A 69,902-nucleotide genomic window follows, 5' to 3' on the forward strand; every position below is an offset into this window, starting at 1 on the left:
TACGGCCCATCTTCACCAACACGGCACCCAAGACCCTCACGAGGGGCCAAGCCTCGCGAGGCGGATGACACGAGACCTCCTCCGGGGCGGCCTAGTCAGGCAGGCTCATGAGGAGCGGAGATATCAAGGCGAGGCAAACCTCATGAGGCTCTCGTGACGTGAGCCATGACGATTGACACTAGGCGGGCGCCAGCGTGCGCAGCGTCCTTGTTTCCTCTTTGGTGCTAAGGAAACTAGCGCAGGCGGGGAGTACTGAGGCATCAGGCAAAGGTTGCCATTTTGGTGCAACAAGACCAAGACCAGAAGGACGGCAAGACGGAGGTCATCATGGAGCCCAAGACGGCGTCACCACCAGAGCCTTTCGCAGGCGCAGACCACCTTTTGTCAGGATGGCTTGTACTAGTTGTCCCCCTTTAAATTAGCCTGCCGTTGTTGGCTCCCTTCCCGCTCGATATTTGGGAAGAGGACCAGGGCCTCTATAAGTAGGGCTAGCCACCACCATAGAAAGGGAGAAAGAGAAAGAGAAGGACAGAGCATAGAGAACGAAGAGAAGGGGAGAGGACGTGAGGGCGACATCTTAGATCACTCTCTCACCCGCACAAGTTAGCCACACACAAGAACACGTCAACCTGAGGAGGTTGTTCTTCCCCTTGTATTGTTCATCATCAGCCCAAGAGGCAATCCACCACCGCCACACTGGAGTAGGGTGTTACACCACAACGGTGGCCCGAACCAGTATAAATCCTATGTCTTTCTGTGTTGCGAGTTCATCGAGTTCGTCCGCGAGATCTTAGCGAGCTAGGGCGTAGATCGATAGGAAGGAAAGACTTCGCGCGCACCCCAGTGTTCGAACCTTAAGGGTTTGCCGAAACCCCGCATCCAACATTTGGCATGCCAGGTAGGGGCGCGCCGAAGCTTTCCTTTTGTCAGCTCGTCGCTCCACTGCTCCATCGTCTCCAAGGCGGATGCTCGGCGCGCTCGAGCTGAGCGTCGGGCTGCTCTCACTGCCCGCGTTGCTCAGACAGCTCCCATCGACGGGCCACCACGTTGTTCTCCGTCCCCCGCCGCCAATGTTGCCACTGGCCCGGTGGGAAACGAGCAGCAAGTGTCTTCGCTGCATCCTTCGGTGCGGTGATAACCCACAAGTATAGGGGGTCGCAACAGTTTTTGAGGGTAGAGTATTCAACCCAAATTTATTGATTCGACACAAGGGGAACCAAAGAATATTCTCAAGTATTAGCAGCTGAGTTGTCGATTCAACCACACCTGGAAACTTAATATCTGCGGCAAAGTATTTAGTAGCAAAGTATTTAGTAGCAAAGTAATATGATAGTAGTGGTAACGATAGCAAAAGTAATGTTTTTGGTATTTTGTAGTGATGATAACAATAGCAACGGAAAAGTAAATAAGCAAAGAACAATATATGGAAAGCTCGTAGGCAATGGATCAGTGATGGAGAATTATGCCGGATGCGGTTCATCATGTAACAGTCATAACCTAGGGTGACACAGAACTAGCTCCAATTCATCAATGTAATGTAGGCATGTATTCCGAATATAGTCATACGTGCTTATGGAAAAGAACTTGCATGACATCTTTTGTCCTACCCTCCCGTGGCAGCGAGGTCCTAATGGAAACTAAGGGATATTAAGGCCTCCTTTTAATAGAGTACCGGACCAAAGCATTAACACATAGTGAATACATGAACTCCTCAAACTACGGTCATCACCGGTAAGTATCCCGATTATTGTCACTTCGGGGTTAACGGATCATAACACATAATAGGTGACTATAGACTTGCAAGATAGGATCAAGAACTCTCATATATTGATGAAAACATAATAGGTTCAGATGTGAAATCATGGCACTGGGGCCCTAGTGACAAGTATTAAGCATAGCAAAGTCATAGCAAAATCAATCTCAGAACATAGTGGATACTAGGGATCAAACTCTAAAAAAACTAACTCGACTACACGATAAATCTCATCCAAGCCATCACCGTCCAGCAATCCTACGATGGAATTACTCATGCACGGCAGTGAGCATCATGAAATTGGTGATGGAGAAAGGTTGATGATGACGATGGTGAAGGATTCCCCTCTCCGGAGCCGCGAACGGACTCCAGATCAGCCCTCGCGAGAGGTTTTAGGGCTTGGCGATGGCTCCGTATCGTAAAATGCGATGAATCCTTCTCTCTGATTTTTTTTCTCCCCGAAAGCAAATATATAGAGTTGGAGTTGAGGTCAGAGGAGCTCCAAGGGGCCCACGAGGTAGGGGGCGCGCCCTGGGGGGACAGGCATGCCCCCACCCTCGTGGCTAGGGTGTGGGCCCCCTGGTCTTCATCTTTTGCAAGGATTTTTTATTATTTCCAAATAGACGTTCCGTGAAGTTTCAGGTCATTCCGAGAACTTTTGTTTCTGCACATAAATAACACCATGGCAATTCTGCTGAAAACAACATCAGTCCGGGTTAGTTCCATTCAAATCATGCAAGTTAGAGTCCAAAACAAGGGCAAAAGTGTTTGGAAAAGTAGATACTATGGAGACGTATCAACTCCCCCAAGCTTAAACCTTTGCTTGTCCTCAAGCAATTCAGTTGATAAACTGAAAGTGATAAAGAAAAAAACTTTTACAAACTCTGTTTGCTCTTGTTGTTGTAAATATGTAAAGCCAGCATTCAAGTTTTCAGCAAAGATTATAAACTAACCATATTCACAATAACACATAGGTCTCATGTTTACTCATATCAATGGCATAATCAACTAGCGAGCAATAATAATAAATCTCAGATAACAACACTTCCTCAAAACAATCATAATATGATATAACAAGATGGTATATCGCTAGCCCTTTCCGAGACCGCAAAACATAAATGCAGAGCACCTTTAAAGATCAAGAACTGACTAGACATTGTAATTCATGGTAAAAGAGATCCAGTGAAGTCATACTCATTGTAAACTAACAGTAGTGAATGCAAATGACAGCGGTGCTCTCCAGCTAGTGCTTTTTAATAAGAGGATGATGACTCAACATAAAAGTAAATAGATAGGCCCTTCGCAGAGGGAAGCAGGGATTTGTAGAGGTGCTAGAGCTCGGTTTTGAAATAGAGGTGAATAATATTTTGAGCGGTATACTTTCATTGTCAACATAAGAACTAAGAGATGGCGATATCTTCCATGCTACACACATTATAAGCGGTTCCCAAACAGAATGGTAAAGTTTATACTCCCCCTCCACCAACAAGCATCAATCCATGGCTTGCTCAAAACAACGAGTGCCTCCAACTAACAAGAGTCCCAGGGGGAGTTTTGTTTACAATTATTTTGATTTAGTTTGCATAAAGCATGCGACTGGGCATCCCGGTGACAAGCCACTTTCTCGTGAGTGAGGAGCGGAGTCCACTCCTCTTGAGAATAACCCGCCTAACATGGAAGATACGGACAACCCTAGTTGATACATGAGCTATTTGAGCATACAAAACAGAATGTTTATTTGAAGGTTTAGAGTTTGGCACATACAAATTTACTTGGAACGGTAGGTAGATACCGTATATAGGTAGGTATGGTGGACTCATATGGAATAACTTTGGGGTTTATGGAGTTGGATGCACAAGCAGTATTCCCACTTAGTACAGGTGAAGGATAGAAAAAGACTAGGAAGCGACCAGCTAGAGAGCGACAACAGTCATGAACATGCATTAAAATTAATCGACACAGAATGCAAGCATGAGTAGGATATAATGCACCGTGAACATAAATATCGTAGAGGCTATGTTGATTTTGTTTCAACTACATGTGTGAACATGCGCCAAGTCAAGCCACTCGAATCATTCAGAGGAGGATACCACCCTATCATACCACATCACAACCATTTTAATAGCATGTTGGCATGCAAGGTAAACCATTATAAGCTCCTAGGTAATCAAGCATGGCACAAGAAACTATGATCTCTAGTTGTCATTGTAAACATGTTTATTCATAATATGCTGAATCAGGAACGATTAACTAATCATATTTACAAAAACAAGAGAGGTCGAGTTCATACCAGCTTTTCTCATCTCAATCAGTCCATCATATATCGTCATAATTGCCTTTCACTTGCACGACCGAACAATGTGGATAATAATAATAGTGCACGTGCATTGGACTAAGCTGGAATCTGCAAGCATTCAATAAACAGGAGAAGACGAGGCAATATGGGCTCTTTTGTCAGATCAACAATAATGCATATAAGAGCCACTTCAACAATTTAATCATGGTCTTCTCCTAACGACCCCCAAAGAAAAGAAATAAAACTATTTACATGGGAAAGCTCCCAACAAGCAAAAAGAAGAATAGGAAATCTTTTTGGGTTTTCTTTTTAATTACTACTACAAGCATGGAAAGTAAACTAATAAAAAGCTACAACTAATTTTTTTGGTTTTTCTTAAGGTTTATTAAACACACAAGAAGAAAGCATAAAAAGGAAAATAAACTATCATGGATATTACAATGAAAAAGTATGAGCACCGACATCTAACAATGAGTGTGTGAACATGAATGTAATGTCGGTGAGAAATACGTACTCCCCCAAGCTTAGGCTTTTGGCCTAAGTTGGTCTATGGCCAAGGTTGGCCTGGCGGATATCCATAGTAATAGTTGGGGTCGTACTGCGATGCAGCGGCTATCGCCTCCTTAGCTACAGCGTGGCGACGAGTAGCCTCCGCCCTCCTCTCGTACTCATCTGCCTCCTCTCTGGTAATAACTTATCTTCCTTTTGCCTGATAATCAAAGAAGGTGGGAGTAGGGAGAGTAATACGGACAGCACGGCATCTGTCAAAGATTAAGCGATATTGGAGAGGTGATTCATTCCTCTCAACAAACTGGTGGTGAACCATAGCATTAAAGTCTAGGCAAGTAGGAGGTAATTCAATATCATCATCATGTATAGTTACACCAAGAAAATCAGCTAAGCGGGTTGCATAAATTCCACCAAAGAAATCTCCATTAAATCTATTAAGATGCAACCTACATGCAACAATGGCTCCCAAATTATAAGATTTGTCTCCTAACACAGCATTCCTAAGAATACTGACGTCAGGAACACACATATGACATGCTTCATCTTTACCATTAATGCGTCTACCTATGAAGAGAGCAAAATAATGTATAGCAGGAAAGTGAATGCTCCCTATGGTAGCTTGTGTTATATCTCTAGATTCCCCCATAGTTATACTAGCAAGAAAATCTCTAAATTCAGATTTGCGAGGTTCCCTGACACTACCCCATTGTGAAAGTTTGCAAGCAGCGGTAAAATCCTCTAAGTCCATAGTATAAGATTTTTCATAAAGATCAAACAGGACAGTAGGAGAATTACGTGAAGATGAAAATTCAAACTTCCTCACGAAGGAACTAGTGAGATAGCGGTACTGGAGGCATTTTTCTTCCTCGAAGCTCACAAGATCAGCGTTACGCAACTATGCGTTAAATTCTTCCTTAATTCCCGCTCGATCCATAAAGTTTTCCGAAGGCCATTCACAAGGACGCACTGGAGCGTCTCTTGGTGGCTCTTCATTAGCATCACGCATTGCAAGCCTGGGTCCTTGCTTCCTTGAAGAACCACCTTGGTACATTTTCCTAACCATATTTTTTCCTCTGAAATTTTTAGTAACTTCAAAATAAAAGTAACCAAACTCAATAAAATTGATAGCAACTACTCCTACAAGTGCCTAGAGCATATATCATGCATCAAAACTACTGTTGACCATATAAATTTGACATGCAAGCTCAAGAACAGGGTCACCTAGGCAGCACAAATTTGCAATGAATAAAGAACTAGAACAAAAACTAATTGGACCAATGGAGGAGTCACATACCAAGGAACAATCTCCCCAAGCAGTTTTGTGAGAGGTGCTTTGAGCAAGGAGATCGAAAATGGTAGCAAAATGAGCTAGAACTCATGCTTGAGCTGGATATTCGTGTTTGTGGGAGGAAGAAGGAGTGTGTGGGTGCAGGAATAAGTGGAGGAGGGCCACCGTGGGCGCACGAGGCAGGGGGCGCGCCCAGGGGGTAGGGCGCGCCCTCCACCCTCGTGGCCAGGTGGATGCCCCTCCTGCTGTGTTCTCAGTCCCAGATATTCTCAAATATTCCAAAAAATCATATTTAAATTTCAGGGCATTTGGAGAACATTTATTTTTGGGGTATTTTATATTGCACGGATAAATCAGATAACAGACAGAAAATATTTATTTTTATTTTATTTAATATAAATAACAGAAAGTAAAACTAGGGTACAGAGAGTTGTGTCTTCTAACTTCATCCATCTCATGATCATCAAAAGGAATCCACTAACAAGGTTGATCAAGTCTTGTTAATGAACTCATTCCGAATAACATGGAACCAGAGAAATTTCAAATAACACTATGTTACCTCAACGGGGATATGCACATCCCCAATAATAAGAATATCATATTTCTTTTTGACAGTAGGAAGAGGAAATTCAAAACCTCCAAAAATAATCGATGGAATTTTTCCAATAGAATTGATATTGTGGACTTGAGGTTGTTTCCTCGGAAAGTGTACCGTATGCTCATTACCATTAACATGAAAAGTGACATTGCCTTTGGTGCAATCAATAACAGCCCCTGCAGTATTCAAAAAAGGTCTTCCAAGAATAATATACATACTATCGTCCTCGGGAATATCAAGAATAACAAAGTCCGTTAAAATAGTAACGTTTGCAACCACAATAGGCACATCCTCACAAATACCGACAGGTATAGCAGTTGATTTATCAGCCATTTGCAAAGATATTTCAGTAGGTGTCAACTTATTCAAATCAAGTCTACGATATAAAGAGAGAGGCATAACACTAACACCGGCTCCAAGATCACATAAAGCAGTTTTAACATAGTTTCTTTTAATGGAGCATGGTATAGTGGGTACTCCTGGATCTCCAAGTTTCTTTGGTATTCCACCCTTAAAAAGTAGAATTAGCAAGCATGGTGGAAATTTTAGCTTCCGGTATCTTTCTTTTATTAGTAACAATATCTTTCATGTACTTAGCATAAGGATTCATTTTAAGCATATCAGTTAATCGCATACGCAAAAAGATAGGTCTAATCATTTCAGCAAAGCGCTCAAAATCCTCATCATCCTTTTTTCTTGGATGGTTTGGGAGGAAAAGGCATGGGTTTCTGAACCCATGGTTCTCTTTCTTAACCATGTTTCCTAGCAACAAAGTCTTTCTTACCGTAACGTTGATTCTTTGATTGTGGGTTATCAAGATCAACAGCAGGTTCAATTTCTATATCATTATCATTACTAGGTTGAGCATCATCATGAACATTATCATTAACATTATCACTAGTTTCAGGTTTATTACCAGATTGTGTTTCAACATCAGGAATAGAAATATCATTTGGATTCTCGGGTGTTTCAGCAATAGGTTCACTAGAAGCATGCAAAGTCCTATCATTTTTCTTTTTCTTCCTTTTAGAAGGACTAGGTGCATCTATATTATTTCTCTGAGGATATTTCTCAATTCTCTTAGGATGTCCTTCAGGATACAGAGGTTCCTAAGTCATTCTACCAGTTCTGGTAGCCACTCTAACAGCATAATCATTATTCTTACTATTCAATTCATTGAGCAAGTCATTTTGAGCTTTAAGTACTTGTTCTACTTGAGTGGTGACCATAGAAGCATGTTTACTAATAAGTTTAAGTTCACCTTTAACATTAGCCATATAATCACCCAAGTGCTCAAGCATATTTGAATTGTATTTCAATTGTCTACCAAAATAAGCATTAAAATCTTCTTGCTTAACCATAAATTTATCAAACTCATCTAAGCATGGGCTAGCAAACTTAGTAAATGGGATTTCAGCTTTATCATATCTATAGAGAGAATTTACCTTTACTACCTGTGTCGGGTTATCAAGACCATGTATTTCTTCAATAGGTAATGGATTAAGATCATATGTTTCTTCAACAGGCGGTAAATTAAGATCATGTATTTCTTCAATAGGAGGTAAATTCTTAACATCTTCAGCTTTAATATCTTTTTCTTTCATAGATTTCTTTGCCTCTTGCATATCTTCAAGACTGAGAAATGGAACACCTCTTTTCTTCGGAGTTGGTTTAGGAATAGGCTCAGGAAGTGTCCAATTATTTTCATTTGTCAACATATTATTCAATAGAATTTCAGCTTCATCCGGTGTTCTCTCCCTGAAAACAGAACCAGCACAACTATCCAGGTAATCTCTGGAAGCATCGGTTAGTCCATTATAAAAGATATCAAGTATTTTATTTTTCTTAAGAGGATGATCAGGCAAAGCATTAAGTAATTGGAGAAGCCTCCCCCAAGCTTGGGGGAGACTCTCTTCTTCAATTTGCACAAAATTATATATATATATATATCCCTTAAAGCGGCTTGTTTCTTATGAGCAGGGAAATATTTAGCAGAGAAGTAATAAATCATATCCTGGGGACTACGCACACAACCAGGATCAAGAGAATTAAACCATATCTTAGCATCACCCTTTAATAAGAACGGAAATATTTTAAGGATATAAAGGTAGCGAGATTTCTCATCATTAGTGAACAGGGTGGCTATATCATTTAATTTAGTAAGATGTGCCACAACAGTTTCAGATTCATAGCCATAAAAAGGATCAGATTCAACCAAAGTAATTATATCAGGATCAACACAGAATTCATAATCCTTATCAGTAACACAGATAGGTGAAGTAGCAAAAGCAGGGTCAGGTTTCATTCTAGCATTAAGAGATTGCTGCTTCCATTTAGCTAATAACCTCTTGAACTTGTATCTATCTTTGCAAGCTAAAATAGCTAAAGCAGCTTCCTTTTCAAGAACATAACCCTCAGGAATAACAGGTGATTCATATTTATTAGGGGGAGAGTCTTCATCATCACTTTCATCAATATTATTAGATTCAATATTTTCATTCTCTCTAACCCTAGCAAGTTGTTCATCAAGAAATTCACCAAGTGGCATAGTAGTATCAAGCATAGAAGTAGTTTCATCATAAGTATCATGCATAGCAGAAGTGGCATCATCAATAACATGCGACATATCAGAACGAATAGCACAAGCAAGTTTAGGTGTCGCAAGCTTACTCAAAACAGAAGGTGAATCAAGTGCAGAGCTAGATGACAGTTCCTTACCTCCCCTCGTAGTTGAGGGATAAATCTTGGTTTTTGGATCTCTCAAGTTCTTCATAATGATAAGTAGATATAAATTCCAAGTGACTCAAAGAATAGAGCTATGCTCCCCGGCAACGGCGCCAGAAAATAGTCTTGATAACCCACAAGTATAGGGGATCACAACAGTTTTCGAGGGTAGAGTATTCAACCCAAATTTATTGATTCGACACAAGGGATCCAAAGAATATTCTCAAGTATTAGCAGCTAAGTTGTCAATTCAACCACACCTGGAAACTTAATATCTGCAGCAAAGTATTTAGTAGCAAAGTAATATGATAGTAGTGGTAACGATAGCAAAAGTAACGGTAGCAAAAGTAATGTTTTTGGTATTTTGTAGTGATGATAACAATAGCAACGGAAAAGTAAATAAGCGAATAACAATATATGGAAAGCTCGTAGGCAATGGATCAGTGATGGAGAATTATGCCGGATGTGGTTCATCATGCAACAGTCATAACCTAGGGTGACACAGAACTAGCTCCAATTCATCAATGTAATGTAGGCATGTATTCCGAATATAGCCATACGTGCTTATGGAAAAGAACTTGCATGACATCTTTTGTCCTACCCTCCCATGGCAGCGGGGTCCTAATGGAAACTAAGGGATATTAACGCCTCCTTTTAATAGAGTAGCAGACCAAAGCATTAACACATAGTGAATACATGAACTCCTCAAACTACGGTCATCACCGGTAAGTATCCCGATTATTGTCACTTCGGGGTTAACAGATCATAACACATAATAGGTGACTATAGACTTGCAAGATAGGATCAAGAACTCTCATATGTTGATGAAAACATAATAGGTTCGGGTCTGAAATCATGGCACTCGGGCCCTAGTGACAAGCATTAAGCATAGCAAAGTCATAGCAACATCAATCTCAGAACATAGTGGATACTAGGGATCAAACCCTAACAAAACTAACTCGATTACATGATAAATCTCATCCAACCCATCACCATCCAGCAAGCCTATGATGGAATTACTCACGCACGGTGGTGAGCATCATGAAATTGGTGATGGAGGAAGGTTGATGATGACGATGGCGACGGATTCCCCTCTCTGGAGCCCCGAACGGACTCCAGATCAGCCCTCGCGAGAGGTTTTAGGGCTTAGCGGCGGCTCCATATCGTAAAACGCGATGAATCCTTCTCTCTGGTTTTTTTCTCCCCGAAAGCAAATATATAGAGTTGGATCTGAGGTCGGAGGAGCTCCAGGGGGCCCACGAGGTAGGGGGGCGCGCCCTGGGGGGCAGGCGCGCCCCCCACCCTCGTGGCTAGGGTGTGGGCCCCCTGGTCTTCATCTTTTGCAAGGATTTTTTATTATTTCCAAATAGACGTTCCGTGAAGTTTCAGGTCATTCCGAGAACTTTTGTTTCTGCACATAAATAACACCAAGGCAATTCTGTTGAAAACAGCGTCAGTCCGGGTTAGTTCCATTCAAATCATGCAAGTTATAGTCCAAAACAAGGGCAAAAGTGTTTGGAAAAGTAGATACAACGGAGACATATCATGCGGCAGGACGGCCGCACCACCACTCCATCGCTGGCCCCAGCCGGTTCTTCATCTCACGCACACTGCACTCCCATGGAGGTGCGGGCAGCACTCCTTGCCGCGAACGAGCTCCTGCGCTACCGCCCAGTCGATGACCTATACGAGGAGTGGCTCGACCGCGTCGCCGAGCTCGTCCGCGCCGCAAGGGGCTCCCCGGCGCCGTCCCTCTCTCGGCCTCACCCTCAGCCAGCCACGGGCGACGAGGCCCGAGGCGCGCCTCCACCACCACAGCCCAAAGATGGCGCCTTGGCACCAAGGCGCGCAGCCCCGCGGTGTGGTCCGCCACAACCAGTGCCCATGCGCGAAGAGAGAAGCTGCCAAGAAATCCTAGGGCCGCGAGAAGCTGCACCCGCGCTTCCCGCACTGCCTCGTTAAGACCGTGCACTGCTTGTGGCGGCCCCGTGCGTACCTCAACAAGACCAAGCTCCACCTCCGAGGCGGGCCCCAGTAACCACGGCCGGCTGCCGCGCCTTCACCCCCGAGCTCCGCAGCGTTGCCTGGCCAGGCAAGTTCAAGCCGGATCTGCCTCCTCGCTACGACGGCACCGCCGACCCCGCAGAGTTCCTGCAGCTCTACGAGCTAAGCATTGAAGCAGCCAACGGCGACGAGAAAGTCATGGCGAACTGGTTTCCCATGGCTCTCAAGGATGGGGCCCGCACCTGGCTCCTGAACTTGCAGCACGACTCGATGTCCTCCTGGGACGAGATGCACGACCGCTTCGTCGCCAACTTCCAGGGCACTCGTGACCGCCCGTCGGCCGCGACCGATCTGCGCCACATCAAGAAACAACTAGGGGAGACCCTCCAGAAGTACATCCAGCGCTTCAACAACACCGCCTCAAGATCCCCAAGGTCACGAATGAGGCCATCATCTCCGCGTTCTCCGACAGCGTCCATGATGTCAAGATGAAGGAAGAGCTCGCCATCCACGAGGAGCTCTGCATGTCACAGGAGCTGTTCAACCTGGCGACCAGGTGCGCAAGAGCTGAGGAGGGGCGCCTTTCCCTCCTTGAGCTGCCGGCCACGGCCACAGAGGAGAAGAAAGCCAAGGCCAAGGACGTGAAGCGCAAGGAAGCGGTAGTACTAGCTGCGGAGCCCGACACCAAACAGGGCAGAGATCAGCCCGAGTCATCCAAGAAGAGCCGACCGTTCTGCGCCTTCCACAACCTAAACACCCACAACACCAGCGACTGCCAAGAGCTCCGACCCCTACGCGAGGGACGCTACGGTCGATGCCCCGAGCGCCGCGACCAGGGCTACGACCGTGGAGGAGGACAAGGGGGCGGACGCTGGGATGACCGCGGCCCGTGCCAGGAATGGCGCGACAGGCCTCATGAGGACCGCTGGCAGGACCATCCTCGCGAGGGGCCCTGGAGGGACCAGCCTCATGAGGATTGCCCCCAAGGCAACACCAGTCTTCCCCCACTGTCGCTGCCAAGAAGGAACGATGACCATCATCAGGACGAGGGGGCTGGGGGCTTCCAGGAGCCGCGTGCAATTGCCTGCATCTTGGGCAGCGCTCAGGCCCCAGCCTCTCAGCGCATCTTCAAACGATTCGCTCGCGAGGTGAACGCGGCGCTCCCCAAGCTTGAGGTCGCGCGCCCGCTAAAGTGGTCCCAGTGCGCCATCACTTTCAACTCGGCAGATCAGCTCAAGTGTGTGGCCACCGCCGGCGTCCTCGTGTTCCCCAGTCATCAGCAATGTGCAGGTTACCAAGACTCTCATCGACGGCGGCGCAGGACTCAACATCCTGTCCGTCGACACTTTCAACAACCTCCAAGTGCCATATGAGCAGCTCCAACCTACCAAACCTTTCTCGGGAGTGACCGACGGCTCTACCACACCGATAGGGCAGGTCCGCCTGCCTGTCACCTTCGGCACACGTGACAACTACCGCACTGAGCTCATCGACTTCGACGTCGCGCACATCCGTCTGCCGTACAACGCCATCCTTGGGTATCCGTCCCTGGCGAAGTTCATGGCGGTCACCCATCACGGCTACAATGTCCTCAAGATGCCTGGAAGTGGAGGGGTCATCACAGTCCCGTGTGAAGAGAGCGACGCGGTGTGCTCCCTCCAGCGCGCCTTCCAAGCTGCAGCAATAGACGACCCCCACAGCAGAAGTGAGGGTCCTCTGGAGGCCATCCCCAAGAAGAAGCAGCCGCACCGCGCAGGACCTCAGGAGGATGGCGTCGTGGTAGGAGCCTCGTCAGGATCAGCGTCCGTCCCAGGGGCGCCTCCCTCCATCGCATAGGAAGGCGCGCCCGGCGCCCTCCTCGGGCAGGGCTCGGGGGCTCTCTTCTGGAGGGCTTCAGACTTTGCCCACCTCACAAGGGAGGCGCTTGGGCACCACTTGGAGGCATGCTATGTGGCACATTTTCCTCAGGAGAACATCGGGTAAGGGGTGCCCGCCACTCAGGAGTTCATCGCTAAGACCACACAGGAACTGCAAGACGCAAGAGCCATGCGCGGAAATAGCCGCTCGCAGGGCGCGGCGCATCACCCAGGCGAGGGTGCCGAGCTGCGTGTCTACGTCGACATTCCAGGGCTCAACAGGGCCGCGTCTCAGGAGCGCTTCTGGCCTTCATGTGTGGGCCGTTGTGGAGGCCCAGCACACAGCTATGTTCGCATGCCCCTCGGCTTGCCGAGCGCGGTGCCGGCCTATCAGCGTGCCATGCGGCGTGACCTGGCGGCTCAAGAGGCCTGGTACCGTGTCGTCCTGGAGGGAATGGAGACGGTCTTCAGGGAGCCTCCTGAGCCCCCAGAGCCTCCCAAGGCTCAGGGCTCCGGTGGCTCATGAGGAGTCGTTCCTTCGACGCACGCCTTCATCTGCACCAACTCCGCTTCGTCTACAGAACCAGGTGACATCTTCCAAGCTTGTTAAGCTGGGAGCGCCCCTTGGGCTGCATCATTCCCAGGCCGTGTGGGTCCGTCCCTACGGCATGTATCCCGTTTGCTTATGTCTTTAGCTTACCTTGCTGGGGGCGCCCCTCGGGCTGCATCATCCCCAAGCCACTCGAGCCGGACCCAGTGGCATGTATCTTCCTGCATTTACCCAAGTTGATTTGCTTTCCCTGCTTAACCTGCATACAGTTATCGCCTGCTCGATTGCCACCCGCCGTGGATACATTCACCCCATGCAATTCGCTTGCGAGTTAAAAGGGGGGCTCCTGAGCATCGCGACTCAGGAGCTCTTACTGGCTCTCTAGCCCTCACCCCTGGCCTTGACCACGGCGTCGTGACCTGGCATACCAACGGCGGCTGAGCTCGCTCGAGGGCCGGGACCTGAGGACGTAGAGTGCTTGCACCTGACTGCCTTGCAGGAACACACAGTCACCAAGACTCAAGACCAGGCGCAACCCGCCTTGAGGTAGGGCCTCGTGAGTCCCGCGCTGGCTCACGAGTGCCCAGATACACCTCGCAGCCCTGCCGTGCAGGCCACATGTCAGGGCGGGGTTGTACACGCCCCGGGGGCTCCTCCCGGAGGGGGGCCCCCGTGCCACGCACAAGTGGAAGCACCATGCTCCGTGTTGGCCGTCGACACTGCCGAGGAGTGGCTATGCCCGTGCACAAGCGGAAGCACTATGCTCCGCGCTGGTGATAAACAACTGAGGGCGGCCCCACGGTCGTACCAACCTCAGGGAGCCCAGAGCTCAGAGTCCGGCCTCACCGCAACGCCTCCCCTCGGGAGAGCCGCGCGAGGGGGCTGGGCACGGGGGTTGCGCTCGGGCCACACCCAAGCGCACGCCACCTAACCAGGTCTCCCAGGCCTGGGCATCGCATGCCCCTCCCGAGGCCTCAGCGAGGGCGGGTATGGAAATTGTTTGCACGTCAAGGGGGACTCCTAAGCATCGCGACTCAGGAGCCTAACTGGTCACGTAGCCCCTCACTCCTTGGTCCGTCCTGGTCTCCGGTCGGCCCAATGGCGGTTGAGGTATGCACGCAGCTGGGCCCTACCGACGTAGAACATCAGACTATCCTCGCGAACTCTCCCTATAAGTTGTTTGCGCGTCAAGGGGGACTCCTGAGCATCACGACTCAGGAGCCTAACTGGCCACGTAGCCCCTCACTCCTTGGTCCGTCCTGGTTTCCGGTCGGCCCAATGGCGGTTGGGGTATGCGCGGGGCCGGGCTCTGTCGATGCAGAACGCAAAGAAAATAGGAAGGAAATCACAGAATATTGAAGCAAATATTACAAACATATTGTCCTCACACAACGTCCGCATGATACCAAATGAAAAGTCTAAACGCCTCCCCGAGGTCTAAAGCATGTTGCAGGAACGAAATAGGAGAGTAGCCGCAGGTCACCCTTGGACGCCGCCATCATCTGCGGAAGGCGCTACCTCGTGAGCAACGTCGTCTCCGCCTCCACCACCAGCTGCAGGATCGGCGACATCGCCGGATAGAGGAGCAGAGACAAAGCCGCGGAACTTCTCCAACAAGGCCTCCACCTGACCTTGCACGGCTGTGGTGGCGGCCTCGTATTGGTCTTTAGCCACAGGCTCTAGCAGCTCGTCAAGGCAAACGTCGGGATCGCGAAGGCGCGGGTGGCTGAAGACGCGAGTCAATGCAGCTAAAGACAGAACACGAGCCTCTGCCTCCGCCATAGGACCAACACCGTCAACGACTTCCTCGAGCGCCTGCACCAAGAGAGGAGCAGCTGGGCGGGGCCGTCCTCGTCGGTGGCCAGCGACCTCTCTAGGTTGTGCTCGTAAAGCGTCTTCAGCGCCTTGCGGGACCTCTTCTCGAGATCGGCAAAGGCCGCACAGTCTTCGGTCAGGACTCGCGCCTTGGCGTCGAGCTCAGCCTCCCTCGCCTTCACCTCCCGCTCTAGCTCCTCCAACCGGTCACGCTCGGCAGCCTGCGTCCACCCCAACTCCGCCAGCTCAGCATGACGGTTCTTGACGGCATCCTCCTGGGCCTTCATTTCCCCCTCCTTCGCTTGGTGGCAGCGTGCTTCTTCGGCGAGCTTGGTGCGCAGGCCCTGCAATTCGTTCTCCAGCGCCTGGCAGCGGTCGCGGGCGACCTCGGCGTCTTTCAACGCCATCTCACGACCAGATGCGGCGTTGGCGGCACCCTTCTTCTCCTTCTCAGAAGCCACAACGGCCTGGTCCAGTGCCGCATGAACCGCCGAGTCAGAATGGAGCCAGCCTAAAGCCAGCTCCAGGCGCCCAGCCACAAGGCGTGGGTCTGCGCCCAGGAGATCCGCCTGCAGCTGGGTCATCGCCGAGAGAGCACGTTCTAGAGTAGCAGTGGGAGCAGAAGAACCTGCGAGTGGGGGTGCAGTAGTGGGAGGAGGCGACATCATCACCAGGGCCTGGGGGACCGCGACCTCCGGAGCAGCTGGGACCTCGTTAGCCGCGCCAGGCGCCGGCGCCTCCGGAGCTAGCGGGGCCATGGGAGCTGGTTCCACGTGGCGATGCTCCTCTTGGCCCCGCAAGGATGACCGAGCTGGGGAGATGCGGGCGTTGCTCCCATCTTTCCCTAAGGAAGGAGGCACGAACGCCACATCCTCCTTCACCTTCTTCGCAGAAGACGTCAGCCTGACAAACCAAGGGCCAGCATCAGGAAATGAAGAGTGCAAACAGGGACAAGGCGAAGCTCGAGACACATACTGATCCACCGCCACGTACTTCCGCTTAGGAAGCCTGAAGCCCGACAGCATCGGGGCGGAGGCAGCATCGCGAGGCACCAACGACGACTTGCCCCTTGTCCGGATGGGGGGCTGCTCCCTCTCCCCTTGGCGGGCATCGGCCTCGGCGTCGTCAGGAAGGGCACGGAGGATCTCGGCCTTGCTCAGAGGGGAAGTCTCCCCCACCTCTTCCAGGGTCTTCTCCGGGTCCACCTCCTCTTCCCCCTCCCCGCGGGGCTCGCCAGAAGACACCTCCACTGGTTTCGATGCCGCGGGGCCTCCCAGGGGCGCCGGCGGCACCAGCCCACGCGCATCAAAGGACGCCCTGGAGGTGACGAATTCCTCCCGATCCTTGCGCTGGAACAGGGGGCAAAGGCGCTTGGTGGGTACTCCTAATTGTCCCCAACTATGAGGCGCAAGACAACAGCCAATTCATCGTCAGGCAGGGCCCCTGGCCTCAGGCGGGTCATGTTCCCCTCTTCCTCAAGCTCCCACAGGGGGCGTGCACGCGCCTGGAGTGGAGCTACTCGCAGGGCCAAGAACTCCCTCAGAAGCATGACCCCCGTCACCTTTGTCGCCCTCGTGTTACCCGGCTTCAGGTGGGTCACCATCTGCCCCAACACCAACGACGCCCGCTCATCAGCAATCTCCGCCCTGGGCCATCCCCCGTGGAAAAAGGGCGCCACCGTGGGCAACGCCAAACGCGGATCGGTGCACTTGGCATCCATCATGACCCATTTGGATTGAATGTTATCGGCCCTCTTCCCGGTGCTCGAGATCGAGTTGGCCTTGCCGGATGCAACGAAGTTGGCGCATCCGGAGATGTTACCCTCACTGACACAGAGGAAGAAGAAATGGCGCAGGAGCGCCACGGACGGCATCACGCCTAGGTACGCCTCACAGTAGTAGGCGAAGATGGAAAGGAGAAGGACAGAGTTGGGATGGAGATGCAGCGCCTGCAGCCCATAGTGGTCGAGGATTTCATAAAAGAAATCAAAGAAGGGAGGAACCAACCCGACGGCGACGCTGCTCGAGAAGAAGGGGAAGAAGGTGCTTCCCTCGGGCTCCGGCGCGTCGGAGGCAAGCCGGAGCTCGGTCTTCCCCCACTCATTGCTCTCGCCCACCGTCAGCAGGCGCATGGAGGCGAGGCTCTTCTCCGTAACAGTGGGCGCCTCAAGGGCCGGCTCGTACCAAGCCGGCGCTGAGGAAGCCTTGGCCTTGCACGGTGCCATGGATCGTAGCTGCGGAATGAGATCGGAGCAGATCTGGAGATAGCGGTAGTGGAGAGCAAGGAAGGGGATCTAGAGCAAGGCGAGGGAGAAGCAATGAAGGTAAGTGTTGCCTGCGCCAGCCTTTTGTCAGGGCGAGCAGTTGCCGAGACAGCATGGGGAAGCGGAGACGCACACGACCAATCAACCGCCACGCGTCAACCAAGGCCGCAGGCTTTTGGGGCCCGCGGCGCTCCGCACTTGGCCCTTGGCTTCGCCGCGAAGCCAAGCCCGAGCGCACCTTGAGTCCGGGGGCTACTGTCGGCGTCCTGGGAACGGGGGTCCCCAGACTTGCCTGCCTGCAGCCCGTTGCGTGGTCGAGCCAGCAGGCCGTACGGCCCATCTTCACCAACAAGGCACCCAAGACCCTCGCGAGGGGCCAAGCCTCGCGAGGCGGACGACACAAGGCCTCCTCCGGGGCGGCCTAGTCAGGAAGGCTCACGAGGAGCAGAGATATCAAGGCGAGGAGAACCTCATGAGGCTCTCATGACGTGAGCCATGACGATCGACACCAGGCGGGCGCCATCATGCGTGGCATCCTTGTTTCCTCTTTGGTGCTAAGGAAACTAGCGCAGGCGAGGAGTACCGAGGCATCAGGCAAAGGTTGCCATTTTGGTGCAACAAGACCAAGACCAGAAGGACGGCAAGACGGAGGTCATCATGAATCCCAAGACGGCGTCACCACCAGAGCCTTTCGCAGGCGCAGACCACCTTTTGTCAGGATGGCTTGTACTAGTTGTCCCCCTTCAAATTAGCCCGCCGTTGTTGGCTCCCTTCCCGCTCGATATTTGGGAAGAGGACCAAGGCCTCTATAAGTAGGGCTAGTCACCACCATAGAAAGGGATAAAGAGAAAGAGAAGGACAGAGGACAGAGAACAAAGAGAAGGGGAGAGGACGGCATCTTAGATCACTCTCTCACCCGCACAAGTTAGCCACGCACAAGAACACCTCAACCTCAGAAGGCTGTTCTTCCCCTTGTATTGTTCATCATCAGCCCAAGAGGCAATCCACCACCACCACACTGGAGTAGGGTGTTACACCACAATGGTGGCCCGAACCAGTATAAATCATGTGTCTTTCTGTGTTGTGAGTTCGTCGAGGGAAAGACTTCGCGCGCACCCCAGTGTTCGAACCTTAAGGGTTTGCCGGAACCCCACATCCGACACCCTTGAGCCTGAGAGTTATGACGCCATCAACAACGTCAGGACCAAGGCAAGTCCACATACTCAACCATCATATAGTCTTCTATGATTTCTAACACTCACCGCATACACATGAGCAAAACGTTTCAACCAGACACATAGAAAGAAGAGGCTTATAGTTTCGCATCCCAACGTATTCACCTCAAGGGTGATGTCAACAATAATAACTCATGCTACCCATATTCAACTGAACAAATGTGCCTAGATCTTTCCTCACCACATGATGCTTGCCAAAAGATAAAATAAAAAGGAATGGAGAGAAAAACTTTGACTCTTGCATAAAAGTAAATACATAAAAGTAAAAGATAGGCCCTTCACAGAGGGAAGCAGAGGTTGCGTGCTACCTCTTGAGCACTGTGTTGGTTTTCCCTTGAAGAGGAAAGGGTGATGCACTAAAGCAGCGTAAGTATTTCCCTCAGTTTTTGAGAACCAAGGTATTAATCCAGTACGAGACCACGCGCGAGTCACCTCGTACCTACACAAACAAATAAGAACCTCGCAACCAATGCGGTAAAGGGGTTGTCAATCCCTTCACGGCCACTTGCAAGAGTGAGATCTGATAGAGATGGTAATAATAAGATAAATATTTTTGGTATTCTTATGATATAGATTGAAAGTAAAGATTGCAAATAAAATAGATGGGAAACTTGTATGATGGAAGATAGACCCGGAGGCCATAGGTTTCACTATTGGCTTCTCTCAAGATAGCATAAGTATTACGGAGGGTGAAAAAATTACTGTCGAGCAATTGATAGAAAAGTGAATAATTATGAGAATATCTAGGCATGATCTTGTATATAGGCATCACGTCCGCGACAAGTAGACCGACTCCTGCCTGCATCTACTACTATTACTCCGCACATCGACCGCTCCAGCATGCATCTAGAGTATTAAGTTCATAAGAACAGAGTAACGCCTTAAGCAAGATGACATGATGTAGAGGGATAAACTCATGCAATATGATGTAAACCCCATCTTTTTATCCTTGATGGCAACAATACAATACGTGTCGGTTCCCTTTTTGTCACCGGGATCAAGAACCGCAAGATTGAACCCAAAGCTAAGCACTTCTCCCATTGCAAGAAAGATCAATCTAGTAGGCCAAACCAAACTTATAATTCGAAGAGACTTGCAAAGATAAACCAATCATACATAAAAGAATCCAGAGGAGATTCAAATATTGTTCATAGATAGACTTGATCATAAACCCACAATTCATCGGATCTCGACAAACAAACCGCAAAATAAGATTACATCGAATAGATCTCCAAGTGAATCGAGGAGAACTTTGTATTGAGATCCAAAGAGAGAGAAGAAGCCATCTAGCTACTAGCTATGGACCCATAGGTCTGAATTAAACTACTCACACATCATCGGAGAGGCCATGGAGTTGACGTAGAGGCCCTCCGTGATCGTTGCCCCCTCCGGTGGAGCTTCGGAAAAGGCCGCAAGATGGGATCTCTTGGGTACAGAAGGTTGTGGCGATGGAATTAGGTTTTCGTGGTGCTCCTGGATGTTTTCGGGGTACATGGATATATATAGGAGGAAGAAGTAGGTCGGTGGAGCAACGAGGGGCCCACGAGGGTGGAGGGTGCGCCAGGGGGGTAGCGCCCCCCTGCCTCATGGCCTCCTCGATTGTTTATTGACGTCCACTCCAAGTCTCCTGGATCATGTTTGTTGAGAAAATCACATTCCCGAAGGTTTCATTCCGTTTGGACTTCGTTTGATATTCCTTTTCTACGAAACACTAAAATAACCAAAAAAACAGCAATTTGGGTTGGGCCTCCGGTTAATAAGTTAGTCGCAAAAATAATATAGAAGTGTAAAATAAAGCCCATTAACATCCAAAACAGATAATATAATAGCATGGAACAATCAAAAATTATAGATACGTTGGAGACGTATCAAGCATCCCCGAGCTTAATTCCTGCTCGTCCTCGAGTAGGTAAATGATAAAGAAAAGAATTTTTGATGTGGAATGCTTCCTAACATATTTCTCAATGTAATTTTTTTTATTGTGGCATGAATGTTCAGATCCGTAAGATTCAAGATAAAAGTTTAATATTGACATAAAAAATAGTAATGCTTCAAGCATACTAACTAAGCAATCATGTCTTCTCAAAATGACATGGCCAAAGAAAGTTATCCCTACAAAATCATATAGTCTGGCTATGCTCTATCTTCACCACACAAAATATTAAATCATGCACAACCCCGATGACAAGCTAATCAATTGTTTCATACTTTTGATGCTATCAAACTTTTTCAATCTTCACGCAATATATGAGCGTGAGCCATGGACATAGCACTATATGTGGAATAGAATGGTGGTTGTGGAGAAGACAAAATGGAGAAGATAGTCTCACATCGACTTGTCATATCAACGGGCTATGGAGATGCCCATTAATAGATATCAATGTGAGTGAGTAGGGATTGCCATGCAACAGATGCACTAGAGCTATAAGTGTATGAAAGCTCAACAAAAGAAACTAAGTGGGTGTGCATCCAACTTGCTTGCTCACGAAGACCTAGGGCAATTTGAGGAAGCCCATCATTGGAATATACAGGCCAAGTTCTATAATGTAAAATTCCCACTAGTATATAAAAGTGACAACATAGGATACTCTCTATCATGAAGATCTAGGTGCTACTTTGAAGCACAAGTGTGGTAAAAGGATAGTAACATTGTCCCTTCTCTCTTTTCTCTCATTTTTTTTATTTTTTTTATTTGGGCCTTCTTTCTTTTTTTTTTCTTTTGTCCTCTTTTCTCTTTTTTTTCGTCCGGAGTCTCATCCCGACTTGTGGGGGAATCATAGTCTCCATCATCCTTTCCTCACATGGGACAATGCTCTAATAATGATCATCGTCACACTTCCTTTTACTTACAAATCAAGAATTACAACTCAATACTTAGAACAAAATATGACTTTGTGTTAATGCCTCCGGCAGTGTACCGGGATGTGCAATGATTCATGAGTGACATGTATGAAAGAATTATGAACGGTGGCTTTGCCACAAATACGATGTCAACTACATGATCATGCATGGCAATATGACAATGATGAAGCGTGTCATAACAAACAGAATGGTGGAAAGTTGCATGGCAATATATCTCGGAATGGCTATGGAAATGCCATAATAGGTAGGTATGGTGGCTGTTTTGAGGAAGGTATATGGTGGGTTTATGGTACCAGCGAAAGTTGCGCGGTACTAGAGAGGCTAGCGATGGTGGAAGGGTGAGAGTGCGTATAATCCATGGACTCAACATTAGTTATAAAGAACTCACATACCTATTGCAAAAATCTATTAGTTATCGAAACAAAGTACTATGTGCATGCTCCTAGGGGGATAGATTGGTAGGAAAAGACCATCGCTCGTCCCCGACCGCCACTCATAAGGAAGGCAATGAATAAATAAATCATGCTCCGACTTCAGCACATAACGGTTCACCATACGTGCATGCTACGGGAATCACAAACTTCAACACAAGTATTTCTAAAATTCACAACTACTCAATTAGCATGACTCTAATATCACCATCTCCATATCTCAAAACAATTATCAAGTATCAAACTTCTCATGGTATTCAATGCACTTATATGAAAGTTTTTATTATTCCTAAAAGCAAATTGCCATGTTGTTCTAAAGGACTCTCAAAATAATATAAGTGAAGAATGAGAGATCAATTATTTCTATAAAATGAAACCACCACCGTGCTCTAAAAGATATAACTGAAGCACTAGAGCAAAAACTATATAGCTTAAAAGATATAAGTGAAGCACATAGAGTATTCTAATAAATTCCCATTCATGTGTGTATCTCTCAAAAGGTGTATACAGCAAGGATGATTGTGGTAAAATAAAAAGAAAATACTCAAATCATACAAGACGCTCCAAGCAAAACACATATCATGTGGCGAATAAAAATATAGCTCCAAGTAAAGTTACCGATAGATGAAGACAAAAGAGGGATGCCTTCCGGGCATCCCCAAGCTTAGGCTTTTTGGTGTCCTTGTATTTTACCTTGGGGTGCCTTGGTCATCCCCAAGCTTAGGCTCTTGCCACTCCTTGTTCCATAATTCATCAAATTTTACCCAAAACTTGAAAACTTCACAACACAAAACTTAAATAGAAAATCTCATGAGCTCCGTTAGCGAAAGAAAACAAAACACCACTTCAAGGTACTGTAATGAAATATTTATTTATTTATATTGGTGTTAAACCTACTTTATTCCAACTTCTCTATGGTTATAAACTCTATTACTAGCCATAGATTCATCAAAATAAGCAAACAACACACGAAAAACAGAATCTGTCAAAAACAGAACAGTCTGTAGTAATCTGTAGCTAACACAAACTTCTGGAACCCCAAAAATTATAAAATAAATTGCTGGACGTGAGGAATTTATCTATTAATCATCTTCAGAAAGAATTAACTAAATAGGACTCTCCAATAAAAAATGGCAGCAATTCTCGTGAGCGCTAAAGTTTCTGTTTTTTACAGCAAGATCAAAAAGACTTTCCCCAAGTCTTCCCAACAGTTCTACTTGGCACAAACACTAATTAAACATAAAAAACACAACCAAAACAGAGGATATATAAATTATTTATTACTAAACAGGAATAAAAATCAAGGAATAAAAATAAAATTGGGTTGCCTCCCAACAAGCGCTATCGTTTAACGCCCCAAGATAGGCATAAAAGCAACGATAGATCTAAGTATTGCCATCTTTGGTAGGCAATTCTTCAATAAGACACCTATAACTCTTAGGAGTTTCTTTATTTTTATTAATTATCAAACTCTTAGGCACGAAATCGAGAAAATCTTTGTAGCAAAAGGTTCCTTAAGGATAGTGAGAAAGTTGGGGCGAACACTTATGGATTTGAGGTCCGCATTTCCCTTACTAGAAGTTTCACCCTTATTTTTAGGAACATACATAAATTTGGCAATCTTAGCATTAGAGGGAGTGTTTTTCACGGAAGAAAAGGAAGACCCTAGGTTGGTAATAATATCCTCAATTTTATCAATTCTAGTGGAATCTTGATCTATCTTTTCATTAACCATAGGTTCCTTTTCTTTAAAAAATTTAAGAGCAACTCCTACCTTAGATCCGTATTGGGTAATTTGGTTATGGATCTTTCTATCCAAATTTTCAATCAATTCTACGGTGGCAACTTTATTTTCAATAATTTCAAGCCGTTGCATCACGTGTTCTAAAGTTAAAATAGTGCCATTAACCAAAAGAGGTGGTGGGCCAAACAAATCTATCATAGCATTATAAGAATCAAAAGTATGGCTACCCAAGAAATTTCCTACGGTAATGGTGTCAAGAATATATCTATTCCAAGGAGTGATGCGACATAAAAATTGCGAACAAGAATGGAAGTGGATTGCTTCCTAGTAGATCTATTTTGCGCATTGCAAATTCTGTACCAAGCATCTTTTAGATTATCTCCCTCCCTTTGTTTAAAATTAAGGAACTCATTCTCGGGAGATAAAGGACTAGCCATAATGACGAAGCAAGCAGAAAAGAGGAGAACGGAAAAAGAGGGCGAATAAAACAGCAAGGGTGAAGTGGGGGAGAGGAAAACAAGAGGCAAATGGCAAATAATGTAATGTGAAGGATAAGAGTTGTGATGGGTACTTGGTATGTCTTGACTTGGCGTAGATCTCCCCGGCAACGGTGCCAGAAATCCTTCTTGCTACCTCTTGAGCACTGCGTTGGTTTTCCCTTGAATAGGAAAGGGTGATGCAGCGAAGCAGCGTAAGTATTTCCCTCAGTTTTTGAGAAGCAAGGTATCAATCCATTAGGAGACCACGCGCGAGTCACCTCTTACCTACACAAACAAATAAGAACCTAGCAACCAACGCGATAAAGGGGTTGTCAATCCCTTCACGGCCACTTGCAAGAGTGAGATCTGATAGAGATGATAATAATAAGATAAATATTTTTGGTATTTTTATGATATAGATTGAAAGTAAAGATTGCAAATAAAATAGATGGGAAACTTGTATGATGGAAGATAGACCTGGGGGGCATAGGTTTCACTAGTGTCTTCTCTCAAGATAGCATAAGTATTACGGTGGGTGAACAAATTACTGTCGAGCAATTGATAGAAAAGCGAATAATTATGAGAATATCTAGGCATGATCATGTATATAGGCATCACGTCTGTGACAAGTAGACCGACTCCTATCTGCATCTACTACTATTACTCCACACATCGACCGCTATCCAGCATGCATCTAGAGTATTAAGTTCATAAGAACAGAGTAATGCCTTAAGCAACATGATATGATGTAGAGGGATAAACTCATGCAATATGATGTAAACCCCATCTTTTTATCCTCGATGGCAACAATACAATACGTGTCGGTTCCCTTTCTGTCACCGGGATCAAGCATCACAAGATTGAACCCAAAGCTAAGCACTTCTCCCATTGCAAGAAAGATCAATCTAGTAGGCCAAACCAAACTGATAATTCGAAGAGACTTGCAAAGATAAACCAATCATACATAAAAGAATTCAGAGGAGATTCAAATATTATTCATAGATAGACTTGATCATAAACCCACAATTCATCGGATCTTGACAAACACACCGCAAAAGAAGATTACATCAAATAGATCTCCAAGAGAATCGAGGAGAACTTTGTATTGAGATCCAAAGAGAGAGAAGAAGCCATCTAGCTACTAGCTATGGACCCGTAGGTCTGAAATAAACTACTCACACATCATCGGAGAGGCCATGGAGTTGATGTAGAGGCCCTCCGTGACCGTTGCCCCTCCGGTGGAGCTCCAGAAAAGGCCTCAAGATGGGATCTCTTGGGTACAGAAGGTTGCGGCGGTGGAATTAGGTTTTCATGGTGCTCCTAGATGTTTTCAGGGTACGTGAATATATATAGGAGGAAGAAGTAGGTCGGTGGAGCAACGAGGGGCCCACGAGGGTGGAGGGTGCGCCCAGAGGGGGTAGGTGCGCCCCCTGCCTCGTGGCCTCTTTGATTTGTTTCTTGACGTCCACTCCAAGTCTCCTGGATCACGTTTGTTGAGAAAATCACATTCCCGAAGGTTTCATTCCGTTTGGACTTCTTTTGATATTCCTTTTCTACGAAACACTGAAATAGGCAAAAAAAATAGCAATTTGGGTTGGGCCTCCGGTTAATAGGTTAGTCCCAAACATAATATAGAAGTGTAAAATAAAGCCCATTAACATCCAAAACAGATAATATAATAGCATGGAACAATAAATAATTATAGATACGTTGGAGACGTATCATTGCCATGTGCTTATTTATTTATATGCTCAACCCCTTAGTGCAAAAGAACATCACGTTATATTGCCCCTTATGATAGCAACCTTTATTATGCAGTTTGTCGCTTTTATTCTTTGCTATCACAAGTTTGTACAACGCTCAATTTTCTCTTACACTAAATGATCTAACACTTTTAGAAGCAATTTTTATTGCCTTATTGCACCGATGACAACTTACTTGAAGGATCTTACTCTATCCTTAGGTAGGTATGATGGACTCTTGAAAATAGGATTTGGATTTAAGGGTTTTTGGATGCACAAGTAGTATCTCTACTTAGTGCAGATTTTTTGGCTAGCAAAGGTGGGGGGGGGGGCAAGCACCACATTGTTGAAGGATCTATGACAATATAACTTCTATGTGAATATGAACAAACATAAATCATTACGTTGTCTTCCTTGTCCAACGTCAAATTTTTTGGCATATAATATTTTGATGGGGGCTCACAATCACAAAAGATTTCTAGGATAGTGTATTTGTATGTGAATCCTCTCTTCCCTTATTAATTCTTTCATGAGTTGCATCATTGACCAATGCTATGTTTGTCAATCTCTAATAAAATTTTCTACTTATACTTTTCCTTATGTGGTGTCATTACCTACCATAAGATTAGCATATGATCTTTTTCATTTATTTCCTTTCTTTTTATTGGAACATGAAAGTAAAGAAAGCAAAAAACTCAAACTAAACTTTATTATATATCTCGCACATGATTACAAGGATAGATCACTAAGCAAACTCTCAAAAAGAAAGAATCGAAAACTTTTATTCATCTAAAGCAAAAAAGATAACTCTGGATCGAACTAAGATAAGTAAAGGCAAAAGATAGTGGAGGTGATACGATACCGGGGCACCTCCCCCAAGCTTGGTGGAAGCCAAGGGGAGTGCCCATACCCGATACTCAATTTTCTTTTGGTGATGAAGAAGGTGGTGGTGGTGATGAGGTAGAGGGTTTGTCCTTCTTCCTCAGTTTCCGCTTGAGGATGCAATTTTCCTCCTTCAATTCACCGATCTCCTGCTCAAGCTCCAGTACCTTTTTGCATAAATCTTGCTTATTTTCCTGCAAAAGGCGGAATTGTATAAACTGAACCTTAGGCCTCTTTCCTTTGTTAGAGAGGCTCGACTTATTGAATTCCACATACATGTCCCCAGGTTGAGGCAATGGGGCTTCGTCCTCGTCTGAGCTCGTCTCCTCCTTCTCCCTAGGATAATAGTCTTCCTCTTCCTCCGAAGTCCAACCATGATGCTCCACATCCCCATAAGACTTGGGATTTGCGATGAAATCAACAACATAGCTCTCACCCTCACAGTCTTGGGATGACATATTTTCAGATCTATCAGGAAAACAACAAGAAAAGAAACCAAAAGTTTTCTCCATGATACGGCAGTCAATAGGTTCGGGGGGTATATAAAGATTTGTTTATCTTGGAAAACAAGCAAACGAAAGAAAAATGGAGTCCGAAACGTACCCGAGGTGGGCACAACCCACCTAGGCGCGCCTGGCTGGTGTCTTGTGCCCACCAGGGTGACCTTCCTAGTTGTTTCTTATTTTCCTAAATTTTGTTATATTCCAAAACTTACAAAAAATATTTTTGCGGATTTTTCGGAGTCCGTTTACTTACCGTATCACGTACCTCCTCTTTTTCACGATTCTGGAGTGTTCTGGAAGGTTTCTTTTATGTGTTCTTCCAGTGTCATAGTTTGGGTAATATTTCTTTCAACATTAATGGGCGTACCTGAGATATAATGTTTTATTCGTTGCCCATTAACAACCTTCGGGTTAGTACCTTCAGCATTATTTATTTTGATAGCTCCAAACCGATAAACCTCCTCGATAACATAGGGTCCTTCCCATTTGGAGAGGGGTTTTCCTGCAAAGAATCTGAAATGAGAGTTGTATAAAAGAACATATTCTCCAACTTTGAACTCACGCTTTTGGATTCTTTTATCATGCCATCTTTTAACTTTTTCTTTAAATAGCTTGGCATTTTCGTAAGTTTGGGTTCTCCATTCATCTAATGAGCTAATATCAAATAACCTCTTTTCACCGGCAAGTTTGAAATCATAGTTGAGTTCTTTGATTGCCCAATAAGCTTTATGTTCTAACTCAAGAGGCAAATCACTAGCTTTTCCATAAACCATCTTATAAGGAGACATACCCATAGGATTTTTATATGTTGTTCTATAAGCCCAAAGTGCATCATCTAATTTCTTAGACCAATTCTTCCGGGACCTATTGACAGTCTTTTGCAAAATTAATTTTATTTCTCTATTGCTAAGTTCAACTTGACTACTAGACTAAGGATGATAAGGTGATGCAATTCTATGGTTAACATCATACTTGGCAAGCATTTTACGGAAAGCGCCATGAATAAAGTGTGAACCACCATCAGTCATTAAATATCTAGGAACTCCAAACCTTGGGAAAATAACTTCCTTAAGCATTTTAATAGAGGTGTTGTGACCAGCACTACTAGTTGGAATAGCCTCTACCCACTTAGTAACATAATCAACAACAACCAAAATATGTGTATACCCATTAGAGGAAGGAAAAGGCCCCATGTAACCAAAACCCCAAACATCAAATGGTTCAACAAGTGAATAATTCATAGGCATTTCTTGACGTACTGATATTTCCTGTTCTTTGACATTCATCACAAGATAAGACGAACTTACAAGCGTCCTTGAAAAGGGTAGGCCAATAAAACCCAGACTGCAATACCTTGTGAGCTGTTCTGTCTCCCACATGATGCCCTCTGTAAGCTTCGGAGTGACATTTCCATAGGATTTGTCCCTGCTCATGCTCAGGTACACAACGTCTAATAATACCATCTACTCCTTCTTTATAAAGATGTGGGTCATCCCAAAAGTAATGTCTTAAATCATAGAATATTTTTTTTCTTTTGTTGGTATGTAAAGCTAGGTGGTAATAGCAACAATGTAATTATCATAGTCAACATACCAAGGAGTGTTATGAGAAACATTTATTGCAGCTAACCGCTCATCAGGAAAACTATCATCAATAGGTAGTGGGTCATCAAGGACATTCTCCAACCTAGACAAGTTATCAGCTACGGGGTTCTCTACTCCTTTTCTATCAGTGATATGTAAATCAAATTCTTGTAGTAAGAGAACCCATCGAATAAGCCTAGATTTAGCATCTTTCTTTTTCATAAGATATTTAATAGCAACATGGTCGGTGTGAACAATTACTTTTGAATCAACAATGTAAGATCTAAATTTATCACAAGCAAACACCACTGCTAGAAATTCTTTTCAGTAGTAGCATAATTTCTTTGAGCACTGTCTAGAGTTTTACTAGCATAATGAATAACATTTAGTTTCTTATCAATCCCTTGTCCTAGAACAGTACCAACAGCATAATCACTAGCATCACACATAATTTCAAAAGGCAAGTTCCAGTCAGGTGGTTGAATAATAGGTGCAGAAATTAAGGCTTTCTTGAGTGTTTCGAAGGCTTCTAAACAATCATCATCAAAAACAAAAGGAACATCCTTTTGCAAAAGATTTGTAAGGGGCCTAGAAATTTTAGAAAAGTCTTTGATAAATCTCCTATAGAAACCAGCATGACCTAAGAAACTACGAATACCTTTGATATCTTTAGGACATGCCATTTTCTCAATTGCATCAACCATAGCTTTGTCTACCTCAATACCTCTTTCAGAAATTTTATGGCTCAAAACAATACCTTCATTAACCATAAAGTGGCACTTCTCCCAATTCAAGACAAGATATGTTTGCTCGCATCTCTACAAAACTCGATCAAGATTGCTTAAACAATCATCAAAAGACTTCCCATAAACAGAAAAATCATCCATGAAAACTTCAACAATCTTTTCACAAAAGTCAGAGAATATAGCAGTCATACATCTTTGAAAGGTAGCAGGTGCATTGCATAAACCAAAAGGCATACGTCTATAAGCATAAGTTCCAAAAGGACAAGTAAAAGTGGTATTTTCTTGATCAGGTTGAGAAAGAGGTATTTGTGAAAAACCGGAGTATCCATCAAGGAAGCAAATATGTGTGTGCTTAGATAATCTTTCTAGCATTTGATCAATAAAAGGCAGAGGGTAATGATATTTTCTAGTTGCTTTGTTTAATTTTCTAAAATCAATTACCATTCTATAGCCTGTAAAAATTCTTTGTAGAATAAGTTCATTCTTATCATTAGGAACAACAATAATACCTCCTTTCTTAGGGACACAATGAACATGACTTACCCATCTACTATCAGCTATAGGATAGATTATACCTACTTCCAGAAGTTTTAGTATTTCCATTGTCACCACTTCCTTCATCTTCAGAATTAACCGACGTTGGTGATCAACAACCGGTTTAATTAGCATCAGGTTCCATATTAATCTTGTTCTGACATAGAGTGGGACTAATGCCCTTTATATCATCAAGAGTATATCCAATGGCAGCTTGGTGCTTCCTTAGAACTTTCAATAATCTTTCTTCTTCATGTTCTGAAAGGTTAGCACTAATGATAACATGATATATCGTCTTCTCATCAAGATAAGCATATTTCAAAGTGGCAGGCAATTGTTTTAATTCAAACACAGGATCACCTTTAGGTGGAGGAGGACCTCCTAGAGTTTCAATAGGCAAATTGTGTTTAAGCAGATGACGTTTCTCAAAGAAAATCTTATCTATTTCGTTTCTTTCATGCATATGTAAATCATTTTCATGGTCTAGCAGATATTGTTTTAGAGGATCAGTAGGAGGCATAGCACTAGAAGCAAGACCAATTATTTCATCCTTACTAGGCAATTCTTTTTTATGAGGCTTTCTACTAAACTTGGAAAATTTAAACTGATGAGACTCATCACCAAAGCTAACACCAAAAGTTTGTTTCTTATAATCTATTTTAGCATTAATGGTGTTCAAGAATGGTCTACCAAAGATAATGGGATAAAAATCATCTTGTGGGGAACCAAGAACAAGAAATCAGTAGGGTATTTTATTTCCCCCCACAAGACTTCAACATCTCTAACAATCCCAATTGGTGATATAGTATCTCTATTAGCAAGTTTAATAGTAACATCTATGTCTTCTATCTCTGTGGGTGCTATGTCATTCATAATTTCTTGATTTAAGGTAAAAGGAATAGCACTCACGCTAGCACCTATGTCACATAAACCATGATAACATTGATCTCCTATTTTAACTGAGACAACAGGCATGCCAACAACAGGTCCATGTTTATCTTTTTATCGGGTTTGGCAATTCTAGCAGCTTCTTCACAGAAGTAAATAACATGCCCATCTATATTTCTTCCGGGAGATCCTTAACCATAGCAACACTAGGTTCTACTTTGATTTGTTCATCAGATTTGGGTGTTCTAATATAACTTTTGTTGACCACATTTGAAACTTTAGCATGTTCCTTGATCCTAATAGGGAAAGGTGGTTTCTCAATATAAGCAGTAGGAACAACTGGATCAGCGTTATAAATAATAGTTTGCTCTTTAGCTGGCACTGGTTCTTTAATTTCTTCTTTAATAGGTGGGTGATATTTACACCACTTCTCCTTAGGGAGATCAACATGAGTAGCAAATGATTCACAAAAGGAGTCTACTATCTCAGAGTCAAGTCCATATTTAGTGCTAAAATTTTGAAAAGCATCGATATTCATAAAAGATTTAACACAATCAAACTTAAGCTTAATACCCGACTCTTTACTTTGTTGAGTTCCCAACCTTCAGAGTTGCGTTTAATTCTTTCCAAAAGATCCCACCGGAATTCAATAGTCTTCTTCATAAAAGAACTAGCACAAGAAGTATCAAGCATGGATTGATCATTATGAGAAAGTCGGGCATAAAAATTCTAGATAATGATTTCTCTTGAGAGATCATGATTGGGGCATGAATGTAACATTGACTTAAGCCTCCCCCAAGCTAGAGCGATACTTTCTCCTTCACGAGGCCAAAAATTATATATGTAATTCCAATCACGATGAACTAGATGCATAGGATAATTTTTTTTGGTGAAACTCCAATTCCAATATCCAATATCATCGCATAGCCTATACCATGCCAATTCTTTTCCCTTCAAAGATAAAGGGAAAACCTTCTTCTTAACTTCATCTCCGGGTAAACCTGCAAGCTTAAACAATCCACAAATTTCTTCCACATATATCAAGTGCGTATCAGGATGTTCGGTTCCATCTCCCGCAAAAGGATTAGCTAGCAGTTGTTCTATCATACCCGAAGGAATTTCATATTCAATATTTTCAGTAGGTGCAGTAGGTTGAGGGGTAACTAATTGTGGTTCCGGTTGAGGTGAAGATACCCCAAACAAACCCCTCAAAGGATTGGTTTCCATAGTAACAAGTGACAATAAATTTCATCACGTAGTAATAATTTTTCCTTACCGATTTCCACTTACTAAGAGCACTTCACTCCCCGGCAACGATGCCAGAAAATAGCCTTGATGACCCACAAGTATATGGGATCAATTGTAGCCTTTTCTATAAGTAAGAGTGTCGAACCCAACGAGGAGCAGAAGGAAATGACAAGTGGTTTTCAGCAAGGTAATATCTGCAAGCACTGAAATTGTAAGTAACAGAGTAGTTTGATAGCAAGATAATTTGTAACAATCAAGTAATGATAGTAGTAACAAGTGCAGCAAGGTAGCCCAGTCCTTTTGAGGCAAAGGACAGGCCAAAACGGTCTCTTATAATAAGCAAAGCGTTCTTGAGGGTACACGGGAATTTCATCTAGTCACTTTCATCATGTTGAATCAATTCGTGTTCGCTACTTTGATAATTTGATATGTGGGTGGACCGATGCTTAGGTGTTGTTCTTACTTGAACAAAGCTCCTACTTATGATTAACCCCCTCGCAAGCATCCGCAACTACAAGAAAAGTATTAAAAATAAATTCTAACCATAGAATTAAACTTTTGGATCCAATTGGTGCCTTAAGGAATTCGCATAAACTAGAGTTTAATCTTCTGACACTCTCGCAACCCATAATCTAATAACTACTCCACAATGTATTACCTTAGGCCCAAATATGATGGAGTGTCATGTAGTCGACGTTCACATGACACCACTAAGGGAATCACAACATACATACTATCAAAATATCGAACACATATCAAGTTCACATGATTACTTGCAACATGATTTCTCCCGTGACCTCAAGAACAAAAGTAACTACTCAAATGATAATCATGCTCAAGATCAGAGGGGTATTAAATAGCATATTGTATCTGAACATATAATCTTCCACCAAATAAACCATATAGTAATCAACTACAAGATGTAATCAACACTACTAGTCACCCACAAGCACCAATCTATAGTTCCGGTACAAAGATTGAACACAAGAGATGAACCAGGGTTTGAGAGGAGATGGTGTTGTTGAAGATGTTGATGGACATTGCCCTCCCCAAGATGGGAGAGTTATCGGTGATGATGATGATGATGATTTCCCCATCCGGGAGGGAAGTTCCCCTGGCGGAATCGCTCTGCTGGAGGGTAAAAGTGCTCCTGCAAAAGTTTCGCCTCGAGACGGTGGCGCTGTGTCCCGAAAGTCTTCTCCTATTTTTTTTCTAGGTCAAAATGACTTATATACAGGAAGATGGGCACCAGACGTGGGCTAGGGTGAGCACAACCCACCAGGGCGCGCCTGGGGGCCAGGCGCGCCATGGTGTCTTGTGCTCACCGGGTGGCCCCCCTCCGGTGGTTATTTGCTCCAGTATTTCTTATTTATTCCATAAAAATCCTCGTGAATTTTCAGCCCATTTGGAGTTGTGCACAATAGGTAGCCTGACATAGCTCTTTCAAGTCCAGATTTCTAGCTGCCGAAATTCTCTCTTTGTGTGTACCTTGCAAATTATGAGAGAAAAGAATTAGAATTACTCCAAAAGGCAATATTATGCATAAAAACATTATGAATAACAGTAGGTAAAACATGATGCAAAATGGACGTATCAGTGAGCTGCGTTGGGATTTTCTCCGAATAGGAGAGGAGATGCAGTACAATAGAGATAAGTATTTCCCTTAGTGAGAACCAAGGTTTATCAAACCAAAAGGAGGATCACGCAAAGCCTCGTGAACAACACTTGCACACACAAAAGCATATACTTGCACCCAACGCGAACAAGAGGGTTGTCAATCCCTTGGCGGTTACTTGCAAGGATTAAATCTTGTAGTGGTAGATAGATAAATTGAAAAAATAAAATAAAAAATTGCATCAAGGTATTTGGTTTTTTATATATGATAAAGGTAGACCCTGGGGCCATAGTTTTCACTAGAGGCTACTCTCTCGAACACATATCATATGGTGGGTGAACAAATTACTATTGAGCAATTGATAGAAAAGCGCATAGTTATGACGATATTTAAGGCAATGATCATGTATATAGGCATCACACCCGAGACAAGTACACCGACTGCTGCCTGCATCTACTAATATTACTCCACCAGTCGACCGCTATCCGGCATGCACCTTTGGTATTAAGTTCATAAAAACGGAGTAACACCTTAAGCAAGATGACATGATGTAGACAAACCAAACTCAATCAATATGAATAAACCCCATTGTTTTACACATAATGGCAACAATACAAACACGTGTCTTATCCCCTTCTTTCACTGGGGTACAGAGCACCGCAAGATTGAACCCATTACAAAGCAGCTCTCCCACTGAAGACAAATCAATCTAGTTGGCCAAACCAAACAGATAGATCAGAGAGAAATACAAGGCTATAACAATAATGCATAATAAAGTTCAGAGAAGACTCAATTACTTCTCATGAATATTCAGATCATAAACCCACAATTCACCGGATCCCAACAAACACGCCGCAATAGAAGATTACATCGGATAGAACTCCAAGAACATCGAGGAGAACATGGTATTGAAGATCAAAGAGAGGGAAAAAGTCATCTAACTACTAGCTATGGACCCATAGGTCCGTGGTAAACTACTCACACATCATCGGAAGGTAGCAAGGATGACGTATAAGCCCTTCATGATCGGTTCCTCCTCTGGCAGAGTACCGGAAAAGGCCTCTATATGGGTTCGCGGATGAATAGAAGCTTGAAGCATCGAGAAAAGTGTTCCGGGTGGCTCTCTGTTGATTTGGGAATATTTTTGAATTTATAGAGGTGAAATTAGGTCAATACATGCTGTGAGGGACCCACAAGCTCAAGGGACGCCCCCGGGGCGCGCCCTACAAGCTTGTCGGTCCCTCGTAACTCTTATGGCGTCCTCCTGGACCTTCTAGGGTCCCTTCTGGTCTGGAAAAAAATAATCCAAATGTTTTTTTTCTGTTTGGACTCCGTTTGATATTGATTTTCTAAAAAGCAAAAAACAAGCAAAAAATAGAAACTGGCACTGGGTTAATATGTTAGTCCGAAAAAATGATATAAAATAGCATATAATTTCATATAAAACATCCAAGATTGATACTATAATAACATTGAACAATAATAATTATAGATACATTGAAGACGTATCACCCTCCCACTTAGCGGTGGTCAAAAAACACACGGAGCGGAGAATGCTGAGAGCCAATATAAACATGCTCTTCGGACTCTGTCGTCTCCCTTTGTGAGGCATTGTCTACAACGCGGTTGCCCTCCTCTTGGGAGGCCCTTGAGTACGACAGTGATCGCAACCTCGCCCATGATCCATGCTTGGCCATTGTTGATGAAGATGTGAAGAGAACAGAAGCCTTAGCCCGCTACATGGCATGCCAGATGTGGACGATGGACTGTCGATATCTGGGATCATTGGAATCCCCTTTTTCCACTCAACCAGGGGCTAAAACACCCTAGAAATCTTCGAGCGAATATACAAGTTTTTTTACCCAGGTTTAGGCCACCGTGATGGTGTAATACCCTACATCCTGGTTTAGCCCTTCATCTGTTTATGAATCACATATTACAAGATGAACTCTCTCTCTCTCACTATTTTTCTCTAGTTTTGGAAAGCTAGTATCCTTTCCCTAACTACTCTCCTGCTAGCCAGTATTCTTTCAGGCTGCAAATCCTTTGCACGGCCTCGGTCCTCCCCTTATATAGGACTTGGGGGCACCTCAATGGTCTATCGTAAAACATGGTACACACAATCTGAGTGACCGATCCTGCATGGCCCACGCGGGCTTGTCAGAAAATAAGGCGGCGAGTGCAAGCGAGGTTTGACGAATCCCTAACAGAGTTGAGAAGACATGCCATGTCCAACGCGTCAATAGTCAAAAGGGTGTCCTAAACTTGTTAAATTCCTGAAGTGCGGCAGGCCATATCATTTCGATTTGGGATGAATCGGCTTATAGTTCAGAACCACAACAGTCTATAAAACGTAGGTTATCACTGGCGTGTAGGCATTGCCATTAATGTGCCTGTCGGCCTCGAGTCTCACGGAGACTCCAGAGAAAAAAATTTAGGCCAACTTTTCCCCTTGCACCGTTTATAAAACCCCTCTCAAAGAGATTTCTCGGGAAAAGTCGGGGAAGGACCCGACCACCACTTAGGCTTTCAGTGGTCGCCGTCGCCTTGGTGCTTGGGGAGTCTAGAGCATGGAAATCTTCGACTCCTAGGCTTTGAAAGATCCAACCAGGCCCATCATTAGCAGATCCAGGGAACCCCTTATTCCGTAATGCTGACAAATCTTGTGAATTTATGTGTCATTTGAGAGAGGCAATTGGTTTGCCTTTGATGCGGCGACTTTCGTGTCTTTCTTCAATTTGTCCTATAGCGTGACCTAGTTTCTCCAATATTCCTGACTGACGTGGAAGGACTGCAGTGCTATATGGGGTGATGCTGCCGTAACCGATGGTCCTTCAGCAATTACTGGATGTCGTTCATACAGACGAGTGAGTACTGTGGTTTTAAAGGCCTAGTATGACGAGGGTATGTGTGGGGTCCATTTTACTTATTGTCGATTTAATATAGTTCCAAGTTGGGGTGGGTGACGTACCATCGATCGAAGAAAATGAGTAGTACGGTTTTCGACAGATTTTTATTTTCTAGTCATTTTATATCTTGATGTTTTTGTTTTGTATTGGGTACTATTTTCTTGGGTAATTATCACATATAAAATGCTTTTTGGGGCAGTTTTTCTAAAAAAAAAGAAAAGAATGGTGAGTACGTTTTGTGATTTCTGCATTTTCATGCGAGGCGAAAAGGAGGAGAAGAGAGAAAACATCGTCCTCCTCTGGCGCAAGCAAAGCTACCGGTACCAGCCGACGGAGGAAGTTGCAAGCATAACCCCCGCGCAGGAAGTCGTCGTCACGAGGTGCTGGATTTTGACCTGCTACCGAAATCCCGCAGGCTAGCTGCAAACCCTCCTTCGCCGCCGCCGCCGATGAGATCCGCGCCGCCCAGATCCAAGCCTTTCTAGAGCCTTACGCCACCTCCAGCACCGTCCATGGGGGACTGCGCCGTGGAGAACGGCCACGCCCACCCGAAGGAAGAGGACGCACCGGAAGTGCCCGTCGAGCCCGCGGAGGGCGCCGCGGAGCCGCAGGTGGTGGCTGGCGGGCAGAAGAAGCAGGGAGCGATACGCAGGGAGCCGTCGTTCTCGCGGTGGTGCAAGGACCCCTCCGCGGCGCCCAATGCCCCCGCCGGCGCCGCTTCGCCGGCCTCTGCGCCGAGCGACGATGATTCGGAGGAGTTCGAGCTGCCGCTTCTGCCGCCCGCCGCCGCCGCCCACCGCTCGCCGATGGATATCGAGGCAGGAGCGGCGGCGGGATCTGACAGCGTCCCAGTCTCGCCGTGGCTGATCGCCAAGATTATATTTCTGATAGCGAGTTGGTACACGCTGAGCACCTGCTTGACGCTGTGAGTAACGCGTTTTTCTCGTTATTTGTGCGCGGATGCTCAGAGGAGCTATTGCCGGGCACGCGTTTGATGCTGGTGTTCTCTGTGCGCCCTTGTGCCTGTGGCCAGGTATAACAAGGAGATGCTTGGGAAGCGCATGTGGAAGTTCCCTGCCCCGTTCCTGATGAACACGGTGCATTTCACCATGCAGGCTGTTGCGTCGAGGGTGATCGTGTGGTTCCAGCAACGGGGCATGGAGGCAGAGCGTTATACAATGTCATGGAAAGATTACTTTCAGCGAGGTAGCTACTGTGTTATTTCAAACTTATGTTGCCCGATGCTTACACAGTAGTTTGTTCCTTACATTCTGTCACAACAAGTGCCCTGGAAATTTCATGGCTTGGTGCGTATAATTTGCAATAGCAACTTTGTGCATTCTGCACTTCTGTGGGACATACATATAGAGTACTAGTGTTAAAAGAAGGGTTTGTTTCAGTTCGAGCTCAGGTGTAAAGCACTGAACATGGATGCTGGTCGGTTATTTTCATGGGTGGGGGCAGAAACCTCCATTGGCCAATTAACAGAACATGACTCACTAAATTAGATTATCATAAGTTATCAAATTAAGGTTAAAGATAGAAGTAAACTTTAACTGGTGCGCTGCATGTGAATCCAAGCTGCTATAGAGCCACATGGGCTCAAAATAGAGTTTAGCCCTACACCTCTGGCTGGATGAATCACCGTACTTTATTAACTTACAATTAAGTTGGGCCATGACCTACTGGATATTATTGTTTCATTCGATGAATCCATTTAATCAACGAGGGCTAGGACTTAGCATGGACTTATATATTTTTATTCTTGTCGGAGTAAACGACCACGGGTAGCCTAGCCGGCTCCCCCTGGCCCTTATGAAAAAATTACGACCCGATCCGGCCCTCAAGAATCCAAGACGTGGGGCCGCCTTTCCCTTGCCGGCTGTCTCCCAGGCCGACTATCGGAAGGCGGCCCGGCTTTAGCCCTCAAGAAGAAAGCCGCGGGAGGGCCGGCTCCAAGAAGCCGGCCGCGAGGAGCCGACTCCCACAAAACGGTCAAGATCGTACCCTCGAAGTCTGCATCCACATAACGGCGATGTGGCGGGGCGTGGCTACAGTAAAGCCTGCCACCCCCGAATCCCGGAGCATGCCTGGCACAGTGCGCCGTACGTGGTGGCCATGACCCGTCCGGCGCAGCACTGTTGCCATGTTGACTCTGATGCCACCCACAACGGGCTGTCAGCGCGGCCCACGGGCGGTGGGCCCCTTCGGCAGAGAGACACCCGAAGGCGGCCAGGCCTCCCCCAGTCGGCCCAAGACAGGGCCGGCTCCCCACAGCCTGCTTGCTTCCTCCCTCGAAGGAGACGCCCCATTAAAGAGACAAGACGAGGTGAGGCTACAGCGATCGCCCGCCGGGCGGCGGCACTGTAGCCACGCTTACCTCGGCGAAGCCCTCGTCACCAGGTTTGAGGCAACAGTAACCAGCCACCGACAAGGCCCTTGACAGTGGGGCCTGCCTGTCGACCAAGGAGCCGGCAGCCGGCGGGACCCAGCAGCCGGCGGGCCCCAGCAGCCGGCGCAGAAGCCGGAGAGCGTAGACACAGACGGTTAGGGCCCACGCCCAGCCGGATTACCATTGTACCCCCGGGGGTAGGCCTATATAAACCCCCCGGGGCACCCATGCAAAAGGGGGATCTGAGCTAGTTTGAGACACCACATAGAGAGGAGAGGAGAGCTAGCCGTGCCCTTCTTCTTCTTCTTCTCGCCAAACAGCTCAAGGAGCATCTTGTAGCCACTCGTTCATCTAGTGATCATGCGGAGACCCCGCAGAGCAGCAGTAGGGGTGTTATCTTCACGGAGAGCCCTGAAGCTGGGTAAGATTCGCCGGCGTGCATGTCTTTGCCTCATCCCGCTTCCAAGCACCGGCGACGTCTTACTGGTTCCCACAATGATAAGCCACCCGTTGGCATATGTCGCACCTACCACCCGACATTTGGCGCCCACCGTGGGGCCAGGTGCACCGTCGTCCGGAGACCTGTTCTGGACGGGAACCCTCTTCCTCCCCAGCGAGCGTAGCCAGCCCGGCACGCCCGATGGCGCTTGCCACGATGCGCTGCAAGGCGTCACCAACGTCTGCGTAGCGAGCGGCCTCGCCGATCTCCTTGACGAGACCCTCATCTCCGACGAGCCCGTCTCTGACGCGGGCACCGACCACCTCGTCAACCTCCTCGGCCAGCTCCACGTCTCCGGCGAGCCTGCTGTGGACTTGGAGTCTGTTGGCTCCACCGATCCGATGCCTGTCGACTCCGACATGGCCTCGCTTGACGCTTTCCCCACCGACGTCGCGATCTACAACGACCCGCTTCCCCGGGCCGATGGCTGCGACGGTGCCACCACCGAGGTGATGGTCATCGGCCACGGCGGCGCTTCTAGCGAGAACGCCCTCGACGCCCCGCATGCGGCGGTCCACGACTTGTCCATCCCCCTTCCGGCCGATGCCGACGCCGAAGCACTGGAGGCTCGCCGCCTCGCCCTCCTCGCGGAGGGCCAGAAGTTGGCTTCCATGAGACGCCTCGCTGAGGCCCACCAGCGCGAAGCCGACCGCGCCGCCTTTGGCACGCCGCCCCCAGGCGGGCCAAGCCGAGTCGGCGTTGTCAGACAGCGCGGCGCTGCCCTCGCCGACACGCTAGGAGTCGACCGCCCAGTCTACGCCACTCTACTCGAGAACCTGCGCGCCGCCCAGGCGGCCGTAGACGAGCTAGACGGACTGGGGGCCGAAGAACTCCCCCACATGACCAGACGCATCCAGCAACTAATCGATGCAGCCGCACAGCGGCACGAAGCCGACGCCCGCGCGGAAAGCCCTCCCCCGCGCCGAGAGCATGGCGCGACGTCCCGGACGCCGACAGCGGGTAAAACCCGCGCGCGACACGAGAAAGAGCCGGCTGCCAGCCGAAGCCGAACCCGGATCTCCATCGAGCGAGACGCAGAAGGCCGTCCCTGGGCCGTGGAGCGGCGGGGCAACCCGCCTCCGCCTCCGCCTCGTGGGGAGAGATATCCCACCCCACCGCCTGTCACGCATCCGACTCTCAGCGGCCTACTAGGTCGCCGCGAAGGAGTCGGCGAGAACGACGCCCGCCATCGGATCGACCGCCTAGCGCGATCCCTGGCGCTAGAAGAAGATGATGTCGGCCCGCCTTGCTTCGGCCCCCGCATCCGCGACGAGCCTTTCCCCAAAGGGTTCTCGCTCCCAAGAGACACGCCCAAGTACAACGGCTCCGTCAAGCCGGAAGATTGGTTGATCGACTACTCCACAGCGGTTCGCATAGCAAACGGCAACAGGCGCGTTGCCGTGAAGTACGTGCCCCTCATGCTGCAAGGCACGGCGCGGACCTGGCTCAACAGCCTCAGGCCATACAGCATCAACATCTGGCTAGACTTCACAGAAGCCTTCGTCCGCAACTTCACCAGCACCTACAAGCGGGCTCCCAAGCCCAGACAGCTTTCCTTGTGCGTACAAGGCCCCGCCGAATCCACTCGCGACTACTTCACGCGTTGGGTCGAGCTCCGCAACTCTTGCGAAGGGGTGCACAAGGTGCAAGCCATAGAATACTTCACTGCTGGGTGCCGAGAAGGCACCCTCCTCAAGCACAAGCTCCTCTGCGACGAGCCGACTACCCTCGACGAGCTTCTGGTCATAGCGGACAAGTACGCCACCGCCGACTCTTCAATGAAGACTGAACTCCGGGTAGACGCGTCCGGGAAGGTACTCAACCCGGCGCCCAAGACGCCGGCTAGGGACTCCGGCCGACGCCCGTACCAGAACGACCACAAGCGCAAGGGCCCCGTGCCGCTCTCCACCAGTCGGCAGGTGGCCACAGTCGAAGACGAGCAGCCCGAAGGGCGGCCCGCACCCAAGAAGCAGAGGGGCGGCAGGCCGGCTTGGCAGCCGGCCTTCTCCTACGAGCAAACTCTCGACGCCCCATGCAAGTTCCACAGCGGCGCGAAGCCGTCCAACCACACAACCCGGAAGTGCCACTGGCTCACCCGAATCTCCAAAGGCGAAGGGCTCGCGCCGCCTTCGCCTGCTGGTCCGCCGCCTCCGGCTCCGCAGCTGCCGACCGCTCGGCCAGCAGTCGGAGCTGTGCACGATGAGTTCCCCGACGAGCATGCCGCCTATGTTGTCTTTACAAGCCAGCCCGAAGGCCGGCGCAGCAGACGCCGCGAGCACCAGGAAGTCAACGTGGTCGCTACCAACCCCGCCGAGCACATGCGCTGGTCAGAAAAGCCTATCAGCTGGAGCCGGGCCGACCACCCAGAGGTGATGCCATCTCCCGGCTCTTATGCGTTGGTTTTGGATGCCACCCTTGCAACGGACAGACACGCCGCCCGTTTCTCCCGCGTGCTGATAGACGGCGGGAGCAGCATCAACATCCTGTACTGTGACACCCTGGAGAAGCTGAACGTCAAGACGAAGCAACTCATGCCAACTAGGACTGTGTTCCATGGCATTGTACCTGGCCTGTCCTGCGCCCCCATTGGCAAGATCAAGATTGATGTTCTCTTTGGGGACAAGGATCATTTTCGCCGGGAAGCGATCTGGTTTGAAGTGGTGGACCTGGAGAGCCCCTACCATGCATTGCTTGGCCGTCCTGCCTTGGCCAGGTTCATGGTTGTTCCCCACCATGCTTACCTCAAGATGAAGATGCCGAGCGCCAAGGGCATCATCACCATAGCCGGCGATTACAAGAAATCTTCCGAGTGCGCAGCAGCCAGCAGCCGGCTGGCCGAGTCCCTTGTGATTGCCAAAGAAAAGAAGATGTTGGACCGAGTCGTGGCCATGGCCGGCAAACAGCCGGCCCTGTTCCCTGATCCCAAGGAGTGTGATGCCCAAGGATCTTTCCAGCCGGCCAAGGAGACGAAGAAGATACCTCTTGACCCCGAGCACCCAGAAAGGTTTGCCGTCATCGGGGCAAACCTAAACAGTAAATAGGAAGGCGAGCTCGCCGATTTCCTCCGTGAGAATCGGGACATCTTTGCATGGTCCCCTAAGGACATGCCGGGTGTCCGAGAAGGCGCAAAACCAATCAAACAACCCCTCCGCCGACAGTCGGAGGAGAAAAGAAGGATTGTAGGAGAAGAGATAGCCCGGCTTCTGGCAGCCGGCTTCATTATGGAGGTTTTCTTTCCAGAGTGGCCCGCCAACCCGGTCCTCGTGCTAAAAAAGAACAACAAGTGGCGCATGTGCATAGACTACACGAGCCTCAACAAGGCCTGCCCCAAAGATCACTTTGCCCTGCCAAGGATTGATCAAGTGATAGACTCCACGGCCGGATGCGAGCTGTTGAGTTTCTTGGATGCTTACTCAGGATACCACCAGATAAAGCTAGATCCGGCTGACCGCCTGAAGACCGCCTTCATCACGCCATTCGGAGCTTTCTGCTACCTGACTATGACATTCGGCTTAAGAAATGCCGGTGCCACTTTTCAGCGTTGCATGCAGAAGTGCCTCCTCAAGCAGCTCGGCAGAAATGCCCACGTCTACGTAGACGACATCGTGGTGAAGACGGAGAAGCGCGACACCTTGCTGGAAGACCTCAAGGAAATATTTGAGAACCTGCGCCGGTTCCAGATCAAGCTCAACCCCGAGAAATGCGTGTTCGGAGTGCTAGCCGGCCAGCTCCTAGGCTTCCTGGTCTCCGAACGCGGCATCGAATGCAACCCAGTAAAGATCAAGGCCATTGAGAGAATGGCGATTCCCACCAAACTTCGAGACGTCCAGAAGTTCACCGGGTGCTTGGCCTCCCTGAACCGCTTCATCAGCCGGCTCAGAGAGAAAGCTCTCCCCCTCTACCGCCTCATGAAGAAGACCACTCACTTCGAGTGGAACGACCAAGCCGACCAAGCTTTTCACGAGCTGAAGAAGATGCTGGCCACGCCGCCTGTCCTGGCGGCGCCGACTGAGAAAGAGCCCATGCTCCTCTACATTGCTGCAACCAGCCGGGTGGTCAGCACCGTCGTCGTAGTCCAGCGTCCAGAAGAGGGTCGAGCCCAGCCGGTCCAGAGGCCGGTGTACTATTTGAGTGAGGTGCTGTCTACCTCGAAGCAGAACTACCCACACTACCAGAATATGTGCTATGGCGTGTACTTCGCCGCCAAGAAGCTGAAGCCCTACTTCCAACAACACCCCATCACGGTCGTATGCACCGCCCCGCTTGCCGAGATCATAGGCAGCCGGGATGCATCCGGCCGGGTGGCGAAATGGGCCATCGAGCTGGCCCCCTACACGATCTTCTACCAGCCTCGCACCGCCATCAAGTCCTAAGCATTGGCCGACTTCCTCGTCGACTGGGCCGAGACCCAGTACCTGCCACCAGCTCCCGACTCCACTCATTGGCGCATGCACTTCGACGGGTCCAAGATGCGCACCGGCTTGGGAGCCGGCGTCATCCTCACCTCTCCCAAAGGCGACAAGCTCAGATACATGCTGCAAATTCACTTTGGCGCCTCCAACAACGTGGCCGAGTACGAGGCGCTCGTACACGGGCTCCGGCTTGCCAAAGAGCTCGGCATACGCCGGATCCTATGTTACGGCGACTCGAACTTGATAGTCCAGCAATCATCCGGCGACTGGGACGCCAAGGACGCAAATATGGCAAGCTACCGCTTCCTCGTTCAGCAGATCAACGGGTACTTTGAAGGATGCGAGTTCCTCCACGTACCGCGAGCCGACAACGAGCCAGCTGATACCCTGGCTCAAATAGGCTCCACTGGCAGACAATACCAACCGGTGTCTCTCTGCAACGCCTCCTCAAGCCGTCTATCAAGCCGTCTCCAGAGTCCGATTCCATCTTCATGCCGCCTGACCCCGACGCAGCCGGGTCCGGCTCGAAGAACCAAGCAGGTGACCCGGGGACTTCGATAGTCGGCCCGGGGATGTCGGTAGGCGGCTCGGGGACTTCCGTAGTTACGCCCGACCCGGGGACTGCCACACCCGGCTCGGGGACTGCGGTAGTCGGCCCAGGGACTGCACCAACGCAACAGGCGGCGGCCGACTCCAGCATTTCACCACCCAGCCCGCCCGCCCTGGTCGCAGTAGCCGTGTTGGCAATAGAAGAAGTCGCGGCCCCATCATGGGCCCAGTCCATCCTCAACTTCCTAATAAACCAAGATCTGCCGGCTGACGAAACAGAGGCAAGACAAGTCCAACGCCGAGCCGGAGCATACACAATCGTCAACAGAGAGCTCGTCAGGCGCAGTGTCACTGGAGTCTTCCAGCGATGCGTCAAGCAAGAGAAGGGCATTGCAATCCTCAGAGACATCCACCAAGGAGAATGCGGCCACCATGCGGCCTCAAGATCACTCGTCGCCAAAGCTTTCCGCCATGGGTTCTTTTGGCCGACTGCTTTGGATGACGCCAAGGAGTTAGTTAAACATTGCAAAGGGTGCCAAGTCTTCAACTCCAAGCAACACATGCCGGCTTCGGCACTCAAGACCATTCCCCTCACTTGGCCCTTCGCCGTTTGGGGACTGGACATGGTGGGCCCATTCAAGACGGCGCGCGGTGGCATGACACATCTGCTTGTCGCCGTGGACAAATTCACCAAATGGATTGAGGCAAAGCCGATCAAGAAGCTGAATGGGCCGACTGCCGTGACATTCATCGCAGATATAACAACTCGGTACGGCGTGCCACACAGCATCATCACCGACAACGGCACGAATTTCGCCAAGGGAGCATTGGCACGTTTCTGCGCGACGCAGGGCATCCAGTTGGACTTAGCGTCCGTTGCCCACCCGCAGTCAAACGACCAAGTCGAGCGAGCCAACGGCCTCATCCTTTCCGGCATCAAGCCCCGACTGGTCGTAGCACTGGAACGTTCGGCCGGCTGTTGGCTCGATGAGCTGCCGGCCGTCCTCTGGAGTCTGCGCACTACCCCAAACAAGTCAACCGCTTCACTCCTTTCTTCCTTGTTTATGGTGTCGAGGCGGTCATCCCAACTAACATCGAGTTCGACTCGCCTCGGGTAACCATGTACACGGAGGCGGAGGCCAAGGAAGCACGAGAAGACGGCGTCGACCTGCTGGAAGAAGGCTGGCTGTTAGCCCTCAGCCGGTCCGCCATCTACCAGCAGGGCTTGCGCCGCTACCACAGCCGGAAGGTCAGACCAAGATCTTTCCAAGAGGGTGACCTCGTGCTCCGGCTGATCCAGCGAACAGCCGGCCAGCACAAGCTCTCGGCCCCTTGGGAAGGCCCCTTTGTCATCAGCAGAGCGCTGGGAAATGACTCCTACTACCTGATCGACGCACAGAAGCCGAAGGTACGAAAGAGAGACGACTCCGGCAAGGAGTCGGAACGACCATGGAACGCCAACCTCCTCCGAAGATTTTACAGTTGAAATGCAGTATGTATCACACTAACTTTTGTACTAAGTACGAGACAATAGGCCCCCCGAGGAGAGCTCGGGGACTGCCATATTTTATCTACGAATAAAGAGTATCATGCTTATGATCATGTCATTACATTCACTTTTTTCGTCCGGCACCGGGTTCGACTAGTCGGCCCGGGGACTGGCCGCCTTGAGTTATATTAGAAGTCCTACCCGCGGTCAGACAAGTAGTGTGCCGGCACCCAAGCCTTCTCTTGCCAAAAGTCGCAGTTCGAAGAACCGGCTGTCCGGCTGGCAAGAGTTAAAGGCAGGAAAGGACGCCCACACGAAAAACGGCTAGGGACTAACGGACTAATATAACAAAAGCCGGTTTTTCTCCCACCACCGACCGACTACCAGAGTAGCCGGCCGGCTGGCTTCCATTCACCTCGCTTCAATCTAAGAAAGCTCGAGTACTTGCCTTCCCCCCCCAAAAAAAAATATAGCCAAGTTCTTCCCTAGCCACAGGCCGCAGAGCAGCTGCCGGTTGGGAAGGCAGCAGCCAGGGGAAGGCGGCAAAGGAAACAGCCTAAGGATAAAAAGCATACGCGAATGGAAGCCAAACACACACACGATCATATTTACACAAAAGACCTTCGAAAGGCCAGCATTCAACATAGTTTGAATACACCCCCAGTGGGTGGAACTGCGCAAGTTTAATAAAAATTGTTCAAAGAGTAACAAGCAGGAAAAGCAAGGGCGGCAGATTAAGCCAAGGGAACGACTAGCAAGTCGGGCAGGTCGGTAGAGACGGCAGTGCTGGCTGGAGGAGTGGCCGGCTGGCGAACCTCGGCATGATCACCACCTCCCGCAGAGGGCGCGCTAGCACGCGCCTCGTTGCTGGAGGCGCGGTCAAGCTGAGGCTGGCTGGCCGCTTCACCGGCCGGCTCGACGTCTTCGCCTTCCTCTCCTTCGTCGTCTTCACCTTCATCGCTGGAAGCGATCTCCTCCGCCGAGTCCTCACCCTCTGCCGGGTCCAGCCCGAACCATTCCTCCGGCTGGGCAACGCCGTCGTCATTTATCTCAGGAGCAAAGACGCTGATGTCAGTGCACTCGGCGATCGTCGAGGCACGCTGAGCGATAGCCGGCCGCACCTCCTCCATCTCCTCGTCAGCTTCCAGCCGCCAGGTGCGTAGCTGGTCCAGGTTCATCCCGGGATACCAGGCTCGGACGAACTCCAGCGCCCGCCCAGCTCCAAGCCGGGCTGCCGATGCCTTCCAGGCCTCGAAGCGGCCAACCGCGACCTCCAGCCAGTCGGCAGTCCGACTCGGGGTGCGGGGAATCGCTTCGCCTGGCCAGAGGGCGGCCAACACCTGCGCCCCGACGCGCTGGAGGCGGCGGAGCATGCGGTGAGCCGGCTGCAGCCGGGCTTGGACCGCCAAGAGTTGCTCCTCATGCGTCCGGCTCGCGTCCGGCGCGATTTCAGCCCCCGCCTGCCGGCGCGCCTCGCGGTGGGCCTCGATGGTCTGGATGGCAATGACGGAGTAGCCGGGGAAGTAGTCTGCACAAAGAATAAAAAGCAGCACAAGTCAGAACACAAATCAAGGGGCAAGGGGCAAGCAAGGAGTGAGGAAGGCGGCTTACCATCGATCAGATCCTCAACCCGGCCGTAGCCCTCGCTCAGCGCTTGTTTTGCCTCAGCCCAGCCCGCCGCTTCGGTCTCGAACTCAGCTTTGAGGGCGTCCTCGTTGTCTTGCGCCTTCTTCAGGGCCGCCTTGTGGCTCTCCTCCTGGTCGTCCAACTTCTTGGCCAGGCGGTCACGCTCCAGGACTAAGGCGTGGCACTCGGCTTCCTTGGCGCGAAGGGCGGTCTGGGCCCCGCTGAGCTGCTCCCTCAAGTCGGCATTGGCTCCTACAAGCATGAAGACAAAGGAAAAATCAATAAGGAAGAAGTCGTCAGGGAAGATCCGACCCGACTGCTCAGCAGTCGGCCCGAATCTCGGGGACTACACCCAGTGGGTGCGCTGACGCGCCCCCACAGGAGATGAACGAGACAAAGCACGCACTCCGGCTGTTGGTCAGGTCCTCGGTTTTCCGGCCCAGCTCCTGAGCCTGGGAGTTGAAGGCAGCAGCGCGGAGGTTATGGTATTCCTGGAAGATCAGACAGGATGCAAGAATAAGATAGCTGTCAGGCCCTAGTAAGTTCCAAGCCGCCTGCTCAGCAGCCGACTCGGAACTCGGGGACTACACCCAGTGGGTGCGCTGACGCGCCCCCACGGAAGAAATCAAAAAAGCAAAACAACCAAGGCCAGAAGGCTCACCCAGATGACGGCCCGCGTCGTGAGGAACTCTTGGGTATATCGTTGCAGCGAAGCGGCCTGGGCTTGAAGCCGGTTTCGGACCTCCTGGGCCGCCGTGTTCAGCTCGGCCGTCCCCCCGCTGGGCGTCCACTCGGCCGTGCTGGCGGTGGCCGCCTCCAGGGCCTCCGCCGTCCGGCTGGCGCCCGCAGCTCTGTGCGGCTCCGACGCGGAGGTAGCTCCCCCTGCGCGTCGGCGAAATGCCGGCTGCACCTCGAGGCCGGCCCCTGCCTCCGGCTCGCCCCTAGCCGGCTGCTCTGGCGCCGCGGCTGGTTGGCCGCTTTGGCCCGCTCTAGTCGGCGCCGTCTGCGGCGCCTCCTCCACGAAGACCACGTGGTCCTCCCTCCTCTCCATCACCGGCGGGTCTCGGTCGACCTCCTCCGACGGGGGCACGGGGATGTCGGGGGCCACGGCGCGGAGGGGAACAACGAGCTGCGGAGGCTGGTTGCGCGAGGCCTCCGCCTCCTTCTCCGCGGCCGCCGCCTCCGCCCGGGCCTTGGCCGCCGCGTCGGCCTGCTCCTTCGCCGCCTGGGCGGTCCTTCGCTCCGCCGTCTCCCGCTCCTCCCGCGCCTCCCGTGCGTTCCGCTCTGTGGCCTCCATGAGGTCGGCGCGGGGATCCACGCGGCGGGAGCCTGAGGACCCTCCAGTCGGCCCGACTACGGAGCCGCCAGGACCTCGCTCGAGGGAAAGCGGTGCCCTGCCCGGCGAGCAAAGAAAGGTTTAGAAGAGCCTCAATCGAAGAGGACAACAAAAAATACAAGACGTTTGACGCTTACGCCGAGATCGCCTGCGGCTGTTTCACCGCCTTGCGGAAGCGGGCCGCCTTCACGGCCGCCTCATCCCGCTTGGTCGCCGCCGTGGAACCCTTGGATTTCTTCGGCCGGCTGCCGAAGTAGGTCGACGCGGCCCGGCGTTTCTGCGCGCCGCCACGGGCAGCCGGCGCGGCAGACGGGCCCGCGCCTTGATGATCAAGCGCCGGCTGGCGGTGCGGAACGACTTCGACCTCGTCATCGTCCGCCCAGTCCTCGAGGCCGGCCCCGAGCCCCGCGCCGCCTGCCTTGTCGCCTTCCCCCATGACGGCATCTTCCATGGCGGCCGCTCCCAAGTCCGGATCATCGGCATCGTCCACCGTGCGGTCGGGGAGGAGCTGGCGCTCTACCCCTGCGGCCCCGGCCGTCGGCGGAAGAAGAGGGTTCTGCTCAGGACAAACCAATTGATCAGTAGTCGGCCATCATGAGGCCGGCTACAAAAAGGAAAAAAAGAAGAAAAACTTACAGCAGGCGGAGGGTTGGCGCGAGAATATGGCCCCTTGCCGTATCGCCAATCCTCGGCGAGCTTGCAGTTGGAGATGTAGTTCACCATGTAAGACACCTCGACATGAGGCATCTCCCTGGTGCTCAGCCGGCACGGGTCGAAGCGGCCGCTCATCTGACAAATCATGTGAGGCCGGGCTTGGAGCGGAAGTACTCGGCGCTCCACGAAGGCGGCCACCAGGTCGGCTCCGGTCAGGCCCTCCGACTGGATCATCACCCGGAGCCGGGCGACGGCTGCGTTCCCGGCCTGAGACAACGACCTGGCCCGGTAGCTCCACGAGGGTTGCCTCCCAGTCGGCGGGCCGGCTACGTAAGCCGGCAGGTTGACGAAGTCGCCTTGCTGGGCGACGTTCTTCACGTAAAAATAGGACTTCTGCCAGAGCTTCACCGACTGGATCAGCGGGATGGGCGGGAACGGATTGTTCTCGCCTGTCCGCCTCATGGCGACGAAGGCTCCGCAGGGGGCGGGCACGCCCGTGACAACGGTGCCGAGCTTGCACTGGAAGAATTCTCCCCAGAGCTCGAGAGTGGGGAGAACCCCAAGAAAGCCCTCGCACAGGGTGACGAAAGCCGACAGCAGCATCACCGCGTTGGGTGTGAGGTGATGCGGCTGGAGGTGGTAAAACTCAAGAAAAGCGCGAAGGAATCCGCTCGCCGGGAGGCCGAAGCCGCGCAGGCAGTGCGAGCGGAAGATTACCCGCTCGCCCTCCTCCGGTGCCGGCGAAATCTCCCTCGCCGGCGCACGACGAACCCGCACGTAGTTCTCGCCCGGCAGACGCCGCGTCCGGCGGAGGAACTCAACGTGGTCCTCGTGGACGTTGGAGCCGTCCCACGAGCTCGACAACGCCATGGGAGCGACGTGGCGAGGAACAAGGCGATGCGACGGCGGAGGCGCGCATGACCCCGCTACGACGGGACCGAAGGAATCGAGAGGTCCGACGGCGGAGCGGCGCGGCAATGGGTCGCTGCGGCGGCGGAAGGAAGGAGAAGGAAGGTGAGAAAGGTTGGAGCGAGGGAGAGCGTGCGAGCCTCTGCCGCTCCCTCTCCTCCCCCTACTTATAGACCCGCGCGGCGGAGCCGAGGAGGCGTGGTGTGGGGGAGCGTGGGATCAACTGCGCCCACTCCCCCACGTCCCGCGATTATTGCGCCCTGATGACGAAATGAAACCGCCGTGGGAAGGCGAGCGGTCCGTTGTGGGCCGCAGAAGATCCGCGCTTGGGCCGAGGCCTAGAAGTGGCGGGCCCGGGCCTGCGGCGGCGTCCCATCGCGCGCGTGCGTTGGCAGGCTTTCCTTGCCACATGGCCGCGGGGTGGCGCGCGGTCAGCTCGCAGGCCGACCCACGTTCCCGCCTACAAGATACGGAGCTTTCCGAAGACGGCGCGCATAAGCAAAGCCGGCTCCTCAGGATAGGAAGCTGACCAAGCTTCTCGTCCCTTTGTCAGCCTCGAAGCTCGATCAGCTTCGGGGACTACTGTCGGAGTAAACGACCACGGGTAGCCTAGCCGGCTCCCCCTGGCCCTTCTGAAAAAATTACGAGCCGATCCGGCCCTCAAGAATCCAAGACGTGGGGCCGCCTTCCCCTTGCCGGCTGTCTCCCAGGCCGACTATCGGAAGGTGGCCCGGCTTTAGCCCTCATGAAGAAAGCCGCGGGAGGGCCGGCTCCAAGAAGCCGGCCGCGAGGAGCCGACTCCCACAAAGCGGTCAAGATCGTACCCTCGAAGTCTGCATCCACATAACGGCGATGTGGCGGGGCGTGGCTACAGTAAAGCCTGCCACCCCCGAATCCCGGAGCACGCCTGGCACAGTGAGCCGTACGGGGTGGCCATGACCCGTCCGGCGCGGCACTGTTGCCATGTTGACCCTGATGCCACCCAGGACGGGCTGTCAGCGCGGCCCACAGGCGGTGGGCCCCTTCAGGCAGAGAGACACCCAAAGGCGGCCAGGCCTCCCCCAGTCGGCCCAAGACAGGGCCGGCTCTCCACAGCCGGCTTGCTTCCTCCCTCGAAGGAGACGCCCCATTAAAGAGACAAGACGAGGTGAGGCTACAGCGATCGCCCGCCGGGCGGCGGCACTGTAGCCACGCTTACCTCGGCGAAGCCCTCGTCACCAGGTTTGAGGCAACAGTAACCAGCCACCACAAGGCCCTTGACAGTGGGGCCTGCCTGTCGACCAAGGAGCCGGCAGCCGGCAGGACCCACCAGCCGGCGGGCCCCAGCAGCCGGCGCAGAAGCCGGAGAGCGTAGACACAGACGGTTAGGGCCCACGCCCAGCCGGATTACCATTGTACCCCCGAGGGGTAGGCCTATATAAACCCCCCGGGGCACCCATGCAAAAGGGGGATCTGATCTAGTTTGAGACACCACATAGAGAGGAGAGGAGAGCTAGCCGTGCCCTTCTTCTTCTTCTCGCCAAACAGCTCAAGGAGCATCTTGTAGCCACTCGTTCATCTAGTGATCATGCGGAGACCCCGCAGAGCAGCAGTAGGGGTGTTATCTCCACGGAGAGCCCTGAAGCTGGGTAAGATTCGCCGGCGTGCATGTCTTCGCCTCATCCCGCTTCCAGGCACCGGCGACGTCTTACTGGCTCCCACAATGATAAGCCACCCGTTGGCATATGTCGCACCTACCACCCGACAATTCTACTTCAAATATGTAGAGATTTTTTGTCCGTTCTTATTGTGTTTATCATCTTTAAAGATATAGTAACAATTTGAATATTTCTTCTGCAGTTGTTCCAACAGCTTTGGCTACTGCTCTTGATATAAATTTGACCAACATTTCGTTTGTTTTCATTACTGTGACATTCGCTACAATGGTACATTTCATTCCATGTGAGTTATTATTTCCTGCTCTTCTCACTTAATATTTGGACTTCTAATTTATGGCTTTCAATTATTGTGCAGTGTAAATCTGGGGCTCCAATTTTCATTCTTCTCTTTGCTTTTTTATTCAGGTAAGCTCAGTTGCTGGTTCGTTTTCAGCAGTGCATGCCCTTTTTGTCTTCTAGTTTAGCAACTTCTCGTGTTCATTGGTATGGAATATCAGTTACAGAACCTTGTCCTGAAAAAGTTGAGCTTCATTCTGCTGTTTTCTAATGGTTTTCATCTCCTATGGGTGGGGTGGGGTGGGATGAAGAGGGTTAACCTGTACTATTAGGTTATGTGAAACATTTGTCCTAGGCCAACTGAATACTTTTGAACTAGCTTGCAGACTTTACAAAGTTGGTTCCATATACACATCATTTTGAGAAATGGGATGCAAATGTTAGAACTGCAAGAACTAAAATTAAGCAGTATCTCCCGACAAAGAAAAAACATTGAGCAGTTTCTTGCATAGCCATCATTTCTTATAGTACTGCTTCTTGACATTCACTTAGGCCAACTCCACGGCGCGACCCCAAACGGACGTCCGGATTGGCCGGATTTTGTCCCTTGGGGGCGCCGATGGGTTCGCCTGTGTCTGGCTTTGTCCGATGGGTCGTGCGTGCGCCCACCGCGCGGCCACACCCCAAATCGTGTCCGGGGTGGACGTGAATAATTTTTTTAAAAAAACTAGAATGAAATAACTAAAAAAGTAAATAAACACATTTAAAAAAAACATAAAACATATATAGGGGTCGGCCACAAAACGGCCCAGTTTCCACGACCACTTAAAAGGCCCCGTTTCATAATTAACATATAAAAACAAAATAAAAAAACGCCTCCCGCGCGCTCCTGCCGCGCCCGTCGGTGCCGTGGCCGTCACGGTCTTCACTGGCCGCCGGTGTCGTCGTCGTCGCTGACGAGGTCGATGTAGGCCGGCGGCGTCCACAGGTGGGCCAGCGGTGCGTGGTAGACGGGGGCGGGCTGGACGGACGGAGGTGCCTGCACCACCTCCTCCCGTGGCGACGCCTCCCGCTCCGGTGACCGCGGCGGAGTGGAGCACCAGTTCACACCCACGCCGGCGGCCATCTCCGAAGCAGTGCAGGACCAGCCCCACCCCTAGCCCAGCAGCTGCTGGAACGCAGCCACCGGCTCCTCCTCGGGGATGGCTACCTCGCCGGCAGCGGAGCGGGCCGTCATCTCCTCCAGGCCCTCCCATTGCCGCTCATCGTGCGTGTACATGGAGTCCTCCATGACACGCGCCATGAGACGGGCCTCCTCCTCGTCCGTCATGCGAGGAGGTGGTGGTGGCGATGGAGACGGCGAAGGCGACGGCGTGGGCGTGACGCCGCGCACCCGCCTACGCCCGCGCTCCTGGGGAGCAGGCGCTGCGTGCTCCTGTCGTGGCCGCCGCGACCCCGTCGAGGTGCCGGCGAAGAAGGACGCGTGCCTGGTGTCGTGCTCGTCACGAAACCAGGTGTCCCAGAGCCTGGAGTCGGGGGCGTACCTGGGGTCGTAGAAGAGGTCGTCGGGGAGGAGGCGGCGCGGCGCTCGATCTCCTTCTCGCGCGCACGACCGCTCGTCGGGATCGGGACCCGGTCGGCGGAGAGATGCCAGTTATTGGGGAGATGGACGTTGCTCCAGGGGAGCGGCGTCCTCGTCTCCCAATAACGGCGGCACACCGACGAGCGGACGTAATGCCGGTCGCGGTCGCCGGCAGACGTGGGTGCGATGGAGAACGCGGGCGGCGCGGGGGCCCGGCGTGGTGGCGATGGCGAGCCGCGGCGGCGTCCCGACGAGGAACCAGCCTCGCGGTCGTGCTTGCCTTTGCGGCCGGACTTCCAGAGGCCCATTGCTGCGGGCGGCCGGCCGGCGAGGTGTTGGCTAGGGTTTGGGACCAGGGCTGTCGAGTTTCGAGGAGGCCGCGGGGTGGCGTGGGGCAGTGTGGACGACGACCCGTCCACGCTTCCCACTTAAAGAAGGACGGCGACCGTTCGACGTGCGGATGACAGGTGGGGCCGACCGCTCGTGTGCATTGATGTGGGCGGGTGGGAGGTAGGTGGCCGCCTGCCACGCGGCCCCGACGCAGACGAGGCGCGCGTCCGTTTGGTGTCCGTCGCGACCCAAACCCGGTGCAAGTTTGCGCTCGAAATGGGTAGGCCCGGACACAAAACGGACAAGATGGGTCCGGGCCGTCGCGCGCTGGGCCGCCTCCTTTGTCCGTTTTACCCCAAACGGATGGGGCCGGACAGGATAGGGTCGCGCGGTGGAGTTGGCCTTAGCCTTTTCATGTTCCTATGCAAATAATTTTGTGCCCTCTTGTAACTTGTCTTTCTGACAACACTGCACCTATTTCTGTTTAATTATCGGTTTATGGGCTTTTGTTATGCTCTATATCATTCCCTTTTTTTCCTTACGCCTGCTCATGGTGGTCAGGTTCCACTATTGCTAAAAAATAACAGAGCAGCAGAGTACGGTAGTTCAGATATAAAGGTAGCCAACAGGACTAGGAGAAGTATGAAATACAAAGGAAGAAAATTACTGCTCGAAAAACACATAGACCCCAGCAACAGCAGCAAAACAAAAACCGAGACTACGCTGATGCAAATATATCGCAGCTAACTAAAACAGAAGGCTCCTAGCACCAGAACCACAAAATGAACGTCAACAACCATTGTATTCTGCGTCTCCATATCATTTTCATGTTATTAATCGAAGGTTTCCCTTTTTTCCCTGAAGGCTAGAGAAGCCGAGCTTTAACATTCTTGGAATCATGCTGATTGTTTCTGTTGGAGTTCTACTGACAGGTAAAGTCATAAGTGTACATCAACAGCTTATATTACTTTTTCCAAAGTGACATGCTTCTGTGCTTTCCTGGAGAGAGCTCAGAAAAAGACCTCCTAGCTACTCCCTCCGCCACAAATTACATCCGTATCTAGACAAATCTAAGACAAGTAATTCAGGGCGGAGGTAATAGCTTTTTACTTGATTAGATTTTTGGCACTGTAATTTGTGGGCTTAATTTTGCATCCTGACTCTATTTTCTTAAATTTCTCTTATGTGGATTCATCATCTTAACTGTGGACTGTGGTAATACTGTTCCTCTTGCAGTTGCTAAAGAGACACAATTTAATCTTTGGGGATTTATATTTATTATGCTTGCTGCTGTCATGTCTGGTTTCCGCTGGTGCATGACACAGATTCTCCTCCAGGTTTGTCAGTGTAATGTAGTACTTCCATTTTTTTGTTCTGAACATGGTAATATGCCTTATTAATCCTATGTTCTACTTCCCTTTCATTCCTGTCCTGACTGAACTTTTCTTTTACCCTTATGCGTCCCTTAAATCTGCTGAAGAAAGAGGAATATGGTATGCGTTCTATCTTAGCTTCTTGTCCAGTGAGAGGAAATTATAAATACTGTTCGTTGTCGTCTTAGCATCTCATTCTTGAAAACTGAAAAGCAGCGAGATTAGCTTTATTAATTTCAGGCACATGTATGACTCATGTATTTTCAATGGACACCTGTTTTTGTTTAAATCTGAGTTAGTGCATCAGTATGAGCTGTAGCGGCTATGTGCATTGTCTTCTCTTAAAAAATATCAAAATGATAATATCGAACGTGATTTGTTCAATAAATATGTAATGCAGCATCCTTTACAGCATCATTTTTATTGTGTTATGCAGGATTAAAGAACCCCTTCACCTTAATGAGTTATGTTACCCCGGTGATGGCAATAACAACTGCAATTATTTCCATTGCCATGGATCCATGGCATGAAGTCAGAGCAAGTCACTTCTTTGATAGTCCAGATCACATATTAAGAAGCATCTTATTGATGCTTCTAGGTGGTGCTTTGGCATTCTTCATGGTATGGATCAGTACTCCTTCCTGGGAAGTACAGCATTTATGCCAGAGCATTTTACTTACCAATCATTACATTTGTCATGCAAAAAGTCATTTTCTTTTTTGCTGGAACCAGTCAATACACTGTTGGTTCTTACTATTTCATTTTTTCATGCACCGAGAGTCTGAGAATACTTGTAATAACCAATAAATCCTTTTTGCAGTCATCTATTGTTGGTTTGTTGTTAAGACATGCTTGCCAAGTATTCTTGTTGGTATTCACAAAAAAAAAGTATTCTTGTTAGCATTTTTTTATCTGGTTTATAATCACTTGATTTGTTCTTTGAAGGTTTTGACAGAATATGTTCTGGTTTCTGTAACAAGTGCTGTAACAGTGACCATAGCTGGGATTGTCAAGGAAGCTGTCACAATTTTGGTATTGATTCCCACTCTATAGTTACTTTCAAAGTTTCATTGAATTTATCTTTGTTCATGCATATAAGTGTGATTTGTGATGACAAACAATCCGACAGGTTGCTGTGCTTTTCTTCAATGATCCATTTACCTGGTTAAAGGGATTTGGACTGGCAACAATTATATTTGGTGTCAGCCTTTTCAATCTGTACAAGTGAGTTGTTCATATATTTGTTGTTCCAAGCTACTAACTTATTTCCAGTCCATATTTTACGACTCACAGAATCAACTTCAAATTTCATACTATGTTGATAAGTTCAGACTTCCATGCCAACTTTTTTGGGGAGTAAATTGTTCAAGAGGAGTCAAACTTAGGGCCTCTTTGATTCGTAGGATTTTGAAAACGTAGGAATAGGAAAAGTGTAGGGTTGGAGTGGCATGCCCATTTGAATCCTATAGAATTAGCAATGATTGTTTGATGCCACGGGAAAAACAAAGAAATTGTAAAAAGAGGTTGGAGTGGATGTTAAATTTCCTATGAAATGTAGTACAAAAGATTCCATAGGAAAAATTCCTATGGGATCCAATTCTATGAATCAAAGGACCAATATAGGAAAAAATCCTAAGGACTTCAATCCTCCAGAAATCCTATAAAATTCCTTTGAATCAAAGAAGCCTTAATTTGCTCACGTCCACAAATATATTTTTTCCTATTTGCAAGTCAATGAACTTTTTTTTTTTTGCGGGAGGCAAGTCAATGAACTTGCTATGTCATGCCACCTTGTACAGAGAGAAATGCAATAAGACTAACTATAAAAAGAGCCATTAGTAAACACTGATCATAATTTGACTACAAAAGCGTAAAGTGGAAATATTAGAGTAGGTTAATTTCTGATGTGTTAGTATGGTTATTCTGACTATTATCTTGTGATATATGAAGGTATCATAGGTTCAAGAAAGACCGCCACAGTAAACATGTTGACCCAAATTCCCATTCCTCCAATGATGCCTCAAAATATGTTATCATTGATGATGATATTGAAGATCAGGATGATACAGGCTGACCCAAGTATGAAAGGTGGATAATCGAATAAATAGTTTACATTGTTTGCTATCAGTTTGACATCTGCATTCATTGCATTTTCTCCTTTCCAGAGAGCAGACCATTTTATGGGCTGGCGTATTCGGCTCAGGACACTGCTACCGACTTACCATTGCTTGGTTTCAGAGGCACCAGTGCTTACTTGTGTTCTTCCACGGCTTTGTGGAGTTATGCTGCATGTGCATGAGCATGATGGTGGTCATGCCATAAATCATATCGCTGATTGAGAAGAGGCACACTGATACAAGTAGCAGAAGAAAGATTTTGTTACTCGGAAACAAAAATGGTGCATACCAAGAGCTGTGCAGAAATTGTATATCATATATTATAAGAATACTAGCAAACATGCCCGTGGGTTGCAACGGGAGAAAAAAATTCACCCCTCATACACACACTTGACGACACAGCAAATTCCTTGAAATCTTTCATGATGCCACGCAACAACAACATGCTAAGTGGTGTTGTGAAAAAACATAAATGTGTGATGATTTTTGAAGTGTATTCAAGGTGTTTAGAATTCATTATACAACACAAATATCTACCTAGTTGCCGGTATATGTTTATGCATTTGATGTTGTTTCTCGGTGATGCCCAAAAAATATTGCATTAGAATGAAAATAGCAAAGTACATTTTAGTATTCCATGATAGCATATGCATAAGAGCATTATCTTTGTCATATATATGTTTGCATATATAAAAATATATGTGCATTTGCAACCATAATTCAATTCAAGACTTAATTTGGTTGCAAACATATCGGATTGCTCCACAAAAAACAACCAATCTATAAGGGCACATGTAATAGGCATTTTTAAAATATCTCATCATATAATGAACGTATTATTTAAGTTTGCACCCTGTACATATTTCTAAAAATTAATGATATTTATAAAAATTAATGATAAAGGAATATTTGGAATCTACACATTTTTCTGATGAATTATCATATATGACATGTTAGATTTGGAGTTAGGGTCTGAAAGATATGAAAGTTTCAAAAAGTATTTGATCTTTTGGAAAAAAGGAAAAGGGTGGGGATCAAACACACAACCTCCAGCGTGGTAGGTGAAGACACCAACCGTGCACTGTGTGCATGGTTATTTCATAAGTGGGGATCTCTTCCTTTTGAGCTATGGCCGCCGCAGACGAAACAAAATAAAACAAACCAAACGTTTTTCTCACTTACCGGTGGCATTGGTGGGTAATAATTTACAACTTTAGGGACAGTTTTAATGACGGACGACCAGAAGCACTATTTGCTTTATTATTAGGGGAAGATAAGAATGTTTGCGGTCCCTTAGAAATACAGCTGCTGTGCTTTTTACTGGGAGTGTGAAGAGCTCAATTTTGGTGCAACTTGTGAGCCCCACATATATTAGCATTACAAAATATACATTACTTGCTGAGAATGAAAGGAATTAGATTGGTGGTATGTGTTGTATACGATTGTGCACCTTAATGTTTTTAGCTCATTGAGTACACGAGAAAGTGTAAATCTTAGACGCCAAGTTAGAAGATTTCTCTCACAAAATTGAGATCTTGTTCACTCTTAAATCGCTCTTATCCTCCTTTATGTCGGCCATTTTAATTCCTTTGTCAGCATATTAGAGCTTGGCTAATGAGTGATCCTCTGTGGTCTGGATGTTCTCCCCACTGCTATAGCAACTTAGAGGCCAGATCTAAAATCTGCAATCAGCTTTTAATATAGTTTGGTTGCTCGCAGCCCCATGTAGGCTCTGGGGGTGCAAATTTGGCATTTTTGGTTAGCTAGGCTGCATTATGAAAGTGGTCCGCACAAATCTTAAAGCACTCTTCAGCCTAGCCAGAGAGAATAATGTCCAAAATTGGTAACACGACGACTGAGCTCGTACGAGGGAAGGGATGGCGTGAGCTCATGCTCGTGGCCGAAAAAACGTTGGGGATAATTTCATCACCTCCTGCCGATTGCCTTATTCGTCTTCTTCTCCGAGTTGCTCCCTACCTTCTCCCCACTCTTTCGATGGTTGCAAGTAACATCACACTCTACTTGTTGTAGCCTAGATCTGTGAGCATGTGGTAGATTAGAACAGGTAGTATGGTAGGTTATGCAAGTATTGTGTCATGGTGTCATGGGAGGATGTGGTAGATCAGATGTTAGTGGTGCCATTTTTGTAGTATGGTAGTTTTTGTTTGTTGGCGGCGATGATGTCCATGGTGTTTGTGGTAGATGTGGCAATGTGTTGAGCTTCATGATCACTCCATGCTAGCATGGTAGATGTGGTAGTGTCTTCAGCTTCATGACCAGTCCATGTGGAATATGCTAGATGCATTGTTCTTGTTCAGTTAGTCCTGATGCTAACCATTGTAGACAATGACCGGTGAAGACTTTAGTTAGGCCCTTGTTTTGTTGGACACCCAATTATTTACCTCCTATGTTTAGGACTCCTAGCCAGTCGTTGACTCCGCATGCACATGGTCCTCTTGTGTTCTCTTTAGTTGTGGCGATGCCTGCGGTAGCTACTAAGGTAGACATTAAGGATGACAAGGCACATATGAGGGAGTCAATGAAGGAGGATACAATGAAATGGGTTTCTTTTATGTCCCTTCGTCCTCGACAAGATGTACGATATCATCACCAACGGGGTGAGGACTGACAACGAGTTCAAGGAGATGCACCTAAACATTGTTGTGAAGACGGTTTTTAGAGCTCTGTAGCACGAAGGTGATCTCAACACAGGTATGCAACCATCTTAGGAAGTGGAGAGCGAGATGGATCCAGGTGTGAAACCTTAGCAATGCAGAATGGTATCAGGACACGTTGACCATTTTCTTGGATGCTTGCTACTCACGATAGAGTCGTTGGATTCTTCGAAGAGGAAGGGTGATGTAGCACAGCAAGAGGAAGTATTTTCCTCAGTTAAGAACCAAGGTTTATCAAACCAGTAGGAGGCAACACACGAACAATTTTAGAAGCACCTGCACACAAACAAAACAATTGCTTGCACCCAACAAAGGCAAGGGGGTCATCACTCCCCTTGTTCTTGGATTAAAAGCAGATGGCGATATGCAAAGCGGTAGAATGTAAGGAACAAATAAAAAGAGCAATTATGGAGAATTTTGGATTGATGGAAAATAGACCCGGGACCATAGGTTCACTAGTGGCATCTCTCTCGAAAGCATGGCAATGGTGGGTAAACAAATTACTGTTGGGGAATTGATAAAGTTTCACATAGTTATAATTGTGATCATTCATGGCATAATCATTACACATGCCTTATGTCCAGGACAAGTAGAGTTGGGGATATAACCCCGCGGTGTGACCCGCCTAGGAGGGGTCGGGTTACACAGTTGGCGACTCAACTTGCGATATTTGAAGAAGGCTCAAGAGGCCAGATGAAGAGCCAAGAGGGCGGCTTAGGTGGTGACCCGCCGAAGGCCCAACCCCAGATGGTGGTGTGAGAACCGGCCTTTGTAAGCCGCCGGAAGATGACTTGTCTAGAAAGACAAGATAGTTTAGAACCCGGGCCGGTCACGTTGTGTGATCCGAATGGGACTCTTGTAAGCCCAGGGCCTCGACCTGTGTATATAAAGGCGAGACCCTGCGGTGGGTTAAGTTAAGAAACAATTGATCGAGAGTTAGGTCAAGCGATTTCGCTCCCCTGCAATTGATACTCAAGCAATACAACTCAAAGCAGGACGTAGGCTTTTACCTCGTTGTGAGGGTCCTAACCTGGGTAAACTTGTATCCTTCATCCCGTTCAACCCCTTCGAGCTAACCTACGTTGCGATGGCTCCACGCTTAAATCCTTTCACAAGGACATCTGCCGTGACAAAACCACGACAGTTAGCGCCCACCGTGGAGCCAGAGCACGGTGGTTTCAAGTTCTTGAAGGGAAATTTCCCACGGATCGAAGGATATGCCATGGGCCGGATGACTAAGAGTCGCCACGGCAAGCTTTACATCGACAACGCTGGCTGGGGCCCTGAGGCCGACTCAATCGAGTATGGGTACCGGGTCCCCTTTGGCGGAATTCACGTCTTCATCGGCAAGATCGGCGAGTCAGAGCCTGAGCCGGACATCTGCACCGACATCGTCGAGACGGTTCAGCGCGCACGACCTGCCAGGGTTTAACCCGGCCAGAAGCACATTTTCATTGGATTTGTTCATGGGGCAGATCTTGAGGAAGATTTTGCATCTGGTGGAGAGAAGGCCATCTACTCGGGTGATTGAGTCCTCAACCGGAGAGACGGAATCCATCTATCAGCTTCAAGACGACGAGCTTGGGGGCTACTCCGATGACAACAGTATTTCAGACCCCTATGAGCCGCCCTCCAGGGCTGCGATCTTCATGGCTGGCACTGGGCCGACTCTTAATTCATCAACAGCAGCAGTGATGACGTCTGGATCGACTGCCGCTGTGACAGCTGGGGCCAGCGGCTCAGCGCAGCCGCCGGCTCAAGTCTTATCTGAACTCTTGGGCACTTTGTTGACTCTGTTAGCCATAGAGCTTACTACGACGAATCAAGTACAGCACAATGCAGAAGTTGCAAAGGTGCGAGATGAGGTGGCTAAGGCCCAGGAGGATCTTAACGCGGAGAATACCAGGATGGTGACGGAGCAAGCTCTGATGGATGCGGAATCACAATGTATGAGGGGCGGAACCTTTTTAACACACTTGGGGCCGGGACAAGTAACCCGCCCGGTGTAACCCGGGCTGCAGAGGTGCCAGGGAGCGGGATGGAGGATCAGCCTCGTTTGCCGGACCCACCTCATAGGGATCATACCCCTCCTCGGCGGTTTCCAACACCCTCTGGCCATAATTCTAACCCAGTGGATAATATGATAGAAGCGGCGACACGATTGGTAGCTATTCCGATTAAGGGCGAGCCTCCGGCTGCAGTGGAGACCCGGAACATTGTGGAGCTTCTTCAGACAGCTGTAGCACATCAGGCTGCTTATTCATACGGCCGTGAGCGAATTCATTCAACTCCTCGCCCAAGTCAAAGTTACAGCCAACGTATTGATTCACCAGCGGTTTCCAGCAGCAAACGGCGTCGTAATCTGCCCCGCAATGATGACCCGCCTCGTGGGAATAACCCGCCCCGTGATGATAATTTACTAGCTAATGCTCAGGAGATTGTGGATCAAGCTCGAGCTTGCCGTGAGGCGGAAGTAGCGGCTCAATTGGGCACTTATCAGCAGCCCCTGGGGAACCCTTCGGCCTCACTTGAAACTGGGATGACTTCCAGGATAGTTGGTGTGCCATGTTTGGTACCGGCTTTGCGTAATGAACAGTTGCCCAAGAATGGCCCTCGTAGGTGCCTAATTATACAGCTGATCTTCCCCCGAGGCTTGGATTGAGAGCTATGAATTGGCCATGGAGATGTTGGATGTTAATGATGTTGTATGTGCCAAGTACTTTACTATGATGCTCGATGGTCCAGCTCAAACATGGTTAAAAATCTTGCCTGCCAATTCCATCAGCTCATGGGCAGAGCTGAAGGCACGGTTTATTTATATTTTTAAAGGTACATGCAAGCAACCTCTGACGATTATTGATCTCGATAACTGCGTGCAATGTGAGGATGAGTCGGCCCACCATTGGGTTTGCCGGGTTTCAGCTATTATTCACTCATCAACAACATTGTGGCGGGTTCAGTGGTCCTAGTCTTGGAGAAAAATTATCATTTCACCCCTCTCAAGCAGAAGCTCGAGCGCCTTAAACGTCATTGTAATGACATGGGTGAGCTAATGGACTAACAAGGGCAAGAAGAATGGCAGTGGTAAGGGTCAGCAGCAGAATGTGACAGGGCACAATGGCCGTAATCGGGGCAACAGTGGTAAGCGCAGGCACCCTGATGGCGGGTCAGATATAGTGGCCAACACCAACACTGGGTATAAAGGCCAGCATCGTAATGGTAATGGTAAGCCGGCCTTTGGAGGAAAGAATTTTAACCTTGAGGCGATGTTTAATGAACCCTACCCAAAGCACAGTCTGCCTGATAAGCCGGCGAGTCATGTCTGGAAGGATTGTTTTATCATGAGAGAATACATGAATTCTCATTTTAATCAGAATCATGGTAATAATAATGGGCCACCTGGCGGGTCAGGATCCAGGTCACAGGGACCCAGTTTTGGTGGTGGCGGCTCAAATTCCAGTTATCAAGGTCAAGGTAACCATGGTGGATACAACCAACAATCTGGTCAGGGCAACCAGCAATAAAATGCTAAGTCATGCTATCAGAGCAATCCAAAGCAGCTTGATGGGGGTCAATATCACGTGTCCACCACAAGTCTCTGCAAGCGTGATAAGAAGGTTCGTAAGCGCGTGGTCAATAATCTTGAGCTGGCAATTCCACGGTACTTGTGATGGTCAGAACATCTGATCACATGGAGTAGAGCGGATCACCCGCCCTGGGTCGAGAATTCGGGTCATCTGGCATTAGTGGTAGACCCTCAAGTGGGTGGTTATAAGTTCACTAAAGTACTTATGGATGGAGGCAGCAGTTCAACATTTTATATTATGACACCTTTCGACGTATGAATTTAACTGACAAGGATCTTAAGCCATCCTCCACAGTCTTCCATGGTGTGGTGCCTGGTAAATCAGCATATCCTGTGGGAAAGATTTCCTTGGAAGTGGCCTTTGGTGATGATCATGACTATAGGGCAGAGACATTATGGTTTGAGGTGGTCAAAATCAAGAGCCCATATCATGCTTTGTTTGGGCGGCCGGCTTATGCCAAGTTTATGGCCTAGCCTTGTTATGTTTATATGCATCTTAAGATGCCAGGACATAAGGGCACAATTACGGTCCATGGCAACTAAAATATCGCTTTGGAGTGTGAGGAAGGTGATGCTGCTTATGCTGAGTCGGCTTGTGCCACGAAAGAGATCAAGTTTTATACAGATAATGTTGACCCGGCTGATATGAATCCTTTGAGGAAGCCCACTACTGAGCAAGACCCTCTTTTGAAGTTTCAGGCTGATGATACTAAACAAGTTGATTTTGTCCCTAGCGATTCATCTCAGCAGTTCACGATAGGGGTGATACGTCTCCAACGTATCTATAATTTTTTATTGTTCCATGCTATTATATTATCAACCTTGGATGTTTTATATGCATTTATATGCTACTTTATATGATTTTTGGGACTAACCTATTAACCTAGAGCCCAGTGCCAGTTTCTGTTTTTTCCTTGTTTTAGAGTATCGTAGAAAAGGAAAATCAAACGGAGTCCAATTGACCTGAAACTTCACGGAACTTATTTTTGGACCAGAAGAAGCCCACGGAGTATCAGAGTTGGACTAGGAGAGTCCCGGGCTGCCCACGAGGGTGGGGGCGCGCCCACCCCCCTGGGCGCCCCCCTGCCTCGTGGACAGCCCGGAGATCCACCGACGTACTTCTTCCTCCTATATATACCCATATACCCTAAAAACTTCGAGGCCAACAATAGATCGGGAGTTCCGCCGCCAGAAGCCTCCGTAGCCACCGAAAACCAATCTAGACCCGTTCCGGCACCCTGTCGAAGGGGGAATCCCTCTCCGGTGGCTATCTTCATCATCCCGGTGCTATCCATGACGAGGAGGGAGTAGTTCTCCCTCGGGGCTGGGGGTATGTACCAGTAGCTATGTGTTTGATCTCTCTCTCGTGTTCTTGAGGTGGTACGATCTTGATGTATCGCGAGCTTTGCTATTATAGTTGGATCTTATGATGTTTCTCCCCCTCTACTCTCTTGTAATGGATTGAGTTTTCCCTTTGAAGTTATCTTATCGGATTGAGTCTTTAAGGATTTGAGAACACTTGATGTATGTCTTGCGTGGGATACCCGTGGTGACAATGGGGTATTCTATTGATCCACTTGATGTATGTTTTGGTGATCAACTTGCGGGTTCCGCCCATGAACCTATGCATAGGGGTTAGCACATGTTTTCGTCTTGACTCTCCGGTAGAATCTTTGGGGCACTCTTTGAAGTACTTTGTGTTGGTTTGAATAGATGAATATGAGATTGTGTGATGCATATTGTATAATCATACCCACGGATACTTGAGGTGACATTGGAGTATCTAGGTGACATTAGGGTTTTGGTTGATTTGCGTCTTAAGGTGTTATTTTACTACGAACTCTAGGGCTGTTTGTGACACTTATAGGAATAGCCCAACGGATTGATTGGAAAGAATGACTTTGAGGTGGTTTCGTACCCTACCATAATCTCTTCGTTTGTTCTCCGCTATTAGTGACTTTGGAGTGACTCTTTGTTGCATGTTGAGGGATAGTTATGTGATACAATTATGTTATTATTGTTGAGAGAACTTGCACTAGTGAAAGTATGAACCCTAGGCCTTGTTTCAACGCATTGCAATACCGTTTGTGCTCACTTTTATCATTAGTTACCTTGCTGTTTTTATATTTTCAGATTACAAAAACCTTTATCTACCATCCATATACCACTTGTATCATCATCTCTTCGCCGAACTAGTGCACATATACAATTTACCATTGTATTAGGTGTGTTGGGGACACAAGAGACTCTTTGTTATTTGGTTGCAGGGTTGCTTGAGAGAGACCATCTTCATCCTACGCCTCCTACGGATTGATAAACCTTAGGTCATCCACTTGAGGGAAATTTGCTATTGTCCTATAAACCTCTGCACTTGGAGGCCCAACAACGTCTACAAGAAGAAGGTTGTGTAGTAGACATCAAGCTCTTTTCTGGCGCCGTTGCCGGGGAGGCGAGTGCTTGAAGGTATATCTTTAGATATTGCAATCGAGTCTTTTAGTTTCTTGTTTTATCACTAGTTTAGTTTATAAAACAAAATTTCAAAAAATGGAATTAAGTTTGCCTCATATGCTTCATCTTTTTAATATCTATCATGAAAATAAGGATTCCGATAATTGTGCTCAATATAAGAAGAATGCATTAGAATGTTTGGCACTAAATATTTGAATGATGAGCATGATTGCACTATTGTTAGTATGAATTCCTTGAATATCCATGATGCTAATGATATGCAAAGCCACAAGCTTGGGGAAGATATGTTTGATGAAGATGATATTTTTTGTACCCCAAGTTTTGATGAGCAAATTTATTATGATGAAAGCATGACTCCTATTTATGATGATTATATTGATGAAAGTGGATTTGGAGAGGTCATGACTTTATTTTGTGATGAATCCACTATTTCGGAAGAGGTTCCAATTGCTTATGAGAACAAAGTTGCTATCTATGATGATTATTGTGATGACTTGTATGCTATAAAGAATAATGTTATCCATGAAACTTGTCATCATGATTTTAGTTTTCAATTGGATTATGCCTCACATGATAGTTATTTTGTTGAGTTTGCTCCCACTATTATGAATGAGAAGAATTTTGCTTGTGTGGAGAGTAATAAAATTTCTATTCTTGTAGATCATAAAAAGAATGCTTTAGGTGCTGGTTATATTGTTGAATTCATTCATGATTCTAAAAATTATTATGAGGGAGGAATATATACTTGTAGGAATTGCAATAATATCAAGTTTCCTCCCTATGTGCTTAAAGTTTCAAAGTTATGCTTGTTTTGCCTTCCTATGCTAGTTGATTATTGTTCCCATAAATTGCTTGATCACAAAATCCATATGCATAGGAAGTGGGTTAGACTTAAGTGTGCTAGTCATATTCTTCATGATGCTCTCTTTATGTTTCAATTCTTATCCTTTATGTGAGCATCATTGAAATCATCATGCCTAGCTAGGGGCGTTAAACGATAGCGCTTGTTGGGAGGCAACCCAACTTTATTTTTGTTCCTTGATTTTTGTTACTGTTTAGTAATAAATAAATTATCTAGCCTCTGTTTCGGTTGTGTTTTTTGTTTTTAATTAGTGTTTGTGCCAAGTAGAACCGTTGGAAAGACTTGGAGAAAGTCTTGTTGATCTTGCTGTAAAAAACAGAAACTTTAGTGCTCACGAGAATTGCTGCCATTTTTATTTGGAAAGTGTTATTTAGTTAATTATGTTTGAAGATGATTAATAGATAAATTCCCCACGTCCATAAATTAATTTTAGAATTTTTGAGGTTCCAGAAATTTGCTTTAGTTACAGATTACTACAGACAGTTCTGTTTTTGACAGATTCTGTTTTTCATGTGTTGTTTACTTATTTTGATGAATCTATGGCTAGTAAAAGAGTTTATAAACCATAGAAAAGTTGGAATACAGTAGGTTTGACACCAATATAAATAAATAATGAGTTCATTGCAGTACCTTGAAGTGGTGTTTTGTTATCTTTCGCTAACGGAGCTCACGAGATTTTCTACTTTAAGTTTTGTGTTGTGAAGTTTTCAAGTTTTGGGTAAAGATTCCATGGACTATGGAATAAGGAGTGGCAAGAACCTAAGATTGGGGATGCCCAAGGCACCCCAAGGTAATATTCAAGGACAACCAAGAGCCTAAGCTTGGGGATGCCCCGGAAGGCATCCCCTTTTTCATCTTCGTTCATCGGTAACTTTACTTGGAGCTATATTTTTATTCAACACATGATATGTGTTTTGCTTGGAGCGTCATTTTATTTTACTTTGTTTTGCTTGCTGCTTGAATAAAATACCAAGATCTGAAATTCTTAAATGTTAGAGAGTCTTCACATCGTTGCATAATTATTTGACTACTCATTGATCTTCACTTAAATCTTTCGGAGTAGTTTGTCGTTGCTCTAGTGCTTCACTTATATCCTCTTAGAGCACGGCGGTGGTTTTATTTTAAAGAAATAGATGAACTCTCATGCTTCACTTATATTATTTTGAGAGTCCTAAACAGAATGGTAATTTGCTTTGGTTATGAAACTAGTCCTAATATGATGGGCATCCAAGAGGGATATAATAAAAACTTTCATATAAGTGCATTGAATACTAAGAGAAGTTTGATACTTGATGATTGTTTTGAGATATGGAGATAGTGATATCAAAGTTGTGCTAGTTGAGTAGTTGTGAATTTGAGGAATACTTGTGTTGAAGTTTGCAAGTCCCGTAGCATGCACGTATGGTAAATGTTGTGTAACAAATTTGAAACATGAGGTGTTATTTGATTGTCTTCCTTATGAGTGGCGGTCGGGGACGAGCGATGGTCTTTTCCTACCAATCTATCCCCCTAGGAGCATGTACGTAATACTTGGTTTTTGATAACTTGTAGATTTTTTCAATAATTATGTGAGTTCTTTATGACTAATGTTGAGTCCATGGATTATACGCACTCTTACCCTTCCATCATTGCTAGCCTCTTCGGTACCGTGCATTGCCCTTTCTCACATCGAGAGTTGGTGCAAACTTCGCCGGTGCATCCAAACCCCGTGATATGATACGCTCTATCACACATAAACCTCCTTATATATTCCTCAAAACAGCCACCATACCTACCTATTATGGCATTTCCATAGCCATTCCGAGATATATTGCCATGCAACTTTCCACCGTTCCGTTTATTGTGACACGCATCATCATTTTCATATTGCTTTGCATGATCATGTAGTTGACATCGTATTTGTGGCCAAGCCACCATTCATAATTTTTCATACATGTCACTCTTGATTCATTGCAATCCCGGTAGAGTCATATCTTGTTCTAGTATCGAGTTGTAATCTTTGAGTTGTAAATAAATAGAATCGTGATGATCATTAATAATAGAGCATTGC

At 48.1% G+C, this 69,902-nt stretch overlaps 1 protein-coding gene across 3 annotated transcripts; it reads left to right on the forward strand.

The window, feature by feature from the left end:
* Positions 1-37,338: 37,338 nt before the first annotated feature.
* Positions 37,339-58,860, forward strand: LOC119268997 (probable sugar phosphate/phosphate translocator At1g06470). Of its 3 annotated transcripts, none has more exons than XM_037550736.1 (12): positions 37,339-37,983; positions 38,092-38,264; positions 52,764-52,849; positions 52,938-52,987; positions 55,635-55,702; positions 56,007-56,107; positions 56,251-56,263; positions 56,580-56,764; positions 57,089-57,175; positions 57,273-57,367; positions 58,094-58,231; positions 58,316-58,860. In XM_037550736.1, exons 1-11 carry the CDS (start codon positions 37,571-37,573, stop codon positions 58,215-58,217), a joined length of 1,395 nt encoding a protein of 464 aa, XP_037406633.1. In that variant the 5' UTR covers positions 37,339-37,570; the 3' UTR covers positions 58,218-58,231; positions 58,316-58,860. The 3 variants fall into 3 exon arrangements, with proteins under 3 accessions (XP_037406633.1, XP_037406632.1, XP_037406631.1); XM_037550735.1 differs by having other exon boundaries at positions 58,094-58,222; positions 58,309-58,859; XM_037550734.1 differs by having other exon boundaries at positions 37,340-37,983; positions 58,309-58,856.
* The last annotated feature ends 11,042 nt before the right edge of the window (positions 58,861-69,902 follow it).

Source organism: Triticum dicoccoides, chromosome 3A (assembly GCF_002162155.2).
Source record: "Triticum dicoccoides isolate Atlit2015 ecotype Zavitan chromosome 3A, WEW_v2.0, whole genome shotgun sequence".
NCBI classification, from domain to species: domain Eukaryota; kingdom Viridiplantae; phylum Streptophyta; class Magnoliopsida; order Poales; family Poaceae; genus Triticum; species Triticum dicoccoides.

What these genes read in the sequence shown, in the direction of transcription:
- LOC119268997 (XM_037550736.1), top strand. Translation starts at nt 37,571, where the DNA reads ATGGGGGACTGCGCCGTGGAGAACGGCCACGCCCACCCGAAGGAAGAG. An exon ending in GAAAGATTACTTTCAGCGAG is followed by an intron (nt 38,265 to 52,763) that starts GTAGCTACTGTG and finishes TTTCTTCTGCAG; the next exon opens with TTGTTCCAACAGCTTTGGCT. An exon ending in AGGAAGCTGTCACAATTTTG is followed by an intron (nt 57,176 to 57,272) that starts GTATTGATTCCC and finishes ACAATCCGACAG; the next exon opens with GTTGCTGTGCTTTTCTTCAA.